This window comes from Fringilla coelebs, assembly GCF_963513975.1.
Source record: "Fringilla coelebs genome assembly, chromosome: 5".
Classification (NCBI taxonomy): domain Eukaryota; kingdom Metazoa; phylum Chordata; class Aves; order Passeriformes; family Fringillidae; genus Fringilla; species Fringilla coelebs.
In genome coordinates this window covers 6,875,626-6,938,795 of record NC_140033.1, presented here as the reverse complement: position 1 = coordinate 6,938,795, position 63,170 = coordinate 6,875,626, and the positions used below count along the sequence as shown (strand labels likewise).

Here is a 63,170-nt window from a genome sequence, read left to right as displayed (position 1 = left end):
CTATCCCAGCAGCTTTATTATCTGTAAAACTGAGGTGGTGTAAAAAACTCGTTACTTCTAGAAAGCTTTGCATTTAAGAACAGCTTATTATTGCCAAACTGGTTGATATGTGAGATATCTGATGAAAATTCTGTTGTTTCAGGAACAGTATTCATATCTCAGCTAATGGCACTGTGTCATCAGAGTCCCTAAGGAATTGGTCCCAAGATGTCACTAGGGAGACTGCGCTATTTTGACAGCAGTGGCCATTGTGGCTATTAAAGAATCCAAAACATCTTGGAGGAAAATGATCATGCTGCCTTTTTTTGTTGCTTTGGTTTTGGTTTTTTGCTGTTGTTGGTATTTTTGTAGCTGTTCTTTCTAGCGCTCCAGCAGTGCAGGGCAAATGATGTGAAGCATTGAACATCCTTACTCCCAGCATCAGTTTGCACTACACATACCCAAACAACAAAGTCTTTCCAGGAAAGGTGCAGTTACAGGACTAAGCCCTGCAAATACAGACTGTGTTGTCAAACTGCATGCACTGCATTTTAGATCCATTCAACCTTCCCCAAAGGAATATCTACACTTAACATCCCTTGGGGTTGAGACATTTTAGCTGTATTAACAGACAGCATCCAAACACCACATATATCTTGCTGGATGGTATAAAAGCACATAAAAACATCTATTTTTCTTCCACTTTAATGCATATAGAAGATAAATGGTTGAGCATAAAGTATTGTACTTCTGAGTTCATTAGCTTCTATTCAACACAGGCAAGAAATCTCTCAAAGTTATTACTAAATGATCATAATTCTGTGTTGTCAGTTTGATCCCTGCAGGATGTGTCCATCTCAGAGAAAATGCCCATGCAGGTGCACTGGCTGCCTCAGCAGAGAGGTCAGGGATTGAATGGGTGATGGAGTCTTCAGTATCTACACATCTCTGAAGGTAAATCCAGGGGAGGTCACATTAATGAAAATGCTGCTGTATGTATCTTACTGCTGAATAAAAGCACTTTTTTCAGATGTTGTCAGTCTCCAGCCTGACAGAGATTTAAAATTCACATAATCTCCCTTTAAAAAGTGCATGTGTGAGTAGATTTTGAACTCCATTGTACCTTGCAATGAAATTTTATTTTTTAGAACTGAAAAGCAGGCAGGTGGTTATGAATGTGTCTGAAGCCATTTCACCAGCCTGAAATATAAGTACTGTTGGAAAACATTTAGGAAAATAGAACATCTTAGTAGAAGATGCAGCAACTTTTCATGAATTTATTTTAGTTTGCATCAGTATTCTGAGCTACAGGGATTATTAGTAGAGAAACTCTCATTGGGAGAGGGGATTGATGGCGTCGAGGCAGCAGCCCTGTGAGTTGACAGGGATGCTAATATAGCCACGGCAGAAGTTTAGAGAGCAGATCAGAGCAGCTGGGTGGGCTGATAGAGAGGATCAGGGCAGCCCAGAGGAGCAGTAAGAGGATCCAAATAAGTGGATTAGTAGCATACCAAAGCACACATTACTTTTAGTTTTCAAACACCCATTGATTTTACTGCAAGTGCATTTACTAATGTGTGGCAGGAGAAACGGAAGAGGATCAAGGCAAAATCGAGACATGGAGAGCAAGTCCCTGTGGCAAGCTGGAAATGGCGAGAGGCTGGGCTGGGGAGCACAGCACAACATCCCCACATCAGGCTCAGTCAGGACTTGGAGGAGCATGGCTGCTGCCTGGGCTTCACCCCACAGCCTCGAGGAGCTGTCTAATGGTGTTAAATGCTTTTGTTCCTGCAGCTGATGCTGCATTCGTTTTCCACCTGCAGCTCCGGTGATTGCATCGCTGCATTCTTACATCTGCCTTCAGCTGCTGTGGCCAAAGCAAACTGACACAAAAATGGAGGAATGATTAGCAGCATGACCCTCTTGGAACTCTCCCTAGCAGGGGGCTCGCTGGGCTGCTGGACCCTGAGCTGAGCTTGCTGCAATTTGTGCCTGGAGCATCCATCAGAACTGGGAGTGCTGACTGCTGTGCTTGGGCTGCCATCACTGACACTGACTCTGGGATGACCCAAAGCCCAAATGTGCCCTTTCTAAGGACACCAGCCTGATATTTCATCTCTTAGGCAGAGGTGGTAGTGATGCAAAGATACATCCAGCCTAAAACTTCTAAGCACTATTACTCTTTATATAGCAGGAAAGTTCAAATTTCTAGGCAAAATAACAAGCCCTACTCACACTGTCCTCAGCTGCCTTGAAGGACTTGTGTTGTAAGGCCAAAATTAGTTCAGCCCATGGTTTCTCCATGTTGCAGAGAAGCAGAGGATGTCCATGTATATGGGCATATTTCTTTTACTCTTTCACATCCTCTTCCATAAAAAAGAGCGTTGTTGATTTCTTTTCTTCTTCATCCTTCAACCACATCTGTTGATTAGACACCTTGGTCCCCTCTCCATTCCCAGAATTCAAATCCAAATACTACTTTGTCCTAGGGATTACTTAATATCCAATATCCACAAGTACTGGGTCAGAGGGGATGACCCTCAAGCATTGACTCTTAGAATACCGTGCCCTTCCTTTTGCAATCTTAGTCCAAGCTGTACATAAATTCAAAAATGGGGGGGAAAGTTCAACCTTACTGACAAAAGGGGGTTTGCATTCTGATACGGAAATATTCAGAGGGTTTGTGACTGCACACACAAAGAACACTTTGTACATAGATTCAGTTATATTCTTTATTGTTGAGACAGTTCTGGAATGTTTTGGTCTCCCTGAGCTGGCAAACAGATGAAAACATTGGTCTGTCCTGTAATTTTTTTTCTTTAAAATTTATATGAGAAAGACTGACAAGAAGACATTTCAAAACCGCGTTCCAAAAGAAAAAAGAATAAGGACAGAGACATGAAATGTCAATACTGTGACTCAAATGGTCAGAAAAAACTTAAGAAGGATTGGAAAACAAGTTAAACTGCACCCCTGACTTCAGAATTCTTCAGGCCATCCAGAAACCTTCCTCCTAATGACCCAGTCCTTGGATATGCCAGCCTGAGAGCCTGCTGAAAGGGAAGGTTTGTAGTGAGACAGCAGAGCACAACGTGGCCTATTGTCAGCTTTGGGGCTAAGTACTGCCCACATATGTCATATGACCTCAAAACCACCACTGGAAACACTACTACAGTTTATAAAATCCTCAGTGCCATTCATTACACATAACTGACCAAAACAGCTCACCTATTAACCTGTCACCTGTGCAGCTCCTGGTCTCCAATTTACCTCTTCACCCTTCTCCTGCTCCCTAATACCACACGGAACCTCGTCAGGCTCCAAGATGAGTGGTAATCATGGTGCTATTAATGTGACAGTCAGCAGCCTCTTCCCACTTCACACAGCCTCACATGAATTCCTTGACATTCGACTTTAAGCCTCAGATCAAATCACTGAGTTTATGAGACTTTCTCCACTATAATTTCTCCAACTGAAAAGCTGAAGTGGTTCTTAGTACACTTCTTTAATTCTCCTCAGCTCTAGGACTCTTTAGTCATCTTTGTCCTATACCATCCTACTTCTGAATAATAAAATATTATAATGACCTGGACACACCTGGAAACAAAAAGCCTGGGACATCCTGTGTGAAGAGCACTGCTGCGGTTAATACTGAAATTTTACTAGATTAATTATATTTAATCAGTTAGCTTATGATCTGAAAGAAAAAAGAAAGTATTTTGCACAGCAGAATATTGTTGGAAAAATTACTATCAGTTAGAATGGGGAGGGAATATATTGAAAGTAACTTGAAGCATAATAAAATGTTAACTAAGAAATCATCAGGGATGATCATACTGACTTGGGACATGTTGCAAGACAAAGCCCTTATTTAGTTGGCTAATTTCATGGCATTTTGAAAAACACATTACTCAGTTAATGGTTTGAGGAAATACTTTGAAACCATTCATGAATAGATACAAAATGATCAGAATTTTTCATATTTTCACCAGAAAAAAAAGGACCTATGGGTTCTTAATATGTAATAATAACAACATGATAGCGAGACAGAAACTGAAATAAAAGATGAAGCTAAAAGCTGTCTGCCCCCAAGAGCCAGTGTGCACTTTATCCCAAGTCACTTGGCTGCCACAGCGATGCAGGCAGTGACTATCTAGGGTGACACAAGGCAGCCATTCTAATGGGATAAAGAGGACTTTCATCTCTACATTTCTCCAGCTGGAATAATGCAATGGTGGCCTGTGACAAAAGAGCAGATGATCCCAGCCCAGTTTTAGGATGCCCACCCCAAAATGCCCAACAACAGACTCACAGCTCCCTGTACTTGGGAGCCTTTGAGTCTGTGTAGTTTTTCTAAGTCTCAGTTGAGAAGCACCAGCAATGAAGGACAGAAAGCTGCTTCCAGCTACCGGATCCTCCTATGTGTTGTATGGATAACTACAAGACTTTGACCTAAAGTCACCTTGTCCTAGTTTCTAATTCACTTTTATGCAGATGAGATGGCAGGATTGGGGCTGTGGTATCCACACTGGCTCGCACTTTCAGAAATGAAAGCTGCAAGATTTATTCATCTGAGCGACCACAATTAGGCTAGCTTGCAAGAGCAGGCTTATTCTGCATGAAAAGGATAGATCTCTCTAACTCACAAAAAGGAAAATGAGAAATATCACTGGAAAAGGGGATGTGCTAACAACTTGGAAAACATTACAGGAAACTGCATTGCCCAGACTGAAATGTCATTTAAAGCCACGAGTGCCCCTTTAAGCAAAATATCAGCACAAGGAAGGAAGAACTAAAACCAGTAAGAGAGCAACTGGTAAAACATTGCCATCACATTTTCATAAATTATATCCCAAAATGTTTCACAAAATTGAGTAACAGAGGAAAACAGAAAAGATTTTTGTAGCACATTCCTTTGGCAAATGCAGGATAAAGCTCATCATGTGAGCTGAACTGTAAATGAGGGCCTTATGCTTTATAAAAATTACCCTATTGTCCCAGGAAGGATGAGAGTCAAACACAACAGTTTCAGCACGTAAGTCCTGTAAATAAAGTTAGTTAGCAGACAGGAATCAGCAGACTGTTTGGGGAAAAAAAAAAAAAATTAGACATACTGCTGCTGCATTTCAGACCTGACTTCATTACACTGTACCAGAGATTAATTGGACCCACAAGATCCAGCAAACAGCATATGACATCCATCTACCTTTGCTGCTTCAGCATCCTCCCAAAAATATATAATGCCGGATTTTAAATAGTACGTTAGCCCAGTTTCCTTTCATAAAGTCTTACAGAGAAGTTTAGGAAAATTCCAAAAGTAGCATACTGATTGCCTCTGGGATTTTCCACTTAGCAATTTAATAGAAAATTACACCCCTACCCAATCTGTGAGGTTTCCATAACCTCCCTCATGAATTTAATTTTCCAGCATATAATAAATTTTACCATTAGGCATATTTTCTGATATTGCTTCACCATTAAGGCTATTTCCCAATTTTTCTTTTCAGAACTACATCTACCCTCTGTGTGGTGTCTAGACAGCACCTTGCACTCAAGAATTCAGGTCTGACTATGTCCATGCACACAAATCACTACTGTTAGTATTCAATTTGCTTCCCTCCTCCTCATTTTATGTCATTATTCTGAGTGATAGGGTCGGTCAATATTACTGGAGCTAACGGGATTCTCCTGGGTACTCTGAGGAGACCAAGGCAAGATCTGCATTTGCATCTGTTCAAGTAGGCGTATGCAAGTATCACACAGTCTTCTCCTTGTCACAACACAGTCTGACTACATGTAAAACACAAGATGATGATCGGAGCTGTGTTTGCAGTTATCAGCAGTCATAACTGTAAACGCCTGGGTCCTTTCTCTACAGGCAACAGGCAAAAGCACTCTCGGCTGTAAAAAAAACCACTCCACCCTCAGTGAATTTAGCACAGTGAGCAAACTGGAAGTGTGGCTGAAGGCGTCAAGTGGTGAATAAATCAAAGCACTAATTTCAGCTGTGTTTGGGCCAGCCGTATGGCTGCAGTGACCTCACGGTGACCGTCGGGAGGGCTGCCAGACGCCCTAAATCTCGCTCCTCTGGAGAGCCGAGACTCTTCCTCTTGCTAAGGCGATCCTGTTTTTGGCCGAGGGACTCCCTTCCTCTTGCTAAGGCGATCCAGGTTTGGCAGAGCTCAGCCCAGCTGGCGGCTCGGCGCTCTTCTCCAGGCCTCGGTCCATGACACCAGCGGACACATCGCTGCGATAATCCCTGCAAAACACGGCAACAAACAGGTGTTGCCATCAGTTCCTGAGGTTTACCCACTTCCGCACGCCAACTTCAACCCCCTCCCCGCCGGCCCTGGCCCGGTCCTGCTAAACACGAGGAGTTCCCCCCGCTCAGCCCCTGAGGGGAGCCGCGGGCAGCACCGCGGTGCTGAGCGGGCAGCGCCGGTGCCCGTGTGCGAGGCGCGCGGCGCGAGGGGGACACAAAATGGCGCTGCCCCTCAGCCCCTCGCCCTCAGCCCGCGGCGGGGCCGAGTGGCGGCGGGCCGGCCCCGGGGTGGCGGCGGCTCCCGGCCGGCGGAACCGCCGCCTTCCTTCCCCCAGCAGGTGGCACCGGGGTCCCGGCGCCGGCGGCGAAGCCATTGCGGGCCGCCCTTCGCCGCCGGGCCGCGGCCGCGCAGCCGGCGGGGGGGAAGGCGGCGGCATCGCCCCCGCGGGGCTCCCCCCGCCGCACCCCGCTTTTCCTCAAAGTTCGGGGCGGGAGCGGGGGGGAGACCGGAGCCAACTTGTCCCGGATCCCTTTATTCGCCGCCGGAGCCGCCGTCTCTCCCAACCCCCGCGTGTATTGCTGATCGGAGGGACGGAGCTCGGTCCTGTGTCCGCCCCGCTCCTTCCTGCCCGCACCATGGAGTTCGCCCAGAGGAAGAGGAGCAGGAAATCCCAAAGCTTTAAACTGGTCAACGAAGGTAAGGCGGGGGCGGCCGGGCTTTGTTCGCTGGCCGGGGGCAGCCCCGACTTTTGCCCCGGGGGGAGCGGGGCGTTATGAAACGCCGGCGCCCCCGGGCCGCCGCTCCCTCCCGGCTCTGTTATTGAACTCCGCAATCCTCTGCCTGAACTCCCCGAAACCATTGCACGCCTATCTTTTTTTTTTTTTTTTTTTTTTTTAATTTTATTTCTTTCGCCCCCTTCCCGTTTCCTCTTTCTTTTTTTAATTATTTTTTGCATGTGTGTTACGTGTTGTTGCAAAACCACCACCTCAAGCCTCCCCACCACCACCTCAGGTGGACGTGTTATTTTTTTTTCCAAGCAAAGAACCTTGCACAAAATAAAGTTGGATCGTGTTTAGTGGTGAATCCTGCTTGGGCGGGGGGGAGAAAAAAAAATCGGGAAGCTGCTAAAAAATAATGACACTTGAACAGCGACAGACCTCCTTAGTATTCAACTCTTGTGGATTTATTGTATTTGGGGTGGTTTTTTTTCCTCTCCTCCTCTATGTACATCCTTGTATTTCAAAGAAAAGCTGAATCGAGATCGCTTTATTAAAAATCCACGCAGGTAATTAATTGTACGTGGGCAGGGGAGAGCCGCTGGCGTGTAACTTGTTCGCTCGGGGTGTGTTTGCTTTTGGAAAAGAGGATATTTTAAAAGGGATCGTGAGACGAGAAATATTTGAATTCATGTCGGGCAAGAAGCACAGCTCTGTGTTTCAGTCTTCTTGTTGTTGTTTTCTTTAATTAAAGGGGAAAAAAGATAGAGCCGCTGGTAGGCATTTTCACAGGTGGACTTCCCAGCCCTAGGGATTTATTTTGGTTGGGGATTTATCCCTTCTCCGGCCGATGAGATGCTTTTTTGCCCTGATGGAATTGATTCGAGATCGTTTCTCCTTTTGTATTCCCAAGTATTGGACGGGAATATCTCCATGAAATGCTGTGTGTGTCCTGCATGCCAAGTTCAAGGCAGGTGACTGCTTGGGTGTAATGTCACGCTGGTGAAAAGGGGGACAAGACTTGCTGTCTGAGGAGTGCTCTGCAAAATTACGTTTGAAGCAAAGAAATTCAAAGATGGAAATAAACTCACTTGGTGGGAATAGTAAATAATGACTGCTGTATCGAGGTAGGGAGGTCTGGGGCATCACACACGGTCCCTGTTAAAACTAGAGGGGCAGGGACTTGCCAGACGTCTGAAATGCATTGGAGGTCTGTATCCATTAGCAAACCTATCAAGGGTGTAATTTTACAGAGAACGGGTTTGGTTTGTGGGATTGTGGTACTGAACATGCTCCCAACTTGGAGGCAGAGTTAGTGCATAACTGGGCTGGAGCATGGAGGTGGTGAAAGCAAAATGTGGAAAAACAAAACTGAAATTTTGATTTTTTCTTTCTGTCCGAATGGCCTGTAAAAAGAGTATTTGCCAGAAATAGGTTACTGTTTTGCCAGTCTCAGCTGCCACTTCTTACAGGTTTAAATATGCCTCAGTGTATGAGACAGCCTATTTAACCTTATTTTAATAGGTAAATCCAGTTATGATGGTACATTATTAATAATATTTTTTCTGTGGTCTGTTTTTGGATATAGAGAGTCAAAGCTACACTAAAAGCATATGCTAGAGAGAAAATTAGGTCTTTTTACTTTGAGAGTGGAGGAGATAAAAAGCAGGGTTTGTATGTGAGTCTGCACTCTCATACTCTTTTCTATCACAGTTGATTAGAAAGATAATTATGTATAAATAGTTGTCTCTTGTAATTGGCCTTTGCCTCTTGCAGGAGTTATTCTGTAATGTCACAGTTTAGTGTTTACTGTTGTGAAATTGATACAGTTTTCCAGTCCTGGACTGTGACATCCAAGGCAGAAAAAGGAAACCAAAGAGAAAAGGCTATACTGTATGAATTGGTTTGTAACACACCATCTGCTATTGATGTGTGCCCATACAATGCTTATTCTGTCCCAGAAATTTCTTTGAGCACCTTATCACAATGATCAATAGTGACCAAATCAAGAGAAGGTCCATTGCTGTGCTAAAACACAGCCACCTCTGGGGTGAAATGTGGTGACTTTAAGGCAGCAGCTGCAGACCAGAAGAATATTGTGCCCAGCTGGATGTACAGGGAAGTGCTAGAGAAGAAACTGGGTAAAATCTGTATATCTAAGGACCATGAGTCCGTAAGTCATTTAAGTCCTAGTTTCCACTTACTTGCTTCCACAGATCTTGAGTGTCCTTGAGAGGATGGTTCAGAGTGTGGCAGGTAGACCCTGACTGGATGGCCATCAGGTGCACACCAAGCCACTTCATCACACCCTCTGCTCAACAGGACAGCTAGTGATCTTGGAAGGCAGCATAAACTCTGCCAGTATGGTCTCATAAAAGAAGCTTTTACTTCCTCGATGTCATATCTCAGACTTCACCTTTACCCATTTCATTGGCTGGGCGTGCTCGGGAAGCAGAGGAATCCTTTGTGTAGCACCTTATCCCTGACCTCTCCAGTTCTGTGGTGTGGTTGTTTCCCCCTCATTTTCTTTCCAGGCCCTTCTCATTCTATAGAATTGCTGTGTTAGGCTCGATTTTAGTTTACATACTGGGTTGTTCCTCCTCTTGTGCGTTCGAGACAGTTGTGCTGTACAAATAAACACACCTAACAAAAAAGTGACTTCCAGGGGACTTTTCCAGTCCTGTGCCTGTTTGGTCAGAGGTGCAGGTGTGCTGCTTGTGGAAGGAGCTGCTTATGCTGCCCTCCACTTGTGTTACACCTTTTAAGTGAATCCCACTAAAATCCCTTCCATGAGTTAATCTCTGCCTCACTTTTTGTGAGGCAAGTAAACATAAAACCAGTTTTAGGAGGGAGTAGCTGAGAGCGTTGGGAACTGGGAGGGTATGGAAGGAGTGAGGTGGGGAGGTGGCTCTTTCAAGACACTGAATATATTGTTCAGTCTTGAGCGATTTGCCGAAGGACAGAGTGTGTGCCAGTATCAGAGTCAGAAATAGCATCCAGGAGAGCTGCCTTGAGATACTTTTTTTTTTACTTGGACTTACTATTTCTCTCTGTGTAAACAAAGCTCTGATTTTAGTGAACACCTGCCTGGTGTTACAACAGAGACCTTCACAGCAAAATATTCTTTTATTTAAAATAGAAACTTAGTGATTTTCTTTTTTTAATATCTTGTAACATCTCTGTATATGAGGTGCCAGTGCTAATTCTGCAGGTCATCACAGGCATTAATTTCTAGGTGAATATCCTAAGGTGTTACTGATCCTCCTTTCCTCAGAATTGGGAGGCCAGTGACATCAGTATGAGTCAAGCCAGCTGAGCAATAGAGCCCTGATGTACATTGCTGATTCCTTACTGAGGTGGAGTTTGAAAGTTTGCCTTGGTCTCTGTGAAGGTAAAGTTTTCATTATAAATCTGCTTTCCTTCTGTAAAGCAAGAAGCCAGATAATTGGCATCTGGTGGGATAATTTGCTGTGAAAATGAACACAGTAATTTAGGGCAGGCGTAGCTATTCCCTAAAATCTGTGAAATATTTGAGCTGAGTCTCTCCAGTGTGAGCAAAGGTTTTTTAGGAGGTGCTGATACAGAGCACATTTTCTGTGGTTAATTTGATGTACATGAAATAAACTGCAGATATATTGATAAATTGTGTGGTAAAACTGTAGCAATGTGTTCAGTGTACATTTTTTCCAGATCACTTGAATTCTAATTTTTTTTATCGTTTTTCATTCCAGATTACCATCATGAGATATATAAGATCTCTGACTACAGCAATGATGTTAATGGGGAGACCAAAGAAACACAACCAGTTTTTTTAGGTATGTGCTTGTGTTGATTAATTTTCGAGCAACATTGCGTGGCCATTTGCAATTAGGGAGGAAAAAATCTCTGTGCAAGCACAGAAAGCGCCTGCCATTGTTTAATATGATGTTCTTTTCAAGACCCTTTTATTCTATGAATTGCCAATATATCCTTTATTAACACTGCTAAAAGTTGTAATTTCAGACATAAATGTTTATTAGTGTCTACACACAGTGCTAATTATCACTCACTCAGAGAGCCAGATGCTGACTCTGCAGTTTTGCAGCTCTGTGCTCACCCCATTTACATTGCATATTCCCTGGCATGCTTCACTGGCAATAGTTTGTGTAATTGGGGTATTACATCTTTGACATCTGGATAACAGAAATTCAATTTCCAGGAAGCTGCTATTTGTTTGGTTTTGCTTCTGCCTTGGGTGGGATAGAGGATTAATGTGCTGTCTTAATGTAATGTCCTTTCACCTCTGGAGCTTGCCTGCTAATCCTGGCATGGCAAAATTAAATTAAATCAACAGTTAAAAATGTGTAAAGAAAATACAGAAGTAATATAGAGTCTGCAGCATGATATGTATTACAGCATATCAGTGACTGTCTATCAGTGAACCTTTAGCTTTCTTGCACACTTTTTATCCTGTATAACTCCTCAGCTGCCGAGTGCTTCTTCCTTTCCTGCTTCTATCTCCTTCTAGTTGCATCCAGGACCTCACCTGGATAAAAACCCTCTTGGCAAAGATTTGGCAGGCTAAATTTAAAGAAGTAGGAGCCAGTTTTTTGATCTGGATAAGGCAAGTTTGTGAACACTCTCTTCAGGCTTTGGGGAAAGCAGATGCCTTTACACCAAGAAACTTGGGAATGTCTGCCTCTCCTTTTCAGCCCCAGGAGCCAAAACATTTTTGTGGGGTGATTTAAGGTTTTTGTAGCCTGTGTGTGTGTTGCCCCCTGGAGCCAGCAAGTAGCCTTGAAATGTGGGAATTGGCACTTGAAGTTACTTTGCGTGCAAAATGCCTTTGTCTCCTAAAGTCATAGTTCCATCCTCTTCTAGAGGTCAGAAGCAAATGGGAGAGAATTGGAGGATGTGTTAAAACAGGGGTTGGAGCTGCCTTAAATTCCCTTCTCATATTTTCACCATTTGAGCAAGTATTTCTTCCCTACACCCATTTCCAAGGAGAAGCAAAGGCCACTGCTGTGCTTTGTGCTTGGATTTCATGTTCTGGAAGCACTTTTGGTGAACTCTGATAAACCTGATGGAGTGAGCTTCACCACAGGTTGACTTGAAATGCTTTTTCTTCCAACTCTAAGTCATGAAAAGCTTTAGCAAGAATTAGGCATCAGCCAGGGTGCTCTAAGAATGTGCAGAAGTGTGTGCTTTGACATTTGTGCTGCGAGTCAGACCCACTGATCTTGATTTTGGCTTGGTTGTGTTGTCCTTAGATTTGTTTAGGTTTTTATTTTTTAGTAAGTCCAGTTTTTCATTGTGACTGAAACTCAAGTTCACCTATTTCAAGAGTCAGAATTTAACCTTTAAGAATGTGAATCCTATCAAGGATCTTCCTTATCAGGTATAGTCAGGGTGTAATCACTGCTTCACTTGATTTCACTGCTTTATGCCAGGATTTATCTCTGAAGGATGTTTATTCCAACTTGGTGATTTAGAGTCAAGTTTGTTCTCCAGTTTAAGTGATCCATGGGATCAGCAGCTGAAATCTCAGTGTGGTGGAGCCTTTAGTATGGAATGGATGCTATGATACAGCATTGAAACTATTACCTTTAGGGAAGGTGAAATGTTAGTGGCAGTCTATAAATGAGTGAAGCTTTATGACAAATGGGATGTGGAAATGCCTTTGTTGCACAGCTGAGCGTGGTTAACTCAAAACTGCTGTTGAGAAGAGGGGAGCCGCTAGGGTAAATTAGTAAATCAGAAGAATCCAGTTTGTTTAATGTACAGAGATGTCAAGAAAGACCTGATGAACCTAGATGGTCTTTTTTGCACCAGCATAAATGGGCACAATACAGCTCTGTGTAAATGTAGGCTGAAAATTGGAGAAAGCTTCAGTGCAATTAAAGGAACATGGTACTGGATATGACCTCTGATGGCTGCAATGGTGTGGAGTCCAACTGCTATCTGAATAGAGCTTGGGAAGTTTTCTCATGTAGTACAGTGTTGGGAGTGGGGATGGGGTGGCTTGTCCTCTCCCCCAGTCCTTTGTTCTGATAAGATGATGAACAAGAAGTCACATCTTTCTAGATGAAGGACATGCTAACCGCAGTCTTTACGAGAATTCCAAGGGAATGTGGAATATCACTGCTATATTTTGTGGATGAGGACTGGCATGTCTTTTGTTTTGAAGGAAAGGGCTAAGTTATCTGGTACCAGGACAGACTGCTCAGCCTCAGAAGGAGGAGGCAGCCCAGAGTGAAATGCTTAAACCTCAAACACGGGTGAAATTTAAAACAGACCTGACTTCCATTTTTCCATGTCATAGGGCTGCTAGCCCAGACTTGGTATTACAAGCCCTTGAAGAGACTATGTACGCCTGTGTCTTGTGGACAGTGATCATTAAACCTACACTGTCTATTTAAAAAAATCTTTTGCATACACCATATAGGTTGTTTTCAGTCTTAATATTTTTATTACCAGCACGAAAAGAGTGGAAATATAGTATACTTCCAGACTGAGTGTTTTTACAATGCTTTCAACTTGAAATTCAGGCTCTATGTTTGAAAGGTTAATGCAGAAAACTAATTATATTATCCTGGTAATCAAATGTGTGATGAGACATTTGTCTGTGTAATTAACAGTGAAGAACTTTTATAGTTTCATAAAATTGCATGCTACGCACAGTGTGCTTGGAGCATTTGTTTTGAAGAGATGTCCAAAACAGAGATGTTTATGACTGATATAAAGTGGAACTGAAATGTACTGTAATGCAGGTGTCTGTGCATTTTACAGCATTTCACATTGTTCAAATGGAAGGCAGCAGATTAATAACTTCGCTGTGTCATGGTAAAAATAAATAATGTTTTCTTGGAGCAGGGGAGCAATGCATAAGTTACTCACTAATTTCAAGAATTTATTCTGTCCCAGAAATTATATCCTTTGCAATTTATTCACAGAGAAAAAGTTGACTTAACAAGTAACTTCACAGACTTGTGTTACTGTTAATAGGATTATATCCCGAGTCTGGTTGTTGCAGTAGTGGCTTCTGTAATTAAGACTGCATAGAAGTTTATTTTATGTATCTGTGTTCTCTAATGATCTAACTTGGTAAAGTATTTCCCTTTGGGGCTAAAGTGCGGTCTTGGCCTGGGATATTTCCAAGAACTGGGGGAAGTTGATGTGTATCTATTATTACTTTTTAAATCATATGACCCCATTAATATATACTTTTTTTGAACAGTTGCTCACTTGTCCTTTCCCAAGTGATTTAGCTGGCACAGTGGGCATGAAAGTGTGTAACTTGTGTTTCTGTAGGTCTTCCTGTTGGGTGTTTTGAACCTCTTTCACCAGGTTCTTCCAAAGATTTACTTTGTTTGTGGTGGGAGTGGTAGCTGGGCCACCTGGTATGACCCAGTTTCCAGGGAAATAACCCCAAAAGCCTGAATGTTCTCAGGGTCTGATCCTGGGTTTGATTCTGCAAATTTCTTTGCTTACATCAGTGTTTATGAGGTTTAATAACTTTGTTTGTCTCATGATAGGCAGGGTTATCAAACCACGTGTTTCTGTGCTTGCTTTGTGAGTAAGAGATCTGATCTGAGGGTGATCCACTTTTCCTGCATATCTAATTCTAGTGCTTTGTGTGGTGACATGAACACAGGAAAGAGCTTTGAGGTGATGTTTTAGAGCATTGCTAAGATGCCTCAACTTAGACAGCTTCAATGTCCCCATGTGTTAGTTCAGCAGAGTCAAATTCTCCAGCTTGTAACTCATGTTGTTTGTGTGACCCTCTGACACGGTTCATGACCACTGCCCTCCCTGCTAACTTGGGGTTTAGGTTTTTAATTTGCCAAGGATGTTGTTGCCTGTGTTCTTCCTTCAGTGTAGAATCTTGTATGCTGGCAAAGACCTGGGATCACTTTTTTGGGAAATGTGTACTTACCCCATCAGTTTAGTTACATGGATGCCTGATTCTAATTATGCACAGAGAAGTCACAGTAAGATTCCACGTGATTTAGGAGACCTTTGCTCTGATAAGGAATCATGCACATGGATCCTCTATTTTCCCCATGCTGACCTCTGCAACTTTCTGTTTCAGGACAACTTGTGGTACAAGATGACTAAAAAATACCTAGATTTTTGAAAATTATTATTTGATGTGGATATAGTTCTTGCTGAGAAGGGATGCTGAGCTTCCTTCTAAGATAACTGTCTCTGATGGAAATACCTGAACACTGTGTAGCATTCCAAAAGGTGTTTTGGTGAGTTCAGCCTGGTTGAGCAGTGGAGACGTGTGCCTTGTGTGCACATGCTTCCTGATTCCCTGAGCTGAATCAGCCCTTTACAGTCTTCAAACACAGCAGGCGAGTTTTGCTGGCCCCCTTCCAGAGAGGGCAGCATTCAAATGGCATCTAATAAATTGCAGTTTAATATGCTTAATTATATAACCCTTTGCACTTACTTATTATTTTTTGTTGAGCTTTCACACCATATGCTTCAACTTCCACTTTTTCTCACCTCTGAAGCCTTGTTTCCATACAAACCAGGCTCATGTTGTCAGCTCACATGTGCTTGTCTGGCTGCCTGTCGCTGCCATTTCTACCCTTGCAACAGCTCCACCAATTTCAGCTTAGTTGGACACAAAGGTGGAAATCTGAGATAAAAGTAACCTCAGTAACCAGCCTGATCCAGGAAAAATCCCTATTTATATGTTCAACAAAGGAAAAGATGCCATATGTGTTTCATCTGTCAAAAAAACATACAATTTTTCTATTAATTATAGTTTAATTTTATTTTCAAAGTCAACTCATGAATATTTCCCAAAATATATAAGAAACATAAATGTTAAAAATAAAGGAAGGAAATGCAAAATACTGGACAAAGAGAACATGATGGTTATTTGGTTTTGTGAGACGAAGGAAGGAAATATCAGATACAGACATTTGTGCAACTTTAATTCTGTTCACCCATTTATACACTTTAAAACATACACATTAATACAGACGTGGTTGCCACTTCTGTGATACTGGGATAAAATTAATGCTTGAACATATCAATATGGTCACATATAATTTTATAATTGTTTGCAGTGCTATGATAATATTTGATCAACTGTTCAGGAACAGTATAACAAGATGTTGGTAGGCAATGTGATATATTAAGTTTTATAAACATAGTAGTGAAAAGATGGACAGGCATATAGGAGTGAAGAGTGTAATAAATAAATTATCATCAATATTTTGTTAACTGGGGTTGTTTACAGACCTGTTGCTTCAGACAGCTGCACACTTGGCACGTGGATGCTCCTGCAGGCTCGAGCAATTTTCTGTTGACATTTGTTCCTTTGTAATTTTAAACATTCTTGAATCTTTCGAAGCAGGAAGTTTTTATGTCCTGTACACTTTCAGTAAGGAAATAGATTGAAATTAGTTTTGAGGAAATTACTTTTTATGTTGTGTAGCATTTATTTAAAAAGGGCTTGGTTTTGCACCTTTTTTTTTTGTTGTCGTTTTAGAAGATTACAGTCAGGTCAGGTAGGAAAAAAAATAGGTTGTTTGTAAGGGGCCATCGTGGAAACAATTGTAACAGTAGTTATTGAAAGTTGTTAATATGTTTTTGTTATGACAATTGACATCTCTATATACAAGTTCCTAAATAGGGCTCTAACTTGCCGTGGTTCTATTTAAATAGCATTTTGTAAGTGTTTTAGTGTTTTGCAAGTAACTTCAATTGTTTCAGATATAACCCAGGGATTACATGGGGTCTCCAAATGACAAATCCTGTAGGCAGCCTTTGGAGTCATCCCCATCTCCTTGGAAATGGTGAGGAGCCTCTGGTATGTGTACAGAGAGAGGCTGAAGTGTCTTCTCAGGCCTCAGCATCTACCTTAGAAAGCTTTGCACAGATAGATAATGCAGATTGCTATGTAATAAACTGGTTTTCCCCCAGTTCTTTATTATTCTGTTTAGCATTTAAAAGAAGGCTGCCTCTTCCACAGGACATTATAATTTGGGTTGTTGTGTTTTCTCTGTGCCCCATCTATGGTTTTCTTCCATTTTTAAATTACGTGGTCACTATCTGTGAAAATTATCACCAGTGGAATAACTGATTACAAAATGCTGTCCTTGGGCTCTAGAGCTAATAGCCAAATTAGATAACCCGGGAGCAAGAAGTTAAAATCTTTTACTGGTGTTGCACCTATCTGCAGATTCAGATGGTATAACATCATCTGCTCACCCCTCCTGTGGGAAGGATGCTGCTGTTGCTGATCAGCTACAAACTAAAAGCTGGAAGAAGGCATGATTGGCAGAGGAGAGATGTAAACTTGCACTGAAGACTAAGTCAGGCTAATAGCCTGTAGGATTTTAATGCACTTTCTTGCAAAAGGGAAGACATATCCTAAGAACAAAACAAAAACAAACAAACAAAAACCACAAACAGAAAAATCCCTGAAAAAACTCTGAAAACCCAGACCCCAACAAACAAGCTTACAGAGGGTGAATCTTCCTGTAAGGATCTACCTAATCAAAACGATAAATTTATGTAGGGTGCGTGTTCAGGGTTTATTGTAACATAAATGTAGTTGTTTTTTCTGTCTGGAGTAAAGTATGCTCATGTCACTGTATAGGAATACTTCTATATAAAGGAACAAGGGAACAGAATCAAGGCTGAATAAGCTCAATTAACATTAATATTTTATGTAATTGGGTAACGGAAATTTAATCTTTCTAACAACATGTCACCCGACCAGACACGTAGCACAGTCTCTGCACCCAGCAGGAGAAGGTGGGTGGGAAGCTGTTTTGATACTCACATACATTTTGCCATTGAGCACAAATCCAAATTGCCAACTTAAAACTCCCAGGGTAATGTTAAATGGCACGGCAGGAAGGGATTGCTCCAGGCTGTGGTGTGGTGGGAACATTTGGAGCTGGGATCCGGGCAGGTACAGCCCTGTACAGGAGAAGGGCAGCGGGCAGTGTACGGCTGTGAGTATCTCAGTAATTGGAGTCCAGGGCTACTCTGCAGCCTTTCAAGGTTGGGAACTGCAAACAGTCAACCCCTGGTTGGGTTGGGGCCAAAAAGTGTCATTTTAAAGGAATTGGTGCTGTTACTGTTAATGAAATCACACCCGCACACATAAATCCGCAGGCAAACCAACAAAATAAATAAATACAGTGCAGAACTTCCTTGCAGAGGGTTTTTCTCACTGTGTTAGCTGGAGTGGAAATGGTGCTGGAGTGTTGCTGTACAGGGTTGGCAAATATTTTTCTAAGTTTGGTCTCAAAGCTTTCTTGCGAGCCGCCCACTCTCCTCGCTGGATCGGGGTGGGCTGGAGCCAGCTGGCACCAGCCCAGGGAACCGGTGCGCCAGGTCAAGCAGGAGATGCTGGGATCCAGCAGAGGTTGGAGCACATTGTTCAGCTCCTCTCCCCTTCTGCTTATCCTCCTGTTAGAACAAAACCTCCCTCTTTTGGGTGTTCAGTACACCGGGTGTGCAGCAGTCCCAGTCACATTGAGCTTGGCCTGTGTTGGGGAGGGGTTTGCTGCTCTTTTAGCTGTCTGGTTTAGCTGCTACCTAAACATGCACCTAAGTTTAGGCAACTGAATGGTGCTATTGAGTTGATAAAATTGTTCACATGCCTGGAGTTTACCACTCTTTCAAGTACCTTGTTGAACCAGAGATGGCACACCTTGCATCTTGGATTTTTGGAGAGTAGGTTTTTTTTTCTTCTAAAGTTTCTTTTGTACAGTTGCTTTTCCAAAAATAGGTTTATTTAGGGAAGCAGGAATATAAATTGAGTAGAGGATACCAGGCATCATTGTATTAAGTATTCTATAAAGGAAGGTTGATTCATCAATTTCTACATCTTACTTATTACATTTGCTTAGGGTATTTGATTTTTCTTTCTTTCTTCAGAAAGGGCAATGAACACTTCCTTATTACTCATGAAGTGTAGTGTATGCTTTAACAAGCAAAACAGGCTACTATCTGCCCAAAACACATCTATTCATTGTGCAATCAGCAGTTTCATATGTAAAATTAATACTTAAATGGTGCCAGGCATATTAAGTATGCAACTTTTATTATTTAAATGCCCTGAATTTATTTGGAACAGTCACATTTTTCTGTTCTATATTTTCATTTTCTTTTTAGAATCTACATTTTGAAGACATTCAGCAATTCAGCTATCTGCAGTTACGCACGTATTAGCTACTGTTTAATTTATTCCTGTATAATCCAGTATTACTAAATTCTGTGGAATAAGGAACTAATTCTGTTCATTAAAATCAATAGATGCAGTGCTGTTCTGCATGTGTGTGGTGTGGTGCTTTCTGTGCTTTATTTTTTGGTAGGATCCATCCTTGAGCATACAGCAAACTGATACATAAAGGGTCTGATCCTTTGGGCTTTACTCAGGGAAAATATCCACTGATGTCAATGCCTGAATAGGATCAGGCTCTTAAAAGGACAGTTTATTTGAAATTGCTGTAGCTATTATTATTTCCTTCTGGCAAAAAAAAAAATTTACTCATCAAAGCCTTAGAAACAACATCAAGGAAGCCAAGTTCAGCAGGTCTTTCAGGCATGAGAGCTGTCAGCCATGGCTGTGTGAAGGCATAGCCTGGTACATCCCAACAACCATTCAACCATCCCTTTTCTTTCTTGTTGTTATTTATTTATTTATTTATTTATTTGCTCCAGCTCTTATTGGCATCTAAAACCACTAATTGCTACCCATTACTGTTTTTGCTAATTTACAGTGATAACTGTGGCTCTGTTTTCATTAGGAGATGAAAGCCGGGAAATTAAAAAACAAATTACAGGGATGAGAAGATTACTGAATGACAGCACTGGAAGAATCTATCAACGAGTTGGCAAAGAAGGAGAAAAACTGAAGGAGGAGCCCCAAGATTTAGACTTAGCGTGGGCCCAGCGCCTGAATCCCCCTGTGGAGTCCCAGGCGAGCCTTCATCCGTCCCAGAGCGGAGCATGGAATGAGCTCTCACCCCAAGCCAGCCATCTTTCAGGGCAATACGGAACTCGATCCAAAACATTCCAAAATCAGGCTCGAACTGTGGCATCCAATGGTATGACCTGTTAGACACTGAGAACGGTGCCTTTTTTTCCCCCCCCCCCCTCCTTGTTCTCTACTAAATATCTGCCTTTGTTGTGATGATCTATTGTAGCACTGCACTGAAAGCAGTTATAGTTCAGAGTCTACAAAATGAGCACATAGTTATCACTTCAAAAAGGTGTGAAAGTGGGCACTGCACATTCTGCTACCATCTGTCTTAGCTTTTAAAATGGTGATAGGATAGAATTACTCAATGCCTTTACAAGCTTAATTTCTATACAGTACTTACTTAAACAGCTTTTGTCATTGTTATTAAATTCATGGCTAATTAAATGTCAACCTCTACCACTCCTCTTTTCTGTGAGTAATGTAGCACTGTTGTGACACTACTTGTGGAGCAGGATTCTACTGCCTTTCATAAGGGGATGGCCTTATAACAGGCCACTGAACTGCAGGTACAAAATTCCATCACAGCCTTAGGCTTTTATTCCAATGAGGCTACTGGAGAAAAGAGATGATGGAGTCTACCTGTGAACAGCATGTTCTAGAGTGTGGCCAATCCAGTACTGGCAGAGAATTCTGCCCTGAAGTAGATGGCAGTGTGCCTTTAAAATGCCTTTTTCTTATTAAGTCCCAGAGAATTGAAGTTTTGCTGCCAGATTAAAAAACTGCTGTCAAAACCCCACCATAACAATCTTCTAAATATGGAAGGACCCAAAATTCATCACACATCTCCTTCTTTGTCCTCAGAGGCCCTGTGCACTGGCAGGGACAGTTCTCTGCATGCACAGAAGTGCCCAAGCCTGCATAGATTAGGTGCCTTGTTCCCAAATCCAGAAAGTAGGTGGAGCAGCACCTCTATCCCCTCAGGGGCCTGATTCAGCATGTGAGCTAAAATGTGTTGACAGGATTTGGCCCTATAAGCAAGAAAATGTCAGCTTTGATTTTTTTGTATGTGGAGGAAGGTTCCAGTTGATTTATGATCTCTTACAGGTTTGAAGTGGTCAATGGGATATGGAAGGGTCAGGTTGAGCAACCTCCTGGGCTGGACAGGAGAAATGCCCAGGCTCCCAGCCCTTGGGGGAGCAGCCCAGGAGGCACCTCCCTTTGCAGCTGTCCTGCTGCTGAAAGGAATGCAATCTTTTGGGTTATTACATAAAGGAGGGTGTGGGCCCTTTCCTCTGGCCGCCTTTGAAAAGACAATCTGTGTAGCAGTTGGGTTTGAGGTGTCTGCCTCTGATGATGGGGTGTTGTGATCCTGACTCCTGCTTGGGCTCCAGAGCCTGGTCTCTAGGGAAGAAAAACTTCTGATGCATTTCTGAGCAGTGAGAAAAACTTTTGATGTATTTCTGAGCCCTGAAACTGCTCCTCACCGAGTACACAGCTCTTCGGGGCGTTTTAACAGCCTGATTCTCCCCCCATCCCTTGCATTGAGAGCCTGAGCATCAGACTCAGTATTTTAGATTTTATTCAGAGGATGGACAAAGTTCTTAAAAGCTGGGTGTAGAAATGCTGAACAGTACTTCAAGGGAGATTTTACTCCTTGGTTCTTACCGTGGTGTTTACGTTACCAGAACAAAACTGCCAGACATAATGTTATTACCTGGGGCTGTCAGGCTTAGGTCATCACTGGGGAGATGTTCAGGCATCTGTAGTAGGTGATCTGAGTCCAGAAGCTCTTTCTGTCCACTGTGTATAGATACTATATAAAAAATGAAGACATGTGTTGTAGGCTATCTGAATTGCTCAAAGTTGAATGTAATAGACATATCAAGTCCATCTCAGTGGTCCACTTATCTACTCACAGGGTAAGGTGGTTCAAGGAGAGGCTGCAATAAATGTTTAATGGGTGCTGGTATAGAAAACATTCACGAGAAAGCTATTGACAGTGATGCCTGTACCTAGAGCAGAGGCTAGACAGAGTAAGAGAAATAAAGTAGGTATTTATTAAAAAGGCCTTCAAAGGTTACACCTAGGGCAGTACAAGAGCCTGGCCAAGGCTACACCCAAGATGGACAACGGGTCATGAGTGTTCACACTTTTATAAGTTTGGTCCATTTACATATTGGGGTTACTTGTCCAATCACAGCTTCAGGTAATGAACTCACGTTCTCCTAGTTTTTGCTCCCCCCAATTTGCTTTTGTTTATCCTTTTTGGGGCCTGGAGCTGCGAGGGCTGCAAAAAGGATTGTTTTGTCTTACTACACTGTGAAGAGAACTTTCTAACACTCTATATGAATTTCAGAGTTATATACTAATGCAGTACAGAATCTGAAAAATGTGAAAGCTAAAACTTAAGGCATCAACTAAAATAAAAGAGGAGCAGGGCAAGCCTAGATATTGCTGCAAAAGAGGGAAGAGTAGGAACATACGTGAAAACCAAAGAGATTTATTCCAAACCAGACTTAAGGTGGTGGTTCCACAAGTCAGGGTGTTAGGGAGACATCTGTGACCCACTGTTTTTAGTGGAAGCCATCTGAGACTACAAAGAGTGAGCACCAGGTCTGTCCTATTGTAGACAGTAAACTCACACTGGAGTTTCATTTCTTGTGTTTTGTACCAAATCCAGCAGTGATGCAGCAGCTGAATTGCTTTTCGGTTGCATCAAGATCATTTTCACTGGGTAGCATGCTTTTCCAGTTTAAACTGATAGCAATGTTAGTTACAGTGAGTGAATTCCCTCTCAGCAGGTCCAGCTGGAAGAAAACACTGTCCTGGGCTACTTACTGCTCACATGGGAGAAGCAACTCATGTACTTGTGTCATCTCCTTCTCTCACTCACACAGGCAGGTATCAAATTTGCCTGCTGGCTAGCTTCCAAAAGAGAGGGAGATGACTCTTTAAAGACTCCTTCATAAAAATAAAAAGTCTGATCTCCTTTTAAAATTAAAAATTGATTTATTACGGTTGAAAAGGGTTGCTTTTGTCCTCTAAAAATGATAAAGATAGTGCTTAGAACAATGACTGAGAACACTCTACTAGATATTTCTTACAACACAATAACTGATCAGAGGAGGGAGGATAGAAAGAAAATAAAAAACCCTCATGAATATGTAAGGAGTCAGTAGAACCCTGCTTTGATTTAAAATATTGGTGGTCTCTTTTCCCATTCCCAGTACCTATGGTAGATTTACATGGGTAATTTCTATCAATGCTAATGGGCATTATAAAGTAAATCCACTGTGCCTCAATGGGAAAATAGACCCTGTGGTTTTCCATCAGGAGCCTGTGTGCCTGTGTGTTTTCATTAGGAACATGTTATATTGCAACAGGAAAGATGCACAGGTATTTACTGATACAGTTTGTTCAAGTTTTCACATGCAATTCACCACGATGTAGAGTCTTCGTTAAGAAGGAAACAAAAGCCACCAACGCTGTTTCCCCCCAGAGTCTTTCAGATATCATTTCCAGAAGAAAACACTTCCAGAAGCCTTCTAGAATATTGAATTCTGATCAAGAGAAAGGATAGGCTATATCCTAACGATCTTTTAGTCTAAAACAACTGAGAAAGGACTGAGGGAAGGATAGTCTTGCTTTGTATTTGTCTGTTAATAAAACTCTTCTAAATTCTGGCATTCCCATTTCTGGGGTACCTGCTTGTCTTACTGAAAGGTAGAGTTATGCTGGTGCTATTAAATTATAAGTTGTCTTGAAATTAATCTACTTAAAAGTCTACTTAAAACATGTAGGTGAAGGGTATTGGTGGAGCCAAGTTGAGGGATTCTGTTTAATCTGCTGCAAAGCTAAAGATAACATTTTTTTTTTCCTCTGTACCTGTAACAATGGGCTAAACATTTTATAGACCATTGAAAAGGTAAAATCCCATCCATGCCCCAAGGGACTTCTAAAGAATAGACTGTGTACAAAGGAAGGGTGAGATCAAACTAGGCAGAGTCCTGCTGAGTCAGAAACCTTTTTGTTTTATTTTGAGATTCTCAGCCTGTTTTCCAAATAACTTCTTAGTACAAAAATCGTTTTATTTGCAGCTGAAACCTTTGAGAGATGAAGCCAGTGGTTTTATTGCATTTGCTAGATTTGTAGGGATTTTGATAACTACTCCATTTATCTTAATACAGTTTTAACAGATTTTATCCATGTATGATATTTTAAAATACCAAAATTTGTAATTGCAGGATATGGAGTATCTAAATATTGGAGGAAAAGAGGGGTGTGACACCCAGATGATGTCAGCTATCTTTAAGAGATGATTAGTTTAGCTTTACAAGCAGCTCACCTTTGGAGTGTGACCATGAGTTTGCTCAAGTCTGATAGATGTTGCTTCAGGTCTGAAGGACTGTATGGAGGGAGGTAGAGAACAAGTGCCTGGTGGTGGCCAGATTTTCAGTTATTTCAAATGAGGATTAAAGTCAGGGGATCTGTGTGGGTCTGATATCCAGGATCTCTGATGAAAGAACAGAACCCAAACCTGAAAAGGTATTAATAACCTGGTTTGGCTTCAGAGGAAAGCAGAAGTAATAATGAAAAATGTGGAGATTAAATTAATTGCTTCTGTTCACTTTAGCTAGGTAATGATTAAAGGGCACCTGGTAAGTGTCAGGCTACAGAAGAAAAAGGGAAATACACTGGCTGAAGTCCCCATGTGGCACCAAGTGAGGTTACTTTGTTAGGTGCATTTGTACCTGTCTTCATGAAATGGTCATCCCTCCTGCAGTCTTGAGCAAAATTTTTATTTGCAGCTAGGGATAGCTGTCTAGGGATACAGCTGTCTTAAGCTAAAGTGCAGGATACAGCTATCCTGCAAAGTCTGAAACCCCTCAGCTGTTACAGCCCGTTCTAATTCAGAACAAAAAATGAAAAATTTCTGGAAAGTAAAGCAGTAATAAAAGCGCTGCTGAGGGCTAGAACTAGAAATATGTGAGTTCAGTTAAACACTAACAAGAATTACTAGAAAAAAGGAATGTCTTGAACTACTATATTAATTTTCAAAGGGAAACTCTGGAAAGCCCATCTTGTAGGTCACAGTGGTGGAAAACATCATAGAAAACAATCCCACCCTAGCAAACAGAAGAGCAGATTTGAAAGCTTTCATGTGATTCTTTTCTGTCCTGTTGTTTTGGGTTTTTTTCTCCAAGTAGGATATTTTATTTTCATTCTCTCTTCTTCACATGGTGAAGAATCACCTGTAAGATTCAAGCAGTTTAAAAATTCCTAGACTCTCATTTTATGTACAGCACAAACCTTTATTGCACAGACTGTCTTCATTCTTTGTAAAACTGTTCCAGGAGATGGGCTTTTTTATGTGTGTGTGATAAAATAAGTATGTTTGTAATGAGGTTTGGTACTTTTGTTATTCAAGATGAACAGCCTGACAATAGAAAGCCCTGCTGTGAGGAGTGTATTATATTCACACTCTGGGCAGTCTTCTCCAGCCCATGAAACATTGCAACCCAACTCAATATAATTGCACATATTAGTAATTGAGTAAAAACTAGAGGTCCTTTCCTCTTAAAAGGAATCATGTTGAAAATTACTTCCTTTCATGCTTTTGATCTGATTTAAAATCTAGTATATTGATCATAGCTTCAAACACCTGCCAATTGTTGTCTGGGTGATTTTGTGTGGCTTACATCTCACCCATTTCATTCCACTCTCTTTCAGGAGAAATTCCAATGGTGAATTCATCAGTTGGACCAAACTGCTGTACGTGTAATTGCCAGTCAACCCTGCAGGCCATTCTTCAGGAGCTCAAGACCATGCGAAAATTGATGCAGCTGCAAGCAGGTACAGTGACCAGTCCCACCTGTGCATACCTGTGGCAAGCATCGAGTTGAGGATGGCCCAGCTTGTTGCAGGGGTGTTGGATGAGATGGTCTTTGGAGGTCCCTTCCAAACCCAAACTGTTCTATGATTCTGTGATCTTCCTGTTAGGGAATGGTCTAGGAGATGAAAGTCTGTGTGGGCACTCAGGAAAACCTGGATTGTTTCCTACTCTCCTGACGTATCAGTCAAAGTCAAATTTTCACAAGTTTCTTGGAAATGCAACTTCTGCTTTTCAGATCCTTACCTGAAATATGGGATTTTATCTTTAGCCTTTTAAGGCTAAATTGAAAATAAAATTAATGTGATGAGATACATAATGAGAGCTGAGTGGGCAGATCAATATGCCCACTTTGTTTTCACAGTGTATTGATTCAGGGGTGCCAAATGCTACCTCACCTGTGTTCTGCTTACCAGTTCACTAATCTTAGGGGTAAGAAAAATAAAATTTGAAGGTAGCTGAAAGTTACCAAATAGTTATTCATTCAAACCTCTTTTAGCTCTCTGGTAGTCACAGCTGAGCTAGCTACTGCATGTTTTGGCCTCCACCCTTCCTCTGGCTGTGAAGTACCAGCTTTCAGTGTGTATACCCACAATAATTTGTTCACTGGGGAAAATTACTGAGTCTAGTTTTCTCCTAGGTTGGGAGCTGAAACAGAACAGTGCAGAGCCAGAGGAGTAGTTGAGCCAGCAAGATAATGAGAACGTGGTAGGTAGAGTTAAGTCATCATAGGCTGATGTGAAGCTGCAGGCTCTGTGCTACCTAAAAATTAGTGTTTTAGTCAGCTGACTTGCCCATCCAGCGGGAATGATGGGGACTGGAGCCATGGAGGCTTCTCTTGTGGAGAGGCTGGATAAGACCTCTGTAAGAAAAGGGAGTGTTGAGTAATTAACTGAAAGATGGGTGGAGTGAAGGGCTGACAAAACTCCTTGTCTCCACGGTGTATAATGTTTGAGTGAGTGATGGGAACGATCAGACAGGTTTTGTAATATCAGTTGGCACACATAAAAATGCTTTTCTAGAAGTCATCAGTTTACAAAGAAGAACACAAGAGCCCAGTTTTACAATTTTTGCTGGTACATGGGATTTTTTTAATGCAATCAGACCAATTTCATTGAAATCACATGGGTGATTGAAAAATGGCTTGTGAGTGAGAGTTAGAAACCTGGAGTCTATGCCAAAAGAGCTGACTCTTCAGCAGCAGAACATTTCTTATTTATTATATTATGTATCTACAGAGTAAGTACCTTTGTTAATTCGTGACTCTTTTGATTCACTTGGAATATTTAATATTTTCTGAAATTATGGTTTTGCAGAGAAAAAAAAATAATTTGGCATTTTTGTTGCTAAAAGGAAAAAAACCTAACATTCAAACTTGTACGTGAAAGTGTAATAACTTACTTTAGTATTCAAACACCCTACTGTCTTAATTATAAACTACACATCACAGTCTTGTAAATCCTTGCCAGAAATGAAATATTCCAGAAATATTTTAATAAACAGTAGTCTGAGGTTTGTTTTCTTCCTGAAGCTATGTAGATGAGGACTTTTTGTAGCTTGCTCATATCTTGAATGAGTTTGATCTGCATGTAGAGCACTTCTGGCTTTTTCTTTGTTTTCACCTTGATCTTAGTGATTTATCCACACACATAATAATATCTTGATAGCATTCTGCTGGAGGGCTTGTTCATATTGGTACAGGTTCAGGATTGGTGCATTAATTTATACAAATGATTGTGAAGACTGGAAAATGCAGAATATTGATAAATGTAAAATATGGTTTCTTATATTTTAGTGGTAATACATGTCAGCTTTTGTGGATGAGCAAAACAAACTGATGGAACTTTGGGTTACTTTTTTTCCCTCAGAAATTAAACTATTGAATAGTGTTTTCACTCATTCTTCACATAATGGTACTTGAAATATTCTTGCTGAGCTAATTAACTTGGAGACCACTGTCATAAAAATAACTGTAATTGCATTAGCACTTGTATTATCTTACTTTATCAGGAAGAGATCCTCAAAGACTGAGATTCTCAGTCATTCAGAAGGCACACAAATTAATCATCACTTAAGTGCTTCATGTCACCAGCCATCCAGTGGTCACTAGGAAAAAGAACTGTGTATTCCTAATTTCCTTAAAATACTGTTCATCAGTATGGCTTGAAAAGCCTCACCACAGAGCTCACTGTCATTATCCCCATTGTACAGATTGGAAAATTATGCAAAGGTGATAAAACTTATTTGTTTCCCATGCACCAGCAGCCCTGAAAATCACATCACTTATCTAGAAAATAAGTTCAGTGAGTCAGTAGTTTAATGGTGCATCTGTGTGGATATTCATGGGCTTTTGTCTGTAAAATTAATGCATTAATTTCTTTCATTCAGTTGGGACTCAAAACAGACAGCAGCCTCCTGTTCCTCTGATTTGTGCACAGAAGTCAACAATATCAAGAAAGAGAAATAAAAAGAGAAAACTGCCCCTCAAAGTTGTTGAAGCAGTTTCCACGACTAAGAAACCCAGCTCTCCAGAGAACGAGAAGAGGCTGACGGCAAACTTGGAACAATCGAGTCTGCAAGCAATTGAACCCCCCCTGAAGCCAGAGACCCCTGTTTCAGGGTTTGGAATTATCCTTGAATCAGCTTCATCAGATGTAAGTTAAAATTTTAATATGCAGGATTGCAAGATTTTGAAATACTGACTCATTCAGGAGAATCAGTACTCAAGTCACATCGATGCATCTTCTCACTTTTTGTTAGAATGAACAAGCAAATCTTGGGTAGGAGTGGTTGGAGATGTTAGGGTTAGATGTGTGGAGTGCTCATTAAAAGGTTTTGGGTCTTTTTTTTTTTTCAACTTTTACAAGCATCAAGTTTTCCCTGGAGTTCAAGGCTCCTGTTTTTTGAGCTTTCAGTGGAAACTTGTTTTTCATCTCTCCCAATGCCAAGAGCCACGGGTGAGATGAGGAGCCATGAAAAGTGCGAGGTGTGTAAAGCATTCACAGCCCCATCATTGCTGATGACCCCATGTAGTCCACACATGAGTCTTTATCCTGCCAAGGAGTATTTATGTGCTTTCCTGCTTTTCTGGTCCTGCTGACTTTGGGGGACTCCTCATCTCTAGAAAAATTCATATTTATTCTTTGCTGAATTGGGTCATTTGGTCTTGATTGCTGTGTGTGCTGTAGTAGGGCCTCAGCACTGTTGATGATGTCAGTGTGACAAAAAAGGCCAAAATTTGCCACTCTAAGAATATGCACTTTTCCCATAGAAAATTGCAGTAAGCATGTTTTCTTGATTCATGTACACACTGATAGAAATTCCCTGTATCTGGTGGATGATTGGCTTTATTTCATGACCAAATTGATGTCATCCAAACCAATTCACTGACAAGTAAACTGTTCATTAATTTCTCTAATATATTTTTAATTTTGAGCAGGCTCTTTGCAATTTCCTAAATACTAGGAGCTAGAAAAACATAATTAAATTCTGTATCAATAAGCATAAATGAAAACAATGCAGCAGATAATATTCTATCCTTCTGGAAGAGGGAACTAATAATAAAAAAGAGCAGTCAGGATAATTCAGTTACAGAGATGCAAGCCACACCACTAATTAGGTTGCAGTCTCATGCCACAGAGTCAGTGTAGTGATACAGAGTAACTAGTTTGATGCTTTTTTCAGAGGGTTTCCTTTTGTAGTACTGAGCTTAATAATGTTTGAGGTAAAGGTTTGGGGAGGACTGGTAATTTATCTCCAGTATGCAATTTGTGCTTATAATTTTTCATTGCTTGTGGCACTCTTGTCAGCTTGAAACACGGTTTTGAAAACAGTTTTGTGCTTGCAATGGAATTTAATTTGGCTTTATGAATGTGTTTCATCGCTGGACACGATTCTTTGTAGTTGCCAGTTTGACCTAAGGAAAAAAAGAGAAAACATTTGGTTCATAAATCAGGTCTTCATCTGTCCTTCCATGCTCGAGCCCTTGCTTGCCACAAAAGTTGTTTCACTAAATTTACAGAGCCAGAACCCCAAGACAAACAAATTGATTTTGTTTTGTCTTTGGAAAGAAAACATTTGAGTTATGAAAACAGATATATTTAATGCAAAAATAAAATGTGACCTTAAATATTTTGAGAAGGCTTAGGAAAGTCACTTCTTTGAGAATGAATGGCAGCATTATCTTTTTCTACTTTTTGATGAGCATCTCTGTTTTGGTCACAACCAGCATGTCTGTGTGCCTGAAAAACCCTGAAAGACATCTTATAAAGCCCCATAAATGAATGTTCCCTTGAGAATATTCCACAGGTTGACTGCAGTGTGTGCTGTGTCATACATCACCACTGCTGCCACTGCTATTTTGCCAACATTTATTGAACTTTAAGAAGAATCCAAGTTTAATGGGTATAAAACCAGGGCTGCCAAAACCAGTGCAATTAGTCCAGACCTGCTGAGATGAAATACTGCTACTTACAGAGGTGGAAAATGTCTTGGTGAGACAAACCCTCAATCTGGACCATGGATCAGAGAATCTGCTTTTTAAATGCAGTGATCTGATTACAACTCTTAGTTGAACTTGTGTTTGTTTTACAGTTGTAATATTTCATTTATAACCTAATCATTTTTAATCTACATATTACAACCTACTAAAATATCTAGGATTAAATCTAATTCACTGCCTGTTACTTTTAGCACATCAAAAGCCTTTAGCATTCAGGTCTTCTTTATTTTATTGTTCACAAATAGTTTACCCTCCAGTTCCTTTTGCCATGATCATTATCTATTAATAAGTGCTTTTTCTTTGAGAAATTACATTCAGAATGATCATGAAATTCAAATGGTTACTGATTGTCATTGATTGAAGAATAGCTAACTACTAAAGGAAAGCAAGAATAAATCATAGTTTTGCCTCCAAACTGTTTCACTGAAAAAAAAATTGTTCCCTATATTAAGAAAAAAACAATCAAAACTAAAATAATACTGACTCCTCCACACTGGTACAATGGTAAGGTTTGAAATGTATTTTACAGCTCTATTGTAGAGTGGTTGGTGCACTTGCCAAAGCATAATGCAGGGGTTCTAAGGTAAAACCAGGGAAGAGGGAAACCATGAAGGAGGGAGGGGAGGAGGGAAGAGGAGAGGAGAGTAATTGATTTTTCAGTACAAATAGAGAAGATAATAGCAGGCCCTCATGATCCTTCTTGGTTTTTGGGTTTTAAGTAGGAGGTTTCAGAAAAGGGACCACAGGAACAACTAACTGGCTTTTGGTGAGCATACCAGCAATAGTGTGGCCAGTGCAACCAAGGCAGTGACTGTCCCTCTGTACTCAGCAGTGGTGAGGCCTCACCTCAAATCCTGGTGTCAGTTTTGGGCTCCTCACAACAGAGACACTGAGGGTCTTGAGCATGTCCAGAGAAGGGCAATGGAGCTGGGATATTTATCCTGGAGAAAAGGACACTCGGGGGGGCCTTATCACTCTCTGTAATTCCCTGACCGGAGGGTGTAGCCAGGTGGGTGTCAGTCTCTTCTCCCAGCTAACAAGTGATATGACAAGAGGAAATGGCCTCAAGTTGCACCACAGAAGGTTTGTTTTGGATATTGGGAAAAATTTCTTCCCCAAAATGGTTGTCAAGCACCTAAACTTTTCTATGGTTCTATAATTTCTCTGCCCTGGGTGTCTGGATCATTGAGGTCAGCTTTTAGATGGCTGTCACAAGACCAAAGAAACAGAACAGGGCAGGTGTCCTTCATCACCATGTCAGCTGCATTCTGGTTTTCAATTTACATGAAGTAGAATTTTTCCTAAGTTGTGAACTTGGCCAGCATTTATTTACTCTTGAAAATCTTTTCTGTCACCAGAAGTTTAGAAGTAACGTATTAAAAACCCACCTACGCTGGAATATTGTCAAATGTCAGTAACTGACTGTTTTGCTGGATCCAGCATTTTCAAAGTTCTTGAGGTAAAAATCAAAATTTTCGTCCAGAACAAGCTGAGAAACTACATGCTTCTTGTAATTTTTTGTTGTTTTTGTTATCTGCATATTTTAAGATTCTTCATCCTGGCTTCCCAAAGCATGGTAATCTTCAGTTTTATCACATAGTACACATCCATATCTCACGACAGTACATTTGGAAATACTCTACTCGCTGCAACACAATCCATACTGATTTTTAGAAATCCATGGGAAAAGAATTACACAGCCAAATTGTCCTGAGTCTGGCAGCCCTTTCTTCTGTCTAGACTCAAGATGTTTGCAGGTGATATGATGGGAGATGGCATTTGCTCTTGCTCTGTAAACTTCTCTGAAAATGCATCATCATTGCTGAATATATTTCAAGTAGGGCGAAAAAAAGGGCAAGTTCTTAGGAGCAAGGCTGTAATATTGGCTTATTTCCTCATGTCATGGTCACTAATTCTTTTACCTCCTTGCCAACTTTTAAACAGTATTTTCAAAATTTTAGTTTATTTCCAATGTGTTTTCTAGATATGTAATTATTCTGTGAAGAAGTGTTATCGTAGGCATTGTATGGTACTCACAGAAGAAAATTCTGCAAATGCTTTTCATGTAATTTCTGATATGTACAGACAGGGGCAGCAAAAAGACTCTTGGTAAGGGGATTCCTCAAAGGCCTTTGTCTATTTTGGCCCTCAGTGTACTTGAGAGAAGACTCTTGTGAAATACAGCATGATTTTCTTTTCTCTCCTTCCCCTCCATTTCACCTTGGCAGTGACTTAAATTGCTGTGATTCACTGTTAAGACTTTTTGTACTGAAATAAACTGTCTGTCTAACATCATCCTCTTCTAAACATGCATTTTGGGACTATGAAAAGGAGGGACAAATGGATGCTCAGCAAGTGCTGGCTCCAGGGGCAACCTTGAACTCATCATCTGCTTATACTCATGTGGGCCATATCTTTGCTGGAAGCTCTCTTGGGAAGCCACATGGATTGGGCCAGTATCCCTGCATTTGTTCTTCTTGGAAGTGCCTGGCTGCCCCACAGCACACTTGTTCACAGCATTTGGCAGTGAAACAAGTCCATTAAATGGTTAGATAAATGTTCAAAAAGCATCACTTTGGAGCACTGCTCTGCGATGATCCTGTGCTTTGTCGTTATTACCCAACATTGAAAGGTATCTCCTGTCTTTTTGTTAGCTGTATGCCTAGAATTAATGTCAGTAGTTGTTAACTTTTACAGACATTAGACAAGGAGTGTGATTGTTTGATTTGCCTTTTAAGGTGCTTATTCACTGATGGGGTTTGATTTCAATGAATTAGGCTGCTGTGGCCCTGAATAGCTGGGAAAAGATTCATGGTTTGATGAAGTGATTGTAAAGTCTCACCAGATGCATGATTGAAGTAAAATAATGTCTTTGAATGCTCGTTTAATTAAAACATTTGTATTCTTTTGGTAGCCAGAAGTGCAACTTGCAGAAGGCTTTGATGTCTTCATGCCAAAATCACAGCTGGACTCTATACTATCAAACTACACTCGCTCAGGAAGTCTGCTCTTTAGGAAGCTGGTCTGTGCATTTTTTGATGACAAGACTTTGGCTAACTCTTTACCAAATGGCAAAAGGAAAAGAGGGCTCAATGACAACCGGAAAGGACTAGACCAAAATATTGTGGGTGCAATAAAAGGTATGTTTTCTGCTTTCTTTCCTATGTGTAATTAGAACATATTCTAAGGAGCTAAGGAGAGTGTAAGGGGATTAGAATTTCTGACGTGTGTTAGGTCTATTAAAATATGCAGTCTTATTTTTATTCCCTTTCATTCACTTGTTAAAAATAGCTTCTACGGGGACAGCTTGTGTTAATTTTAAGCCAGTGATCCTGGTTTCTGAAGTCAGGCTCTAAGGTTGGAAACTCAATGTTCATGTAAGATATTTTTTTTTTCCCCCAGATATCAAAGATGCAAAGAAATCTTGAAAACATAATGACAGTGTAACTGATACACTTCAATCAAGGTTCTGAGTCTTACACTGTATTTGACTGTGTCTGCTCTGTTAATTTTTCAGTAGTTGGTGGCCAGATTGGGGAGAGATGGAGGAAGATAATACTGGCATGAGATTAGTTTGATGCTCATAAGTGCAGTGGTCTCTCTCTTGTGGGAGCAAATTTCTTGGTGCGAGCACCTTTTGCTGGTTGATTTTTCCTAGCAGTCATTGCTATCTAGCTTCCAGAAGAGCCCATGTTCCTTCAAACTCTGTGATGACAGCATATAAAGAGCTGATATTATTAGGCCAGAGTTTCTGAACTAGATTCTATTTTGAAATCTGATATTGTAGGGACAATACCCACATTACCAAAAGACAGGCCAAAAATAAGCTCTAACAGTGGAGCTTATTTTAGAGGCCATGACTTGTTCTCAGGTACAGATTGCTAACTTAGGAGACACAGGGCAATAAGAGGAGCTGCTGTGAGTCCATTGGCAGCAAAAGGAGGCAGGAAAATCTTCTGCAACCACCTCTGTGCCAGCTTTTGGACCCCTCTCCCCATGAAAGAAAGGCACTGACAAACTGGCTTGAGTCCAGTGGAGGGACCACCAAGACTTACAACTTCACTTCCCTGCTTCAGTGTCAAGTGAGGGCAGGTTGAGAGAACTGGAGAGAGGATGATTCAGGAGAAACCTTACTGCTGTTCACAACTACCTAATGGGATGATGTGGAGAAGTGGAGTAAGTCTCTTCTCAGAGGCACAAGAGGCCCTGAACACGTGGAAAATTGCAATTTGATAAGGAGTAGCATTTTCAACATAAGAGTTGACAGTGATTGAGCAGTGCAGTAGGGGTTCAGAGGGGCTGCAGGACCTCCACACCTGGAAATACTCAAAATGTGACTGGTCACAGGCCAGAGCATTATGATCTAGTAGGCCATGCTTTGAGCAGCAGGCTGGGCATGGAAGCCTTCAGAGGACCCTCTCAAGTGTGCTTTTCCGTAGCAAAGTGTATGCTGTGCCTATGTCATAGTCCTAATATGTCTTACAAAGCAGCTGGCAGACTTTCTTACAGTTATGCTTTTATTTAGGTTTAAATCACAATCACTGTTTTGTACCTTCTTTTCTTGAGCTCAGTAATCTGCAAAAATCTGTCTGAACTCTCTCTATCTGTATCTCATTGTTTTTTAAAAGCTTTAATGAATAAGTTAAATGAAAGAAAGAGGAGTTCAAAATTACTTTAAAAAAACCCACTCTAATTTGAACAGCACTTGATAAAATAAATGTTTTACAGTAAATGCAACAGGACTGCTAAAATAGCAGCTGGTACACGCTGCAGAGAGCAATGTTTCTCAGTAGCTAAGATTGTACTATTGGAGCAACTTGTGAGGCTTGGCTTAACCTCTTCCCTTGAGTTTAAGAGAAGAAAGCAGGGACTTGTAGTTCCAATAGAAAAATTTAATCTGTGATGGCACTACTAGGTACCACTGCCATAACAGTGATCTCTATTTGCACTCACAGTGTTGCCCAAATGCTGGAGCCTGATCCCTGATAGGGAAGCCTGTCCCTAAAAGCTGTGATGGAATAAGATGCCAAGGTCTGACGTCCTGTGGGTCTTCACTCATTCTGGCTCCAGTAGCACCCTTCTTCCCTCCAAGGAGCTGGGCTATCAGACACTGTGGTTTCATTTATTCCAAGAAATAACTGAGCCAGTATGAAATCTCTACAAGAACAATATCACGTTGTTTGCATTATTATCATTAGGACATTCTTCTACCACGTGCCCAGATATCCTTTAGTGGCACTTTTAGTCCTTTTCCATGACAGAGATACAAAAGGCTACATTAATGACAAAAATGGGCAGAGAATTTAAAGGAGGGACTGTTTGCTTGAAAATCACTCTTCCTGTTTGAAAATGTTTTCACTGCTGTCCTTAAAAGTAATTTAATGCTTCTGCAACAGAATGATTAGCCAGGGAGCAATTCTCTCTTTTGACTTTGGGTATTCAGTGGCACTTGTTGTATCAGTTGCAGTATTTCTCCTGGGCAATCAGCTTCTCTTGTGAGTCCTTTCACTCAGAACTGGGAAAAAAAAAAAAGATGAAAAACTAAAACTAGTCAGAAGCACTTATTTTTCCTTTGAGTTGTTGACTAGAAATTCAGCCAGTGAAATCCTTCCCTGCAGAAATCAATGAGCTTAGATATAAGTGTGATGTGTCCCTCAGGATCCATAGTTGGACCAGTACGATTTAGTATTTTCATCAATGACACAGGCACTGGTTTCTAGGGCACCCTCAGCAAGTTTGCAGGTGACACCAGCCTGAGTGGTGTGGTTGGTTGACAGGAGAAAAGGGATGCCATCCCAGACCTTGGCAGGCTGGAGGAATGGCATGTGAACCTCCTGATGTTTAACAAGACCAAGTGCAAGGTCCTGCATCTGTGTCAGGGCAATCCCCAGTATCAGTGTAGACTGGTGGATGAAGGGATTGAGAGCAACCCTGCAGAGAAGGACTTGGGGTTACTGATAGACAAAAAATCCCCAAGAACTGTGGGCATGATTCTGTGCCTCTGCTCCACTGTGGTGAGACCCCACCTGCAGTGCTGCAGCCAGCTCTGGGGTCCCCAGCACAGGAAAGACATGGACCTGTTGGAGCAATTCCAGAGGAATTGCTGAGAGATCTGAGGTGGTTCAGCCTGAAGAAGAGAAAGCTCTAGTAGACCTTATTGTGGTCTTTTAATATATAAAAGGGGCTTGTAAGAACGATGAGGATGGATATTTTACCAGAGCCTGTAGTGACAGGACAAAGGGGCAGTGGCTTTAAACTGAAAGAGGGTACATTCAGTTGGACATTAGGAAGCCTTTTTTTTTTTTTTTTTTTTGATGATGGTGATGATGGTGATGGGACTATCGGAACAGTTTGCCCAGAGAAGCTGTGGGTGCTCCATCCCTGAAAGTGTTTAAGATCAGCTTGGACAGGACATTGAGCAATCTGATAAAGCGCAAGATGTCCCTGCTTATTGCAGTGAGGTTGGACTAGATGGTCTTTAAAGTCCCCTTTAAATTCAAACCAGTCTATGTTTCTGTGGCAGAGGGTCTGTTAATACCATACAGCTTGGGTGGACTAGAAAGGCAGGTCCCAATTCTCCTGCCTCCTTGCTGCTGCATCCCCATTCCTTTTTGTCCACATTGTTATTTCTCTAAGCACACATTGAGCAGTTGCCTGTTTTAAGTAAGTAGGAGTTGCAAGTCATTGATCAGGTGCCCATTGTGTCAGATACCATATGGATTCAGAAGGGAAAGATTATTTCTACTATCACAAAGATGATGTTTGTTGCAAATCAAACACTGTGAATGTGTGGAGATGTATTGACTTCTGGGGGCAGCCCTCAGAGCAGGTCTGATGTCCTCCTAGATCAGAGTGCACAGGAGAGTCTTGCTGATGCCTGCCTTGCCATGGTTTTGTGAAGCTGTTAGCATGGAAGGAGTTTTGGTTCTCTTACACTTAGCAGGTAGTGCTGCTTCAAAGTGTGTATATAAAAATACTGAAATTGTCATTTTTTTGTTGCATGTTTCCCAATCCCATTTGTGTGATACTTGTTCTCAAGGATTACAAATCCCTTGAGCTGGGACCAGCTTTCTCTCTTTGTTTGCCAGTCATAATTGTACACTGGGCTCTGAGACCTCTGACCAAGTTTACAATAGCAATACTTAACAGCAAGAATACTTTTTCTATTTCTGCACTTTTTTATTTTTTGCATACCTCTCAGTTGCATGATGAAAATCAATTGCATCAGTTTCACTCCATTTAGAATTCTGTATTTTTGGGATAACACTGTTAGGTTTGTTGTAAATATGGATTTAAAGATAATGTTGACTCTCTCTGTAGCTTTTTTACAAAACACAAAATTGGACCTGTAGGATATTTTTTTCCTCAGTAGTAGTGCTTTTTTTTTTTAGTAGCTTAATAAAAATTCTATTCCATCTGGTTTGGCAGCATAAAAACTGTGATTTCCCCAGTGGTAGGACCTTACTCTTTCATGACTTTGCCTGCAACCTTAGGAACCTGACCAAGAGGCCACCAAATGACCATATCTTCAGCTCTCTATCTGCACCATATGGAAGGCAGCAATAACAAGTGCCTGCCACATCTGAGACTCAGTTCTAAGTACACTGTTATTTTTCTGTGATCATTTTGTGTGAAATTCATGAAGACATCAGGTGTAGAACATTTCTCTGGGACAGGCTTTTATACACAGTAATGATGTCATTCCTCTCATATTTATGCAGCCAAATCACTTCTGAATGGTGAACTTGTGAAACACTGAGTTGGGCTTTATTCTCACAGTCCTGCATTTGGCCATTAAAATTCTATTTGATAATTGAATAATTTCATATATTTTGATTAACATCCTCTCCCATCTCCTTTTCTCCATTTTTGGTGGCACATTTCAAAAATGTGGTATCTTTTTATTTCAGTCTTTACAGAAAAATACTGCACTGCTAACCATGTGGATAAACTTCCTGGTCCTAGGGACTGGGTCCAGATTCTTCAGGATCAAATTAAACTTGCAAGAAGACGATTAAAAAGAGGCTCAGGTATGTATAAAAATATGAGTTACAACATGTGAGTGTAAGATTAAATGCTCAGAGCCTTTGTTTCCACAGAAGTATTTTTCCTGTTGTCTGTAGAGTTGTACTTGTTCATTCTATTAAAATTAGAACTCTTAACACTTTAGCAGGTTTTGTGGGTTTGGAATGGTAGCAGATTTAGGAGCTGTCTCTACAGACAAGTTAAGTTTGAGTGTTTCTCAAATGTTGTCTCCTTTCCTTTAGCATATCCAAACTCTTCTTCCCAGAAATTAGCTGATCCATCCAGGGTTGCAAGTAGAAGTTTTTTAATTCTGTGTTATTTAGTCTGACAAGCCACTGACTGTACTGTTAAGACATAACCCAGCTGACCTTTCCCTCTAAACTGTATGTGTCTGGAAGAATAGATGAGTCTTCTCACATTCCTTGTGAAAGAATCAGAAAAAAAAAAACAAAACAAAACAAACCAAAAGAAAAGCCAGCCACCCACCCTGGTTGTGCCAGCAAGGCTCTGCAATACGTGGGAGGCAGCTTGCCAGCAGTGACAGGTAATCTAGGCAGGGTTTTGCAGCAAAGCTGCTCAGCTTGGGCTGGGATAACCTGGATGCTTGGGACCAGCCTGCAACGAGCTCATTGCTGAGCTTTCACCCTGACAGCACATGGCTCCTGAGCCCTCAGCTCCAACCATGAGTGTGCAGCCTGGAAATCCCCAGTGGGGTCCTTGGGAAAGCAGTGTTACTGATTAAGAGACATGTAATTACCTTATAACTAGTCTTCTTCCCATCTTCATCCCTCCAGTCCTACAAGGGGCTTTCTCCACACGAGGCTTCACTTCTCCTTTCTCAGCCTGCAGGTTTCTCAAGGCTCTCTCAGGGTTGTATTTCTTGCCTGTCTCTCCCTGGGCATATCTGACACTGTTGTCTGAGGCACTTCACTTGTGCCACCTCCTTAAACACAGTCCTTTGCTGTATTTAGCTGCCTGCCTTTTCCCCTCTTCCCTTCTGCCCATCAGCACAATTAAGTGCCTGTTAGCATCCGTGGGATGGGAATCCTGATGGCTCCACGGGGGATGCTCACCCTCTGGTCCCTGGTGGTGAGTGAGACCACAGGAAATGTCCTCCCAGTCTCCCTGTCTCACAGGGCCAACCTTTTCTGTCCAAAGCTGCATCTCTGAAACACACACTTAGTCTGGCATCTGAAATCATTCTCCACAACGTTATTAATGCCAGGAGGGAAAAGCATAAGACAGAGGAAAATGAGAAACACCCAGAGACAGAAATAATGCAGGGGGAGGACAAAAGTGCAGATTATTCAGTAGTATAAGCTTCCCAGGGTAGAGAAACAAACCAGCACTGGCTTTAAAAAGGGTTTCTTGTATGTTGGGGGAGGGAGGACAGAGGGATAGGAGATAATCTTGTTAAAGGCAGTGTCAGATTACTGGTGTTGTACAGCAGGATTGCTTTCTGCCCCTTCCAAAGCTGCCTTTCGGCCTCCCCAGGACAGGAGGGTGGAAGTGGGATGTCAGGCTACAGTAAGGTGAAGGGTGCACTGCAGGATGTGGGGATCTGAGGGTCCTTGGGTTGTCTGCAGAAGATCCCTCAGGAAAGAGGATTGACCTAATTTTGTTTTGATTTTTATTTTCTTTCATCCTTTTTTATTTGCTTTTCTTCTTGCATCTGCAGGATATTAATTAAAATGACAATGACATTCAGCTTTTGCTTTGCAAATGGGGCCACCTCTATCTCTGGTCCTTGCTCAGGATGAAAGAATCTAAGCAGAGGATATTGTATGTAAGCTAGCAAGACTATGAAGGAAAATAAGTGAAGCTGAGTAGTGTGCCAGAATCAGATAGGCTCCCCTGTCTGTGCTGCAGAGGGAAGGTAACTGTTCACCTGTATGTGGTAACTTGTTCACCTGTATAGTGAGTAGCAGTGTACCTACCAGCCCCTCACGTTTATTTGTTGAAAAAAAAACCCCTGCACAATACCTAGATTGGTAGAAAAGCTCTTTTTTTGTGCAGTTTACTGGCACCTGAAGTGCCCCAGTTTCTCTCTAATGTGGCTACAGGCAGACATGCTTTTTCCAGTGTGTCAGGAGTGACTTAACACACCACTGTGGCCACTTGCACCTTTCCAGCCACTGCCATCTCCTCTGGTGGCTGTAGCTAGCCCAACCTGACCTTGCACTGGAGCAAAGAAGTTTCCCAGGCCTTTGGGACAGCAAAACAGTAGATGGGAGCAGAGAGGCAGGAGCAGACAGCTGGTTGCAGTAACATCCTCGTGTTGTTGAAATAAGATTTGTTGGTACTTTTATACTACAATTGTGAGCTTCTGATAGGAGGAATCTAGAGCTGACCAGGCAACAGATCCATCTATTCCCGTATTTTGTGTCCAGCATTGGCTGTTAGCTGATACCTAGGGAGGCCTGTAGGACCAAGGGAAGGATGTTGTGGTGTTTGGTAGGATAGTCTCTCAGTCCTCAGCAGCTTTATCCTGATACAGAACTAGTGATGTTGGAATTATGCACAATTTCTCTATTTATTGTGAATCCATACCAAAATTTTGTGTAATTTACAGAAACCAAACCAGGAGGGGAGGGCAAACATGGAGGGACAAGCTCTTCCAGGACTTCATGTTGTAAACCTTGGCTCTTGGGTATTTCAAAACTATGGGACTTGCAGCCACTGAGATGTGGGATTCATCACTCCTCTGGCTGAGCTCTTGAGCTCTCCCAGTCTGCCTGTGGCCAGTGGAGCAGAAGCTGAGCAAGTGTCCTATGTTCATACTCCCAGGTCATTCTCTTTGAGTTTTGTCTCCACTTGCTCACTGGAACATGCCAGCTGATCTTGTGGGGATAGGCTAAGGTGCCCAAAGAACAAATCTGAGCCACCAATTATCTAACTTCACCCAGGACTTTCTGACCCAATGTGTCTCCCTGGTGCTTGATCTCATTATTTATCTACATCAGTTCCTGGTTTGTCATAATGCACAGGCTTTATATGGAAAAAGCTTAAGATGATCCATTTATTTCAGAGGTCACAAGACAACTTTTTAGTCAGCACTGAGTTGGGCTAAATTTTAATAGCAGAAGTATTTAAGGAGGAGGGATAGGCTTTTCATCCTGCTTGCCTTCCCTCAAGCCATTTAGTATGTCCTCTGATGAGTTTTTCATTTCAAACCAGACAGTAAGACTCTGCATTCATGAGCAGCCCTCTCCACTTTATCCTGTGAAACATTATTTCAGTCTGAAAACGTAAATCCTGCTCTATCTTTCAATTACAGTAATAATTTCAGAGAATTCTATCAAACGACTGGGGTGGATCTGCTTTTTGTAGCCCCTTCTATAGGGTGTACTCCCATGAGTGTTTCCAAATTGAATGAAATTATGATCACTAGATCATAGATGCTGCCCAGCTTCAACCTTATTTACCATATTTGGCTCATCTCCTAGAGTTAGGGACTGAAAAAGCTCCTTATTTCAAAAGCTAATCAAAAAAACCATTTAAAAATTCTGCTTTCTAGAAAATAGTTCCCCCGTGTAGATTTTGAAAGGTTGTTATCCTAAGCCAAATAAAAATTCATTTACGTTCTGAATCAATGACAATATTTTTCATAGCTGGGAATATTCTATTTTTTTAATTTATTTATTTTGCTTCAGCTTTTTCTTAGTTCTTTTAGATTATTGCCTGAGATCTGAGACTTGGGTAGGGTTTTTTTATTTGTTAGATCTGAGAATAAAGCTGCCGCTGACATTAAATTTTTATTGGCCCTGTTCAGTCTTTTCAAAATTTCACAAGTTAGCTGTCACAAAGGGGAGAAGAGACTGTGAGGTTAATGTTACAAACAGATGTTATAATTAAAATTAAAGAGTATGATAATATTCTTCAGCCTTGACTACTGGTCCCATGTCATGCCAACAGCAGAGCATCGTGGAGCACAGCTTCATGATGCCAGGTTTGTCTTCTCCCAGAAGAGGAGCTGAACCGTTTTGGTGGATGGGATGGGATGCAAAGTTGCCCTGGAAGGAAAGAAGTCAAGGGAAGTGTGTGTGCATGGGTTTCCTCTCTTAAAGCAGCATGAATTACAATGCAAATTGCCTCATAATTTACGGTGCTGGGCTTGCCCCAGTGTGGTCCCTTCACCCTGCAAAAGAGAGCACGAGCAGGTGTCTGGTAGCCTTGCCAGTGGCAGCACAGAGGGACACAGTCAGCCATTATCACAGAGATCTTAAATGGGTAAAATCAGAGGGAGCTGACTGGCTGTTCCTGTCACCTCTGTGCAGGCACTGCATTCGAGCCTTTTGATTACTAAACTCTCCATCCATTAATAAGCTGCAGGTCAGGGTTCACACATCTCCCACAGTAAGTTCTTCCTCCCTTTTTATGTTTTGAAGAGCCCGTGAGCCATTATTCCACAGCGGCTGTCCATGGGAAAGCTGATGCTGTGGGGGTAATATGTAATAACAATAACATGTAAATTACCACAGTGTGGGATTCCTGGGGCTGTCCTCTGCAGGGCCAGGGGTTGGATGATCCTTGTGGGTCCCTTCCAACTCAGGATGTGCTGTGATTCTGTTCTAACACTGCCACAGTACATGGGCTGTTCATGCCAAGTGATTACTTTGTGCATAACCTGGAACCTTTGGATTGCCTGACTCCTTAAAGGAAAATACAGCAATTTTGGAAAACATGCTGCAAATTATTTAAATAAATCGTGTGCCATGATGCTTCATCCTTGAATTGTTGTTTAAAATTAACATTACTTTGTTGCAGTGTAAAATAGAGGGGAAGAAGGAAAAATAATTTTTTATTTATTATTTTTTCCCTGGGAATGTGCTTTTCTCCCATGTCCTTGTTCAAACTGCTGCTTCCATTGTTTTATGTGAGGGTTTTCTTCTTCTTTCCTTTTTTCTTCAGCCTTCTGATTCCCTGGTTTCTGCTTTTGACACAATATCTACATGCTGCAAGAGATTGGGTTGATTTTTGCTTAGCAATACACACAGGGCCAGGAAGGATGTAGGATGAAGTCCAACATGTGGTACAGTGTGTTTGTGGCCAGTATTTTAGATAAAAACCAGCAATATTAAAATAGTAACTGCTGTATTTAACTTCCCAGCCCTGAGCACGTGTGTACTTCTTTCCAGGAAAGCAGCAAGTGTACACTTAACAGACAGACATGTACCTCAGAAGCTTTACAATTTGGGGGGAATCTAAGGAAATTACTACCAGCGTTATTTTGCAAGATCTGCAGCACTGTATCTAAGCAAAGGACAGAGAAGAGGCTCTGAGTTCCCACAGGAGGCTCTCTTCCTGCTTGCCTTGTCTTGAAAGCTGGCCCAAGACAGTGAGGTTTGGCTGGCAGTCTGTGGGTGTGGTTGTTGAAGGCAAACCTTCCTTTCTTCTTGGAATGGCATGTAAGAGACTGGTGGTTTATATCCATGTTAGGAGGTCGAGATGTTTGCCATTCCCCTGTGCTGTACTTCACCTGGAGCTGCAGTTACACATCCAGTTTCATAAAACAAATCCTGGCAGCTGCTGAGCAGAGTGAGTAGCTCTCTGGGCATCTGCTCTGCTCCCACTCCCTTGCTGGCGCTGGCACAGGCATTCCTGTGGCCATGTTGTCAGTTTTTAACTGGATCTGATCTTGGTGACTGTATAAACATTTGTGCTGTCATGAGGAATGAGACTGGAACAATTGGTGGAGAGCTGAACCTCATTTATCAGTCTTCTGCCAGATTAAAATGGCCAGGTAACCTTTGCTTCTATAGAGTTGGAGATTCTAGTCCTTACCTTCTGAAGTTCCTTGTTTCCATTTGTTTCTTTCTGTATTATTGCTTTCCTCTGGTGTAGGAAGAGCAGTTAGGCAGAAAGGTGGCCACATTTCTAGAACTACTTCACAAATTGCTGCAGAAATTTCTAAAAAAGCTGTCACTACAGTGGGCAGCCCATTGGCACCACCCCTGATATTCATAGAGGGAAGGCTCTCCAGTCCATTGCCAGCACTCAGATCTGGCTTCCCCCATTTTCCTAGCTTGGCTCCCTTCTACCCAAGGGGCCAGATGCAGCTTGTATGCTGAGTTGCTGTGCCCCAGAATCACCTGGTGCAGGTAGTTCTTCACAGCATTGCTAGAAGTTGGCCTCAGACTGACAGGATCTTTAAAGCCGTGTATATCCCATTGGCTGAGTGTTGGCTTCTCATTGCACCATGCTGTCTCCTCCCTTGCACATCCAGTCCTTCCATCACTGAGAGTCTGGTCCAGATTCAAACCAGCTTAGGTGATCCCTTCCCACTTAGTGAGCCACCTATCTCTTCCAAAATTCAAGGTTTTCACAGTGAGCTGTACCAGGCACTGAATTTGCTCCTGCCCAGGGTGCCACCTTCTCACAGAAAGCAGAGAAAGGTCTCAATTCCAGGCACCAAGTCACTTGCACATCTGTGCCATGAACTTACCAGGGCTCTGCATTTAAACCTTTTGTGGGAGGAATGCTGCCTGATAGTAGAGTTTTAGTTTGTTTATGTTTTCTTTGGTTCAGTTAATTTTGCAGAACAGAGAGCATATAGCTAAAAACTGACCTGACATCCAGGCATGTGGGAGAGACAGCAGTGTCTTGGACCAGGGATGGAGAGACAAGGGTTGATGGATTACATTAGAAAACTGATGTAGATTAGGAGCTGGATTAGACACTATCATCATGGAGGCAACAACTGAACATCCTCGTATAGAGCCATGATAAAGATGATCAGGACAGTAGCTTAGGCTCAAGTGGGAGGTGAACTGAGCTGCTTAGTTTATCTGCAGCTTTGGTTTTGATCCCTGTGGATATTGTGCAGTGAATGGATGTGAGCAGGCATATATCCACCACACTGACCTTGTACAAGGTAGTTCATAGGACAAGGGGTGATCATTTTAAACTACAACATGGTTGATTTAGATTAGATGTAAGGAAGAATTTTCTACAGTGAGGGTGCTGAAACATTGGCACAGGCTGCTCAGAGAGATGCTGGATGCCCCATCCCTGGAATTATTCAAAGTCAGGACTCTGAGCAACCTGATCTAGTTGAAGCTCTCTCGCTGCTAGTTTCAGGAGGGTTGGACTGGGTGACCTTTAAGATCCCTTCCAACCCAAACGGTCTGTGATTCAGTGATAATGGGCTTGTCCTGTATGACCACACCTCATTTGCTGAAGTGCCCTCAAAGATCTCATTGTGCTTCAAAGGCCTTAAATATCATGCTGCAGTGCCAAAAGACAAAGGTAATAGGATTTTGAATAGGGCTTGTTTAGGTTAGGCACGGATTTCCTGTTACACACCTTTGATTTACTCAGGGTTCACATGCACATCCCAGGTACTAGAGCCTAACAAGTCCCTGCACATCTGCTGAGTGAGGCAAGCTATGTCTGTGCATTCCCTTGGCCTCTGGCAAACACAAAATGAACAAATTAGGCTTTTAGCCTCCCTTCACCATGGGCCAAATTAACTCAAATGCGCTTGCATAAGCTGTGGGTTGAAAGCATGTGTGTATATACACATTAATTGCCAGTGTGGTCACGTGCTTTTTTAATTACACTGGTCACCCACCTGCATTTTTGAAAACACTTTGCCCTAGTAAATCCGTCCCCTGCAAAATGAGCTTGCCTGTGGTCATGGGAAGTTTGGGTGCAGAAATGGGAGTGTTCCTTTCCCTGCAGGCATGGGATGACTGTCGGTGGGTGGAGTTCCAGCCTGCAAGGCTCTTCATCTAAGGACCGCTGGGGACTTTTCTTGAAACTTTATCAAGTGATAACAACTCCTCTTATCATACAGATATCCTGAAACCTTAAAAAGAACAAGTGTTACTCCATCCCACTGCTGGTACAAGTGCTTCTTAATACCCAACATCCTCTTCCAAGTTTGCATTTTTATTATATGACCTTTTCCTCCAAACAGTGAGTTTTTAACCGAGCACTTGCAAATTTGCAGCTGAGGAAAGTAGATAGAAAATGCAAAATCACTTCACAGTCTGCAGCTTTTTAATCGCATTCCCGTATTCAGTAAAAGTAATGAGATTTCTTGTTTATATTTGTAATCAGCAGAGGCAACTGACTGTGATGAGAAGCCGGACATTTCTCTACTACAAACAGGTAAAATGCATTAAAATTTTTATCAGTCTTCCGTATGTGTTTTTGTTTATTTATGGCACAGAAGCACTTTTCAATAATCCTGACTTGCCATGTACAGCTGGGTAATTGCACACAGGACTCTACTATCTAAAGTTTTGAATGGTCTGTGTTAAAAAAACAAATGCATCAGAGTCTTACAATTTTCCCCTCAATTTCATATTCATAAAACCTCAAGGTCCATGGGAGCAGCTAAGCTAATAAGACCTGTAAGTTACACTTCTTATGCCAGATAGAGACTTGTGCTCATCCCTGATATTTCTGGGAGTATTTTTTATCTCTTAACAGAGTTATTGGTAGGCACAAACACAATCACTTGTAGTGTCACATCTGTTGAGTTGTTGGCAGTATTAGCCATAATATCTTGGACTCGCAGAAGGATTGCAGACATTTTTACATGCTAGTTAAGTGTTAGTTTACTTATTCTTGAAGTGCAGCCACCCTGCCTTAAAAGCCTGACAATTGCTATGCAGCAGCTTGGCTGTGCAGCTGTGTAGACTGGGAAATAGCATTTTTCCACACTGTTGAATTTGGTGCTGAAATCACCAGTCTCACCAGACTGAGACTTAAATTTGAAACACCCTCACATTAAGAGTTGGTCCATCAGTAGGTGCCATGATGGTAGGAGCTGAGCTGCCATCCTCTGAAAATCCAGTAGGGCCAGAGTCTGGGGAGGTGGTCATTTCCCTGCATTTCAAAGTCTGTAATGTCACTGAGATGCTGCTTCTTATTCCCAAAGCAGAGAGGATCTTGGGCAGACAAATAACGTCATTGATTACTGCGGTTTTGTGTTATTTCATTTAACAACAAAGGCTGGTCGGAGATCAGCAATGCCACTGCTGGAAGAGCAGGACAGGGCTGGTACTGGGTTTCTGAGCACACCACACGGTACCTGACAGCTGTGGGGAGGACAGGAGACTACTGGTGACCATCACAGCATCTGTCTCCTGTGCCAGGACTCCCTAATCTCTCTTGCACAAGGGCTGGAGAAGGAGCTTTCACACCCTGCTGCTGTGTGCTGGAGCAGCAGCTGCCAGCCGTGGAGCGCTGTCGGAGCACGTGCAGTTACTAAGGAATAGGAGCAGCGGAGCAGTTGGGAGGACAAGCAGCTATAGTCTGACTCTGGCATGGACCCAGGGGGGGCTGGGAGCACGCGCTGCCTGGGAGCCGCCGTCCTGCTTTCCTGGCCAGCCGCTGAATAATATGTCTGGCTACGGCTGGGATGAAAGATGCAGGAAGCTCTGCATTGAAAGGTCCCTTCCAAGCAACATCCTGTTGGTTTCTTTCATCAGGGAGGGAAGCAATTCCGCTGCGAGAGGACCCTAATAAAGGTTGTTAACGCGGGGTAGCGTTATCTCTTCGTTGCTCCGGTAATCACGTTAAGGAGCAGAATGGACAGTTTGCTGTAGGTTTCTTGGAGCAGTTTCTGTAGTCCCTGCTCAGGTTGTACATCAGGGATGGAGATGAACGTGCTGAGATGGTTCTGGTAGACAAGGCGACTCCCTTTCCACTCCACTGCAGATCGCCCTTGCGGTCTGCTTGCTTGTACACCTTTGAGCATCCATGCATGCAGCTTTTGAGCTGAAATGCTTGTGTGTGATGTGTACTGCTCCACGCTACCTGTGGAAGGATGCCTAAATAAACCACGCTGCAGTTTGCATTGGGGGGGAGGTGATGCTCACAGGCTGTGAGCCAAGAATTTGACTCACACCCATTATTATATGTGTGCCAGTGCCTCTTTATAGGACAGATCTGTATAATCTCATACTGTTGTTGGAAGCAGATTATTTAAAGTGATACACAGACAGTATAATGACAGTAATTATGAGACAGAGCCAAAATATAGCTGCTTTGTATCAAGGAATGTAGCAAAAGAGGTGGAATATGATTTTTACAGGGGTCTTTCCCTGTTTCAGTACAGCTGGTTTTACAAAAGGGTGCTTGACAGGTTCTTTAAAGAGAGTCTGCGTGCAATTTATTCAGCTGTCTTCTCTGTTTAGCTTGAAAAATCTTTGGGGAAAAGTCTCTCTGATTCTGTTTGTGCAGTGCCTCATGCGATGGGCCTTGGTTGCAGATGACAGCTAATATCAGATAAATCGTGGCCTCAGGTATTAGGAAAAATTTCTTCCCCAAAAGTGTTGTTGAGCACCAGAACAGGCTGCCCAGGGAAGTGGTGGAGTCATGGTCCTGGGAGGTATTTAAAAAATGTGTAGATGTGGCACTTGGAGATATGGTTTTGGTGGACTTAGCAGTGCAGGATCTTAAGTGTCTTTTCCAACCTAAATAAACCTGTAACTCTGTGATCAGTGGTTAACCTGGTTCTTCAGTGTAATAAAACCAGAGTGAATTGGGTTGGTTGAGGGGATCTTGCAGGAGATTGGGTGGGGAGAAAAGATGTGGGGGTATGGGAGCTATCCATGATTTTGATTTTCAATAAGTGAAACTTGATTTTCTTGATTTTCAATAACTGAACAAACTGTGAAGCAAAAGCACCCAGGGAGAATTGTTAGAATCAGTGATAAGCGTTGGTGCCAAAAAACAAGGGAAATCTTAGATGCCTTTCCAGCTTTGTCAGTCCTGCCTGTGACACCAATGCCATTATGAACGAAATCTGGGTACATGTATACTAGCAATGCTGGAATATTTCAGTCTGTATGATTTTGGATTATAGCCTCTGGCTGACACTTCATTTGGGACACCTCAGTCAGAGGTGTGGTTGCTCTCAACTCTCTCTATCATTGATGGGAAGAGAGCTGCTTCCAGAGGCAAGGCCAGGTCAGCTGCAGTTGTGTTTGGAGGTGTCTCTCTTTTGGTGCCAGCAGGACCAGGCTCCAAGTGCAGTTAATTGGTGCCAGTGCCCACAGCCAGGTCTGAACCAGCTCCCTCTGTGCCCACAAACTAGCAAAGTCCTGGGATTTGAGGAGGGCAGGGGGTGCTTTGTTTTCAGAAACCTCTTTTGGAACTCAAAAGCCTGGTAAAAATAATGAAGCTGGTACATCCTCATAAAGCTAAGACATTTTTCCCAATTAAATTTTAGCACTCCTGAACAGAAATGATGCTCCTATGTTAAAATCACCTCTATACTAAGAGGGCCTTGGCTGTAAAGGCTGTTGATTGAAGGGTGTTTAAAGTAAATTGGAAGAACTGTGGCAGTTAAACTTGCTGGGAACTTTGGTTCATTGACAGATAAATCACAAGAAAATACTAGAAGAATTGTCCCTAACAAATGTTATCAAAGCTCAGGTCTCCAGCTTTTGCACCTAACCAAAGCTGCAGGCTGTGTCCAGACCTGAGCTGAGACAGATCAGACAGCTCTGGGGGTAATTATCGTGGGCTCAGTGGAAAGGCTGATTAGTTTCTTGGTGATACAGGATACCTGGAGGGTGTGAGATAGATCTTTATCAGGATGAGGATGTGGCACCTTTTAGACTCTTTCTGTGTAAGATGGTATTGTGAAAAGGCTCATCTTATTTCACTGTACAATTTACACAAAGCATTGGGATTTTGTGGTTTCAAAGAAAAACAAAAGGAAGGCATAACCTGTAAATTCTGCATGTGAGAACAAATGTAAGCCAGCTGCAACACCCTTGTCTTGAATCCTCATCTTGTAAATTGGATTGGAAAGATGTAGGCAGGTTTAGGACCATAAGGTAGCACTCCTTACCCCTGCTTTCGACCACAGCCATGCTGAGAGTTTGTGTAGTTTCTCCACACTGGGGTTAATTTTAAGATGAGAAAGGATTTTGATATCCCTAACGGAAGCTGAAACACTAACATCCCAATCCTCAGGTCTAGGGGTGATAGAGCTTTGTGAAAAGATGAGAGCAATCTCTTGGTAAAGAAACGGATGATAAGAAAACAGCAACAATCCAATTCTATATAGGTTGTCTCCTTTTCTCTTGAAATACAATATCAAGAAAATGAAACTTGGGAAAAGAAAAAAAAAGAAAAACCTATTCCAAAACCTTAAATATAAATCCTTTATTGTAATATAAATCTTTATCCTTTCAATGTGTGATTGTATGAGTCTTCCCTTTTCATTGGGATGTATTTGCCTCTCAGGCTGATTGATGTCTGTCTTCTCTTTGCCCTGTGTTCTTAGCACCCTCGTTGTAATTCTTCTGTCCATCTTTTCATTGTTCTGTTTAGAAAAAGCACATTCTTAAAGTGCTTTTTAAAAGATGGGATATAATCATACAGTGCACCTTTTATAGGTGTGTGTGTATATATATAATTTTTTTCTCCCATATGCATTTAGACTGCTGTGGACTGGTGGGGGTTTTTACCAAATAAGATCCCAAAGTATGTACTCAAGGTTTGAAATTCATGGGGTGCTTTTTTCACTTCTTCAGAACCAAAACTTCAAAGGGGTGAACGTAGCAGTGCAGTTTGTGCTGAAGACTAATGGAGTGCTTTACATCTGAAGTGGGCTGCACTGTATGTTGTGTGAAAAACTTGGCTGGCAAATTTTGTATTCAAAAAATCTATTTAATTTGCTTTTCTTTAGCCAATTGAGCTCTACTCTAAATGGAATTCAGCAGCACTGCCTGTGTGCACACCAGCAGTTCAGCCTCATCACTAATTAAAATTAAAACTCAAATACATTATTTCCATAATTCTAAAATGATTTTTTTTTTTGTTTCAAATTATTGATATCTTCAATTCTTACATTTTTTTAACTGATTCTTTCAAACTCTTCCTCCCTCCAGGTAACCTTTTCGACACCACAACAGACCATCTGATAGATGCAAACCCAGATTTTTCAGTTTGAATTTCACATCCTGCATCAGTGTTCTTAGCAGATAGAAACATCCTCTCCTTTGAGTAATGTTCCTGCAAGCTCAGCACGAGAACTTCAGTGTACTACAAGACATGGGCAGCCATACAGCTTTTCTTACAAGTCTGTGGTTTTTTCCATGCATTTTCCATGTAACCTCAAATAATGAAACCACCAGATCGCTTCATTGTCCTTCATCTCAATTAAGATGATTTCCCTCCACATCCCATTACTGAATTAGCGGGGTACCCACTCTGAGGTCACTCTCTTGCCTGTGTTTCTCCTCCATGATTGTATTTTTCCATGTTTGTATGCTTGCCAGCAGTGTCTCATCTTAAACCACGAAGAAGTTGTGATTCTTCCTGTCCCCAGGGACCAGGGTGGCCTCTCCACCATGAACCCTGGGGGCTTAATGAGCATCTGACTTGGTGAAGCTCTTTGCTTCTGCAGACCCACTTTTCCCTTCCTGGCTGCTGCAGTCCCAATGACCAGTCGCAAACAGCTCTGATTAAAAAGTCCTTACTGGGTTTAGGAGGGAATAAAGGAGGATTTCTCCCAGCAGTGCCCCGGTTCCTAGTTACAGCAAGGAGAAGCTATTCCTCAAACAATTTCCCCCATGTGGACCTAGTGGGATGGCTCTTGAGCGTCTTCATAGTGCAGATTGCTGGAGGTGGTCATTTTCCCCTCACTGTTGCCCCCAGCTTGTTCAATCACCTCAATTTCAAAATGTATTAATTTTCTGTTTTCTAAGAAGAGGGTCTGCTCACTGTGATTTTTCAGCCACTGTCCTTGGCAACAACACTCACCTATTTAAAAAAAAACAAGTCACCTTTCAACTGGCACTGTACTGATATCTCAGCAGTTAAGACAAGTGAATCGATCAAGAAATTGCACTGCCCTCAGACACTGAAAGGGTCAGGTTAGGGTTGAGGTAAAACCGTGTGCGGCCCTCCCTGCAAACCTTCATTTCTGCACCTTTCATCAGCACTAAATTCACTTTAAAAATGTCACAGAGAAATCTGGGAGGTCTTACCTGCCACACCTATTGATCACCAGGCAGTTTGAGCACGTGTCCTGCAATTCGAGGGAGAGCTTGCTAGAGCCTTTGCCATTGTGTTTCCTTTCCCTGTGTGTATCTTCGGTACTTTTTTTATTTTTTGGAAACTATTTGGCCTTTGAGTGTCTCAACAGAAGTGCTATTACAGAGTGGGATGGTTTTCAAAATGTTCATCCTCTTTTTTAAACAATCCTAATGCCTGTTTCTCAGGTGTCACAGAATACCCACAAATAACACTGAAGCCAACGTGAACAGTTTGTTCTCTTGGCACCTGAGAAACCAGGCTCCCAGCTGTTCCCTGCCCACCTTCCATGGACTTTTAGGAATGACCATGTTCTCTCTGAAACTGTGGAATAGATTGAATGTGCACTGCAAACCTTAAATTTTGAGTCTTTTCTTCCTTCATGGCTTGGAGTTGCCTGCATTGGGCAGGGGGCACCAGTCCGTTGTGTTGTAACCCTTCAGCAATGAAATCAGCATTTTGTAAATTTGGAAGATTGCATTTGTGTTTACTTACTGTGACTACTGTTCAGACTTTCTTCAGAAATCTTTTTATAGGGTTTATTAGAGAGAAGAAAAAAAAATCATTCCATATTTAGGTAAAAATGTCTCAATCTTCTGTATATATGTTTTATTAATATGTAAATATTTAGATATTTTTAAATTACTATGTTCTTAATAAAGCGACAAGGGACTAGTTGTGAAATGGTGTATAACATTGTGTCGTGTTACCGATCTCTGGGAAATCCTCTTTGTCAGTTCAGAAAAGAAAACCTACAATAAATAACTTTAATTGCACGTGTGTTCCTGTGTTCTATGCTGGATTCCCATATTTTAGAGGAATTACTTTGCCACCAGTGGATTACACATAGGAAAACCCTGAAAGTTCCCACCAGGATGCTATTTTTCCAGCTGGCTCAGCCAGAAACCACACTGGCCTTGCCAATCACAACAACATCTATATCCAATCGTGTAATAATTCTTGAGTATTACAAACTGATATGCTTGAAGTCTAATTTTAATTGAATTAGGTGCCTTTATAATCTGCACTTAAAAGGTTAAGCTCTGCTTCTATGGAAACAACACACAGGAAGGACAAACCAATACTCACAGGTTGGAGTAGCTGCAAAGATATATGCTTGGTAATTCATTATCACACCCTCATCAAATGTTTAGCCTTAGAAAATACTTCCTGCAAAAACATGTTCCTGGTAATCTTCCATCAATTCCAAGGAGCCAGTGAAGTGCAGTGAAGCAGCAGCTCACCACACCTTTTTGGCTTTATACAAGGAGCACTATGGAGACTCTGATAGTAAAAAGTCCCCAGGAGAGCTTCCTTCACATTTCAGTGGCTGCCCAGATCGGCTGGAGCCTGGTGCAGATCCTGTATCCCTGTGGCAAGACAGGAGCCAGTGCAGGCTCTCCCCTCTGGGGGGTGCTGAAAGAGCATCTCAGATCACAGAATGGTTTAGGTTGGAAGGGACCTCGACAGCTCCAACCCCTGCCATGGGATGGAGCATCTTGCACAAGATGAGGTTGGCCAAAGCTCCATCCAGACTGGTCTTGAACACTCCAGGGATGGAGCATCCGCAGCTTCACTGTCACAGAGCCTCACTGTAAACCAGTCTCATTGGAAATTTGTTTTTCTTAATAGCTAATGTAAATCTAAGCCTCTTTTAGTTTAAAACTGCTGCCCCTTGTCCTGTCCCTACAAGCTCTAGTAAAAAGTCCCTCTCTATCTTTCTTACAAGCCCCCTTTAAGTACTGAAACACCACTCTAAGGTTTCCTTCTCTCTGGGCTGAGCCCCTCAGCTCTGTTCTCCCTTTTCTGGACATGCTCCAACACCTCAATGTCTTTGTTGTAGTGTGGAACTCAAAAGTGTCCCCAGGATTCAGGGTGTGGCCTTACCAGTGCCAGGTTCAGGGGGGACAATCACTGTCCTGGTCCTGCTGATAGAGGCCGTGATGTTAAAGCGTGGCTTTGTTTGGCTTGTTTTAAAAAACAGGGACCAGGTTAATATACTGTTCCTTGCAACATTTAAGTAGAGCACCTGAAATTGAGTTTAAGGTACAATTATGAGCAAGAAATGTTGCTGTGTGTTGCAATCTGCACAGCACTAATCTCTGTGCTGCAGAGCCACCAGCACATGCTGCTGCCAGGCTGCAGGTTCACCTGCTGGAACAGCTTTGGGATGGAGCAAGTGACTCTGGCAGCACCCATACCTGAGCTCCAGCCACGCTCCTGCTTCCTTGCTGGCCCAGTCAGCCAGTCCATCCCTCTGTCCTGGGTACAGTGAAAAAAATCCTTCTGAAGCTGAAGAGGAAAAAGGATATCCTCCTGGTAACATGAAAGGAAACTGAAGCCTGGGCTTTATAAAAAATGCATTAATTGCGAGACAAGAAGAAAGTCATCTCAAGTGCCTGTGACATGTTGGTTTAGAAACGGCTGGCTGAGTGTTTCGGGGGAAACACACTCTGTCTGTCACATCAGAGTGGTTTGGGGATGGGTGGTCCTGATGCAGCCACCCCTCCTCTAGAGAAACCTTCTCCCCAAAAGCCTCCCGCTCTGCTGAGGCCTCGCTGGGAAGCACATTTCTCTTTCTCTGGGGAAGGGGGGGGCACAGTCCTAGAAAAAACCCGATAGGGCCACATCCTCCTAGAGAAACAGATGTGCAGATGTTGCCAGCATTTTGCAAGACTTTTCAAAAATAACCCCCTTGTGCATGTTCTCCCCCAAACCTAAAGCAGCAAAATGCCTTGTAGGAGGTGCTGAGATATCTCTTCTCCCTCCACTGGCTCTCCCACTGCTTGAGCATCCCTGCAGCTGGGCTGGGGTAAGCAACTTCACTCCTTCCTGCCACGCTGTCATCACAGGGAGGCACGAGAGGGGTTTGTACAAGTAGGTCAGGTATGATTTCTCATCTGCCGACTGCTAATAAAAGCCACTGATGTGAAACCTATAACATTATGAGTATAAATAATTTAGCTCCGGTGTGTAAACATCAATTCTAGGTTTTAAAAAAACCTAAATAATTCCATCAGCTTTTTCTATCCCCTCCATGCACATGTTGTTACACCCAGCTATAACAAGGGCAGTAACTTCACGTTGAAGTGTTCACAACACCAACCACCATTGCCCCTGGAGCTACCAACAAGCATGGAGTGAAGAGCTTCATCCACCCCTGCCCAGCAAGAGACAGGTGAGAGTACCATGGTGGCCCGTGGCTCCTGCTGGAGCCTGGCCACAGAGCCAGCTTGGAGTGGCAACCACCACCATGGGCAGAGATGTCCCCTGGCAGCACCACCAGCACACCCCGGAGAAATGTCATTTTCAGGTGATGCCTGGACAGGTTGGGGTGGACGGAAAAGGCCAACCCACATAGTTCTGCCATCCACTAAGCTTCAGGTGGCCTGGAGGATCCTTCCTGCCCCAGGATGGTTCAGCAAATCATACAGACTGCATGTGCACTCCAGCAAAGGAAATCATCCAGGAGACCTGAAAAAAACTCACAGGCAGCAATGCTCCCACACCACAGGATTCCTGCTCTACTTTTGCCCCATACCCAGCACTGCCCTGGAGACATCAGGTGAAAGGGGTGTCAGCTAGAGAAGGATGAGGGGAACATTTGTGTGTCAGGACAGTGTGAGCCTGTGCCAGCTCCCCAAGGAGTCACTGGGAAGTCAGCAGGGATGGATCTGGACTGGAACCAGCATGTGGCTACTGCCATTACCATGGCTTAGAGAAAGCAAAGATTAATGTAATCATTTAATCCCAAGAGATTTCAGGATTCACCGACTGTATCTCATGTCTCCATTCATCAGAGCACAGGGGATGTGTGTAAACTGCTCTGCTCTTAGCTGGACCTCTGCTCCCCCCTGATTTCCCTTTTCCCGAGTTCCTGCACAGGCCCTCAGTGCCCAGCTCTCCCCACTGCCACATCCCTGCCTCCTGACACAGCTGTGGTAGGCCCTGCCTCACTTTTTTGGCTGGTGAGAATGGTGACATCATCCACCTTTTGTTTTCTTGACTTTTTCCTGGTGATGGCTCCGTCCTCAAAACTGACAGACCTCTACCTCCCTGGCCTGATGCTGGCAGCGTCTGTGGGGTATCCACTTCCTGCATCTCCATCCACCCTTCACGTACTGCCCTGATGCTGTAAGAAGAACCAAGACTGGGCTGGACACCCTGCAGGGAATGGGGTTTGTCCCAGGGTTAGAAGTAACCTTTGCCTGCATAAAATTTGCCCAATCACCACGGTCTGGCTGGACAACAGAACAGCAACAGTGACAGCCTATGACTCGCCATGGATTTGTCCTTTCTGTCCCTCTGGTCCAGAGTACCACATGTGATCTGATACCATGTACTCCCATCCTGCCTGGGGGTCCTGCTGCCTTCACTCCTTCCCCCAGGGCTAAAACACAGACAGAGGCTGCTGAGCAGCCCATGGCCACCCTGCACACCCAGGTGCTGCTGCCAGCCCCCAAGGAATGGCAGTGCATGTGCTGCATCCCACAGACATGGAGCGCTGCTCCGAGACATCCACTTCCTAGATCCTCTGCTCATCAGGGCATCATGTTCCCAGCTTCATCTCTTGGACAGCATAGAGTGCCAAACCCCAGTGCATTAGCATAGATTTTACATTTAACAGTCATTACAAATGGGCTCCCACATTGCTCCTCTGCTGCCTTTCACTGAGCATGGTGCATCATCCCCCACCTCTCATTTAAAGTCCCTTTGGGGAGGCCTTGGAGCAGTGGAGATTCCTGCCTCAGGCAGGCCCCCAGCACCCATCCCAGTGGGATGGTGTCCCTAGGGATTGCCCTGACCCAGATGCCAGACCTTGCACTTTGCCTTGTTGAACCTCATGAGGTTCACACGGACCCACTCCTCAAGCCTGTGCAAGTCCCTCTGGAAGGCATCCCTTCCCTCCAGCACATCAGCAGCACCACTCAGCCTGGTGTAACCTAAAAACCTGCTGAGGCTGCTCTAGAAACCACTGCCTGTGTTGCTGATGACAATAGTAAATAGTTTTGGTACAAGCCCTTAAGGAACACCACTCATTACTGGTTTCCACATGGACATGAAATTTGACCAAACTCTTTGGACATGACAATCCAGCCAGTTCCTTACCCACCTATCAGCCCATCCATCAAGCTCATACCTCTCCATCTTGAGGCCAAAGTGATGGGGAATGACAATGACCATATCAAAACCCTTACAGAAGCCCTGAACCCCATTGCTGTGGTTTGTAGGTCATACAGGATCTAACACCATTTGAAGAGTAATCAGGTGGCAGCCTGTCTCACCCTGTCAAGGCGTCAGAGACACTCCCATCCACTGAAACACCTCTGTGCTGGATCTAGGGGTGCTGTGGGGCTGAGACCTCTTCTCCTGACCTGGCAAATCAGGTGCTGCAGATGCACACAGGATGCTGGCACAGCAATGCCCCTGAGAGGCTCTGACCCAGCAAAACCCAGCCTTGGCACACAGAGCCAGGGCCCAGAGGCTCCGTGTCGGGGCGTGCAAACCCTCTCTGCTTCATGCTGTGAGTTTTGGTCCTTGAAACCGCGAGGCAGAACACTGCTGGGCCGACCTTGAGCAGCTCTCCCCTGTTCTCCACCCTCCTCCGAGGGGGGGAGGTGAACCCACCCACCCCACACGGGAACCACTCTGCCTTGGTGGGCCACAGAGCCCTCTGCGAGTGCCAAGGTTAATGCACAGCAGTGCTGCCCTCCCAGGGAGGGTTCACTCTGTACCCCAGATCTCTTCCTCCAGAAACAAATTGCTCTTCAACTATTGCCATCTTGTGGCGTCTGTGACCCGTTGCTTGTTCCTTTTATCTGCTAATGGTGTTGGTGAGAATCAGCAGTGTACACAGGCAATTTTAAAATGAAATGTAAATGAATCAGAAATGCCTACGGAGGAGCCATTAGCATAAATCCAATCAAAGGGCTTTGTTTAACTTGTTAAAAATGACTAAATATTTAGTGAGTGTGGGTGGGTGAGGTGATTCTTCCTCACACTTGGGAAGTTTTAGAAGCAAAACTAATGCTGATATCCTAAATGGCTGAACTTATAAGCAATTTTCTACCCTGAACTGTGCCTCCTCAGTCTATAACTCATTGGAATAGTGTCTCCTGTTCAAGATCACCTCTAAAACATTATCACAGAATATGCTGAGTTGGAAGGGACCCACAAGGATTATCAAGTCCAACTCCTGGCCCTGCACAGGACACCCAAAGGGTCACACCCTGTGCCTGAGAGCATTGTCCAAACACTTCTTGAACTCTGCCAGGCTCAGTGCTGTCACCACTGCCCTGGGGAGCTTGTTCCAACCACCCTCTGGGTGAAGAACCTTTTTCAATTATCCACCCTAACCTCCCCTCACACAGCTGCAGGCCATTCCCTCCAGTGCTGTCACCACAGAGAAGAGTTCAATGCCTGTCCCTCCTCTTCCCCTCATTAGGATGTTGAAGAGCACAATGAGCCTCCCCTCAGTCTCAGCTTTCTCCAAGCTGAACAAACCGAGTGACCTCAGCACCTACACGTGCAGCTTCCCCCTCCAGACCCTTCACCATCCTCATGGCCTTCCTTTGCACACTCTCTAATAGTTTAACATCTTTCTCCTACTGTGATGCCCAAAACTGCCCACAGTATTTGCTTCTAGGAGCACTTCACTCACTCAATGAGATATCTGGACTCTCATGAGCGCTGCAGGCATCTCCTGGAGTGGGGATTCCCTTGGATCAAACCCTGCCCATCCCTGTCATGCCAATGGTCCCACCCAGGTGGGATGCTGAGGGTGCAATGCAAGATGGCACCACCAGCAGTGCAGGACCACCATGACCACCAGTGTTGTGCACCACAAAGATCACCTTGGGGATGGTAGACTCGATAGAAGGGAAATATTTTCTACAATGAAAGTGAAGAAACACTGCAAGAGGTTGCCCAGAGAAGTGGTACATGCCCCATCCCTGGAAACATTCATGGTCAGGTTTGTTGGGGCTCTGAACAACCTGATTTAGTTGAAGATGTCCCTGTTCATGGCAGGGGGTTTGGAACCAGGTGACTTGTAAAGGTGCCTTCCAACCCAAACCTTTCTGTGATTCTATGAACAAGAGACATTCCAGTGCCTGTAGATTTTATCCAGACTGGCAGGAATGAGAAGGGTTCACTTCTCTGGCCCCAGTGTCACCGGCTGAGTGTCAGGAGGTGCACATGAAGCTGATGTTGATGGCAGTTTCAGTGGCACCGGCAGACCAGCCCCAGCTCCCTGTTCCTCTGCTGCAATCCACCCACACCACCTCCACTCCTCACCATCCCACATTCACAGCAGCTTGTGCAGAGCCACCCTGATCAAACCAACCCTAAAGTAAAGTGGAGAAACTCCATTTTTTTTGGAGCACACATCTATTCCCTGACCCATCGGTTACACTCTAGCTAAATGGATAGTGCCAAGGATATTGGTCATAGCGAGATGTAGCTCTGCATCTTGGATTAAATAAAAAACCGAGTTAAAAACAGCGCTCAGACTCGGCTCTGCTGTGACTCCTTGGGCTCCACAGGGATCACTCAAGTTGGCAGCAGACGGGGCTTGGGGCAATGCTTTGCATTTGGGAAGAGCAGCTATTTCCTGCTGCTTTGCTCTCTGCAATGGAGCTGCACCCGGCGGGTGTTAATTGCCTTTCTGGAAATCAAAGCAGCCGGCACGGGGGCTGTCTGCTGGTCTCTGCTTCCCCCAGGCGCTGCCCATCAGCCGGATTTGCACAGGGAAATGCCTCACCTGGAGGAATTCTCTCCCCAGGCTGCTCCGAGCATTTGCCCCTCTCCACAGCCTTATCCCGCTGTCCAAGCGTCAGGTCCTGCAAAGGCAGATGCTGCTGTGGAGAGTTTACTTAATGCCAACGCTGGGCACAAATCCTGGGAAAACACACTCAAATCTGGCTGCAGGGAGGGGAGGAGGAGCAGTGGACTGCAAGGAATGGGGAAGAAATGGAGAAATGGGAAGACTTAATCTGTGATGGTTTCCCTCCCTGTGTGATTTTGTGGGTTTTACTTTTAAGTGGCAGGGAAAAGCCCTTTAGGAGAATGTGGAGCACCACATCCCAGCACTTCCCACTACTGCCAGCTGCATCTGCTGAGTGCAGGGCTGCATTTGGGGGTACAGAGATATGGGGAGCCCTGACAACCTCCTCCATCCACCCCCTCATCCCAGCCAGTCCCACCAGAGGAGTCTCACCTCCTGGCAGCTCCAAGGATCCAGCAATCCATTGAAACAGCCTTTGCATGTCTTGGTGCATGTAAATCAGGGGCTTTCCAGGAGTTTCCTGGGGGAGCCACTGCCTGTGGGCTCAGCAATCCTCATTCCTCCTGCCAGCTTGGACTGGGAGCAGGAGAGATGTTTCAGTGCCTCTTCTGCTGTGAGACTGTTATGGCAACACACTCACATCCAACCCCTCAAGGAGATCAAACCACCCAGCCCCTGCTTAGGGGCTTGGATTTGCTTTAGTTTTGCTTTTCCAACGGGGAAAACACACCATGGCACAGTGGTTATGCCTGAGGAGATGAGAGGTGGTATTGGGCACACCTGGTCTCTTGCAGGGCACCTCACCTGCAGCTCTGAGAGTGCTTTGCTGATGTTACACCTGTTTCCATATAAACCATTTTCCCCATTTGCTCAAGTTTTAAGTGCCTGCTTGGCACATTTCTGGGTGGGACTCAGCTCTGTTTCAACAGTTCAGGTGTGTTTAGGGGATCCTAATTACATGCTCATCTAATGGATACTGCTGGGGCAGAAGAAGGAGAAGGGACAGGGACAGACCTGAAGTGCTGGCTGCATGTCACCCCAGGGAAGGAAAAGGGAAGCTGGGAACAGCAGCATACTTCACTCCCACACCCCTGATTTCCAGCAGGCAGAGCCAGCAGGTTTGCTGAGGTCATTTTGCTCCTTGCAACAGCCACCTGTTTTCCTGAGGAGCTGTTTGTTTCCCTGCTTGTGCATCCCAGCAGCCTTAGTAGGATCAAGAAGGGCCTGGCATCTCAAAAAGCTGTGGGTGCCCCAACCCTGGAAGTGTTCAAGGCCAGGTTGGCCTTGAGCAACTCAATATATCAAAAGCTGTCCCTGCCCATGGCAGGGGTTTAGACTAGATGAACTCTAAAGGTCCCTTCCAACTCAAACCAGTCTGTGTTTCTAAAATTCTATGGTTTAAACAGCACATTTGCCCTCTGCTGTGTTTTGGCAGCAGGACATTTCCCCTCTGGATTCACCTAAATTCCCACCCATCAGTACCAACCCCCCCAGCTACTGCACAGGGCTGGCAGCAGAGGAAAGCAGGAAAATCCTGGATGGAAATAAGAAGACTCCTTGCCAGAGAAATTATCTGAAGCAGGTGGTTCCAGCTCAGAGGAACTCAATTTATATTCCCAAATGACATGCTGGGAGCTGCTCACAGCTCCATCAGCAAGCACAGCACAGGCAGGCAGATGTTTTGGCACGTGCCAGCAGCTGGAATAGGATTGCTGGCTCAGCTTGGCTGCACCCTTCACTCCAGACAGCAATTTGGGAAGTGAGTCTTGGAGGCTCATCCCAAGGGAGCCTGTGTTGGATGGCTGGCAGAACCACACAGCTCGTTCTGAAACAAAGAGAGGGAGCAGAGTGCAGAGCTGGGCAGGAGGAGACACTCCTGGATTATTTACAGGCTCCAGCCTTGGGAAAACCCTGGCACAGAAAGCACCAGCTGTGCTGGGGACCAAAGGCCATGGTGGTGATGATGGGGTTGTGCCCCTGCATCCACACTGCAGGAACAGCTCTGCCCAGGGCTCATCCCTGCCAAAGGAAGTGGGAAATGTTTGGGGATGGCTCAGTGTGGTGGATGTGGCTTAGGGACACGAAGTCCTGCAAATGGAGAAGGACACAAGGAGCATTCTAGTGGGCACTGCAAGGCACGAGGCTTGTCCCCAGGGCAGGTGTTGTCAGCACAGGTGAACTTCCAGGTCTGGAGGGGGACAAGGTGGTTCCCACACAGGCTGGGCAGTGGCACTGAGGGGAGTGTGGCAGAGGCTGCTGCCTCACCAAGCCCTGTGTGATTGTTTTATTTCCTGTGTGGTGGCCAGTAACAAAGAGCAGCTGTGCTGTGCCTGCTGCCCCAGACTGGCAGAACAAGGGGCTCGATGAGATGCTTCCCCCACATGTGACACCATGAGGATGTGACAGGCCAAGAGAGCATAGGCAGGATGGGAATACCAAATCCAATGCAGTTTTGCAGAGATGTGTGTAAATCCAAGAGGGGGTCAGCAGAAGCCACCCCTAACGCTACAAGAGGCCGTGGGAGAGCACACAGGCACATCTCAGACACAAATGCCACCTTCCCAAACTGCCCACAAGGCTTCCCAGAGCCAGGCATGCTTCCACCTGAGGTACAACTCTGCCTGCCCACCCTGGGGAGAGCCCTCACCACCCCAGCCCAGGGCTGGTGGCAGCTTGTACAAGCCATGTAGGTGTCTGGGCAAAAAAACAAACAGAAACTGAGAAGTGAACTTTCCCTTGCAGCTTTTGGGGTGGCCAAGTGCAGGAGCAAAGTATGAAATGCTGCAAAAGGGATGAGGAAGGGACAGATGTTGTGAGGGTGCCTCTTCATAGGAAGGGTTAGAGCAGCTTTATAGCACAGAGGTGTTTAACTGCTGGGGCAAAAGCAGCCAGGAGCCCCTCTCTGGGCACACAGCAAGGGAACAAGCACCAAGACCCCAGAGGCAGCTGTGTACACACCACCCCCCCATCCCACATCAGCAATTGATGGAAAATGGGGTCAAGGTGAGTCTAGTCAGACCCCATTGATCACTGATAGGCAACATCACCCTGTTTGACTGCTGC

General features: G+C 43.3%; 1 protein-coding gene across 4 annotated transcripts; it reads left to right on the top strand.

Moving 5' to 3' along the window:
- The first annotated feature begins 2,736 nt into the window (after nt 1-2,736).
- BEND7 (BEN domain containing 7) lies at nt 2,737-53,071 on the top strand. Of its 4 annotated transcripts, none has more exons than XM_084206538.1 (9): nt 2,737-6,938; nt 10,690-10,773; nt 19,723-20,022; nt 25,629-25,751; nt 28,177-28,442; nt 33,204-33,429; nt 38,200-38,319; nt 46,382-46,429; nt 51,175-53,071. In XM_084206538.1, the coding sequence occupies exons 1-9, from the start codon at nt 6,461-6,463 to the stop codon at nt 51,234-51,236; spliced, it is 1,707 nt and encodes a 568-aa protein (XP_084062664.1). In that variant the 5' UTR covers nt 2,737-6,460; the 3' UTR covers nt 51,237-53,071. The 4 variants fall into 4 exon arrangements, with proteins under 4 accessions (XP_084062664.1, XP_084062663.1, XP_084062665.1 ...); XM_084206537.1 differs by having other exon boundaries at nt 46,379-46,429; XM_084206539.1 differs by lacking the exons at nt 46,382-46,429; nt 51,175-53,071 and adding an exon at nt 43,226-43,446.
- Nucleotides 53,072-63,170: the final 10,099 nt, after the last annotated feature.

What these genes read in the sequence shown, in the direction of transcription:
- BEND7 (XM_084206537.1), top strand. Translation starts at nt 6,461, where the DNA reads ATGGCGCTGCCCCTCAGCCCCTCGCCCTCAGCCCGCGGCGGGGCCGAG. An exon ending in AACACAACCAGTTTTTTTAG is followed by an intron (nt 10,774 to 19,722) that starts GTATGTGCTTGT and finishes TGTTTTCATTAG; the next exon opens with GAGATGAAAGCCGGGAAATT. An exon ending in TTGAATCAGCTTCATCAGAT is followed by an intron (nt 28,443 to 33,203) that starts GTAAGTTAAAAT and finishes TTCTTTTGGTAG; the next exon opens with CCAGAAGTGCAACTTGCAGA.